This window comes from Saccopteryx leptura, chromosome 3, assembly GCF_036850995.1.
Source record: "Saccopteryx leptura isolate mSacLep1 chromosome 3, mSacLep1_pri_phased_curated, whole genome shotgun sequence".
In the NCBI taxonomy this organism is placed as follows: Eukaryota; Metazoa; Chordata; class Mammalia; order Chiroptera; family Emballonuridae; genus Saccopteryx; species Saccopteryx leptura.
Genome location: NC_089505.1, coordinates 111,347,214 through 111,417,849, shown reverse-complemented (window position 1 = coordinate 111,417,849; position 70,636 = coordinate 111,347,214). Strand labels below are relative to the sequence as shown.

At 48.1% G+C, this 70,636-nt stretch overlaps 2 protein-coding genes and 1 non-coding gene across 5 annotated transcripts; all 3 read left to right on the top strand.

The window, feature by feature from the left end:
• Positions 1–25,106: 25,106 nt before the first annotated feature.
• Positions 25,107–25,213, top strand: LOC136401882 (U6 spliceosomal RNA). Its single transcript, XR_010750807.1, has one exon. It is a non-coding gene; the product is annotated as a U6 spliceosomal RNA (small nuclear RNA).
• Positions 25,214–48,172: 22,959 nt separating this feature from the next.
• CSF3R (colony stimulating factor 3 receptor) lies at positions 48,173–62,039 on the top strand. 3 transcript variants are annotated; one of them, XM_066375882.1, is made up of 17 exons: positions 48,173–48,306; positions 49,473–49,595; positions 51,434–51,517; positions 53,729–54,025; positions 54,702–54,825; positions 54,984–55,171; positions 56,390–56,559; positions 56,682–56,835; positions 56,933–57,012; positions 57,447–57,666; positions 58,585–58,773; positions 59,167–59,268; positions 59,880–60,023; positions 60,140–60,280; positions 60,523–60,616; positions 60,796–60,880; positions 61,279–62,039. In XM_066375882.1, exons 3-17 carry the CDS (start codon positions 51,454–51,456, stop codon positions 61,756–61,758), a joined length of 2,532 nt encoding a protein of 843 aa, XP_066231979.1. In that variant the 5' UTR covers positions 48,173–48,306; positions 49,473–49,595; positions 51,434–51,453; the 3' UTR covers positions 61,759–62,039. The 3 variants fall into 3 exon arrangements, with proteins under 3 accessions (XP_066231979.1, XP_066231980.1, XP_066231978.1); XM_066375883.1 differs by having other exon boundaries at positions 48,175–48,306; positions 49,547–49,595; positions 60,799–60,880; XM_066375881.1 differs by having other exon boundaries at positions 48,175–48,306; positions 49,547–49,595.
• Positions 62,040–63,861: 1,822 nt separating this feature from the next.
• Positions 63,862–70,114, top strand: MRPS15 (mitochondrial ribosomal protein S15). Its single transcript, XM_066372117.1, has 8 exons — positions 63,862–64,059; positions 64,342–64,386; positions 64,880–64,955; positions 66,366–66,414; positions 66,903–66,987; positions 67,930–67,988; positions 69,527–69,718; positions 69,962–70,114. Exons 1-8 carry the CDS (start codon positions 63,948–63,950, stop codon positions 70,097–70,099), a joined length of 756 nt encoding a protein of 251 aa, XP_066228214.1. The 5' UTR covers positions 63,862–63,947; the 3' UTR covers positions 70,100–70,114.
• The last annotated feature ends 522 nt before the right edge of the window (positions 70,115–70,636 follow it).

Here is a 70,636-nt window from a genome sequence, read left to right as displayed (position 1 = left end):
AAGATGATAAGATGTCATAAAGCTGGAAGGGCCAAATGAAGAATGTAAATTGGCCCCTGAAGTACAAAACAGTGCATTCAGGCCAAGAAGACACAGTATCACAAGAAAAGGTACATGGTCTTTTCTTTGAAAGCTGATAGGGAAAGAATTCCCCTGTGTGATGTTTAGCAAACAAAGCAGTAAATAAATAGTGGGTGGAAGAAAAACGTTGTGTGTGTGTGTGTGTGTGTGTGTGTGTGTGTCCTTGTACATCTTAAAATATCCTTTAAAATCTTTCAAAATAGCCTTAAAATGCCTGATGAGATCTTAAAATCTTAAAACATCTCTGGAAATATACATAAGAAATTAATAGCTATTTTCTTAGTCCATGGGGAGGAAAACTAAGGCTAGAAGACAGGGGTGTGGGAGGGAATATTTTCCCTGAATAATACCCCTTTTATCATTTTTCATTTTAAACCCTGTGAATGTATTGCCTATTCAAAAATTAAATTAAAGTATGTTAACACGCTTATCTCTGGTTGCTGGGGTGATGGCAGGTTTTACTTCCTTCTTCACATTCCCCTCTATTGTCTGAGTTTTTTTTAATGACCATGTATTACATTTTTAAATCAAGAAAAATCATAGAGCTATTAACATTTCCTTTAAATGGATAGGCTTGAATAGGCTGAGGACCTCGCTGGGCCACAACTCATGTGACAGAAGAAATACTGGAGGCTTACGGTTCAAGGGAAACTATCTGGAAATAGGAGCAGACTAGCTGTGTGTTCGGAGGGCAGAAAGAGGAGGCCTGGGCAGAAGGACACACAGCTGCTCAGGGAAGCAGCCAGAAAGATCTTTCTGTCAAGGTTGCTGTGGGAGGAAATGAGCTCCCCATCACTGGAGGTATGCAAACAAAATCTGACATGTTTGTCAGAAAAAATTCCTGCTCAGCAAAGGATTTGAATAGTCAGGGAGCTAGGAGTTCATGGTGATCTCCTTAGGGATAGATGTATGTACAGTCCTCTAAGCCGATCAGTACTAAGCAGGAAACCCACCTCAGAGGTTTGGGCCTTGCTCACAGTCCTGGCTGACTGGACTTACCATTCATTACAGGTGCAGCATCACCTATAATGTAGCAAATGTAAAACTCCATAATATATAATAATAAATGATCATGAAGACATCTAATGTTTATTGTACATTTACTATGTGCCAAGCACCACCCTAAGCACTTCCATGGGCTAAATGATTAATTTTCAGAACAACTCTATGAGGTGGTGCAGTTTGACCCCCACATCACAGATGAAGAAAGCAAAGCAGGGCTGGGCCAAGGTGTTGTCTACAGAGAACCCAGTGTTACGGGCTGAATTGTGTCCCTAAACATTTATGTGCTGAAGTGCTAACCCCCAGTACCACAGAACGTGACTGTATTTGGAGATAGGGTCGTTAAAGAGGTTCATAAAGTAAAATGAGATCATATGGGTGGGCCCCAATCCAGTACGACTGGTGTCCTTACAAGAAGAGGAGATTAGGACATAAACATGAACAGAGGGAAGGCCACGTGAGCACACAGGGAGAAGATGGCCATGGACAAGTCAAGGTGAGAGGCCTCAGGAGGAACCAACCCTGCCGACAGCGTGATCTCAGCCTTGCAGCCTCCAGAACCGGGGGACAGTGAGCATCTGTGTTGAAGGCCCAGCCCGTGGCCCGTGTTAGGGCAGCAGCTCAGCACACGGAGACACCGGTTGGTCCTAAGTGGGAAAGGGAGAGTAGCACGTTGGTCGGCCTGTCGGTGTACAGGGTGTGTGCCTGCGCTAGTGAGCAGCTGTGAGTGAAGGTGTGGCTGGAACAGGGCCAGTGCCAGAGCGTGTGTGCAAGTGTGTGCATACATCTTTGTGGGATGTGTCGGTGAATGTGCACAAGTGTAAAACCACTGGTGTGGCCACATAGGTGTGTATGTGTGTACACCAGCTAGGTAGAATTGTGTGAACATGGGTGTGTGTTCATTCAGCCTGTGCTGTGCACACAGTCATGTATGTACGGTCACGTGCCCTCCCCTCCTGAGCGCCAGGACATTTCGGTTGGTAGGACAAGTCTGCACCACCCTTAATGCCAACCCTGTGGGGCAATCAGGACCACATTTATTATCTCGGCATATAGTAAGCACTCATTAAACATCACATTGGTCTTTATTATAATATCAATCACAATTTTACAGATGAGGAAACAGGTACAATGGCCTACTCAGTGTCATCCATAATAAGTATGCAGTGGAAATAGAAACCAAACACACAGAACCCAATTCCAGGCCAAGTGTTTTCTTCTTACATTCTGCTCTTCCATACACAGATCTCAGCACGCACATGTGCCGTCACAACACACACATAGCATCCATCACATACACACAGGCATCTGTCACATAGACACACACACAGAGGTGTCCATCACAACACACACACAGCATCCATCACATACACACAGGTGTCTGTCACATAGATACACACACAAGTGTCCATCACAACACACACATACACAGCGTCCATCACATACACACAGGTGTCTGTCACATAGATACACACACAAGTGTCCATCACAACACACACATACACAGCGTCCATCACATACACACAGGTGTCTGTCACATAGACACACACACACAGGTGTCCATCACAACACACACACAGCATCCATCACATACACATAGGCATCTGTCACATAGACACACACAGGTGTCCATCACAACACATACATACACACACAGGCAATTAATTGAATGTAACAATATAGTAACAGCTAACATTTTGCTCAATAATAGACTTGGCACCTGATATGCATAATCTCCTTCATACTCCCAAAAACCCTGCACAGTAAATGTCATTTTTATCTATAGGCAAGGAAACCAAGGCACAGAGGGCGAAGTAACTTACCTGAGGTCACCCTGCTGCTAAGCAAAAGGGCTAACCCCCAGTTTTGACCCCTCTGCACTGTGCCTCCCTGCACACACCTTCCACCTCTCATTTGCTCTGTGGAGGCATATAATTTATTCATCATACAAGAGCTTAATATTAATATGAAATTAGCAGCAACCTAGGTGTGGGAAGATACTTTCCAACTTGGCTCCCTCCCCCTACTCTTCAGGGAGAGGCACAGTGGTTTTACATGATTATATGTCTACATAATGGCTTCCTTTAGTCCTTTTTCTCCCCAACTGCCCTGGCCAGAATACAAGCCTCCGTAAATCCCAAAGGCCTCCAGACTGGAGTCTAATTATGGCCACCTGAACACAAGATTCTAGGAGAAAGGTGGGAAAGTCCTTTTCCCTCTTGTTTGGTTTGCAGTCTTAAATTCAGGAATATTCAAGTTTGGCTGAGGCCCCGAGGAGATCAATACATGGCCTGTTTAGAAGATTTGAGGTTGGGCTAAGAGCCTTCAAGACGAAGAGCAAGAGTCATAGTCACAGAGCCCTGGCCAGGTAGCTCAGTTGGTTAGAGTATCATCCCAATACACCAAGGTTGTGGGTTCGATACCTGGTTAAAGCACATATAAGAATCAACCAATGGGCCCTGGCTGGTTGGCTCAGCGGTAGAGCATTGGCCCGGCATGTGGAAATCTTGGCTTTGATTCCCGGCCAAGGCATACCAAAGAAGCGCCCATCTGCTTTTCCACCCTCCCCCTCTCCTTCCTCTCTGTCTCTCTCTCCCTGTCCCGCAGCCAAGGCTCCTTTGGAGCAAAGTTGGCCTGGGCGCTGAGGATGACTCCATGGTCTCCGCCTCAGGTGCTAGAATGGCTCTGGCTACAATGGAGCAACGCCCCAGATGGGCAGAGCATCAGCCCCTGATGGGCATGCCAGGTGGATCCTGGTCAGGTGCATGTGGGAGTCTGTCTCTCTGCCTCCCCACTTCTCACTTCAGAAAAATTAAAAAAAAAAAAGAATTAACCAATAAATACATGAATAAGCAGAACAACAAATCTATTTAAATTTTTTGAATACTTAAAAAAAAGAAGAGTCACAGTCACAAATGGAATCTCCTGTGGAGGCCAGGTTGTCAGAATGGATGGAAATGGAATTGCTTGGAGCTATGGACATTATTGTCCTGTTAAGGCTAATAAAGGCTGTGTGAAAACCTTTCTCTCTGAGTCAGGCTGGACCCATGACTTTGATTTATCCTGTGGAATGTGCCACTTGTTGGTAAGACCTCCAAAACATTCTGACAGCTGAGCAATCTCAGTCTTGATTTTTTTTTTTTTAATGCCATCCACAATCCTGGAAGCCACAGCTATGAGAGGAAGGATCCTGGTATCAAAACACACTTGTGAAACAAATATTTATTGAGCAGCTGTTAAGTGCTAGGAGCTGAGGGTGTCACTGTGAAGAAACCATGGCCCAGGCCCTCACGATTCATGGTGTTACAGGCTCTGAACAGGGGGGACCCCACTGCCCAGAGACAGGCTATGCCTGCTTAGGAGCAGGGCACTCTGTCCCAGCCGCAGGCCCTCCTCGCACTGACTGTGGGAGAAGCAGGAGGTGGCAAGAGCTTTTGCCCTTGTGTGCGGCTTCAACGTAAAGTCTGGATCCCCTGTGCACAGAGAGAGTTGCAGGAATGTTCCCAGAAAGAGCAATGGACAACTCAAGTATGTGCCCAGCAGAGGACAAGAGGACCCAGGGAAAAGCCCCTCCCTCTCCCACCCTGTCCCCTCAGCATCTCTTGCCACGCACTCAGTGTAGGACCACTGCAGCTTGTGTTGCTGTTTGGGGTGAGTTTTAACAAGGCGCCCCCTTGGGCTAATGAGTTAGACCAGATGCTGCACCTGGTGCTGTACCTGGTGCTGCAATAAGAGGGCCCATGGCTTAGTGAGCAGAGGGCGTGTTTATGAGACTAAAAGGGCGTCTCACTCAAGCTTTCAGCCGGAGCCTCAGGAGCACCCGGGCCTGTGGAAGCCATTGCTCTTGCCACTCTCCCTGAGGGATGAGGTGGAAGAGGACTTCACTGAGGTCACAGCTAGTAAGTAACCAGATGTGGGATTTGAACCCAGCTCTCCAAAGCCAAGGTTCACGCAAACTTGACTCTTCGGGTTGCAGAAATGCGGCGTGCCCATGCACATACCAGCAGATATCCATTCTCACTGAGCAAGCTGCAGGCTGCCCGGCGCGTGCCTAGGGACACTGACACTCTTTTGAAGGATCTTCCCAATCTCATAGAAAACATCCCTACCCTCAAGGGAGTTGGCCTGGTCTTCAGGGAGCCCAGTCTGAGAGCATGACACGGGGGACTGGACATAGCCCTATCCCGGGGTTCTCCATTCTGCGAAGAGTGACAGGACAAACAGAAAGCGACCAAGCCCGACAGATCCACTCTGCCCTTCACCCCTCACACAGGCAGTGGCAAGGGAGTTCATGCACCTCCCCGTCTGTGGGTCAGGATGAGCGGTATCAGCCCTGGGGTCTGCAGACGGAGAGCCAGGCAGAGAGGCGGGAGCAGGCATCGGGCTGTCACTCAGCCGCCACGGCTCCCTGGGGAACATTTTACAACTTCACCTATTCTGCATAGCCTGCTTGACGGAGCATCCAAAGCAATTCCAGGACTATATTTCATTGTCGCACCTATTTGCAAGGGGTGTCAGTCAGGCCCGGAAGTCTGCTGCCCTGCTGCTGCTCCTCGCTCTTTGTTACACACACACACACACACACACACACACACACACACACACACACACACACAGGGGCGCACCCTCACTGAAACCCAGTCAGGTGCACCTGAGACACGCAGAGGAGCACCCGGAAACACACAACCATGCGCATGTCGGGGACACACAAACTTGGTGTCCGTGAATCAGAGCTACCATGTTGCACAGACCCAGGGAGCACCATTCATATTATTGTTACTCTCGTATATGGTCATTATATGTGCACGGCAAGGCACGCAAAGTGTCCCTGTGCACACAGGCACATGCACACCCTCAGCCACACACAGACACCCAGAGAGCCAGAGTCCTCGGGCTGAGTGAGGACTGCCACAGTCCCAGCCTTCCAGAGCCCATAAGATCAGGAGGTTGGGGGTGGGGGGAGAAAGCAGGGAGCTCTCTGAAGCCCCCGCCCCCCCCCCCGCTTCGTATCCTATGAGCTTCTCAAGCTGAGAAGACCCTACGACACCCCCACACACACGCAAACACACATACACACACACAGCAGGAACCTCTTCAGCCAGCAGAGTTGAAACCCAACTGTTAGTAGTAATTAGCATGCTTGTTGGGAAAAGGTTTAATTAGCTCTCCACTGGGGATCGAGGGCAGCCAGGGCCCAGGGCAGGCTTGCTGAGGCTGGCCTCTCTCTACTCTCTCACATGGCTTTTCAGGTGTGGGGGAAGAGTCTCCAGTGAGGAGTTCGCATGGCTGGACCCCCAGATATATACTGACATCTTTGTTACACATTCAGATGTATGCATGTGACATACCTGGAAGCATCCCACAAACATGTGGCCCCAAACTGTATAGGTTGGTAGTTAGATAGATAGGTAGAGAGAGAGAGAGAGAGAGAGAGAGATTATGAATGGACAGTAAGAAGTTTAAATAATAAATGGGTAATGGACAGATGATGGATGGCTGAATGGATACAAGCTGAATAGATAAATGGATGGGTGGATGGATGTGTAGATAATGAATGGATAAACAGAAAATAGATAGTGGAAAGATAAGAGATAGAGAGATAGATAGACAGAGATGTAGTGGGTAGATGAGTAGTAACAGATGGATGCATGAACAAATAATTATATACAGTCACATACGCAGGAACACACATAGCAATGTGCTACACACAGTCCTACACGTGGGTATATGTGATCATTACTTACATACTCACTGTGTGCGTATTCTCTCTCCATCTCCCACTCACCTCCGCTTTCTCTTTCCAAAAATGGAGGATTTATAGCTTAGCGGTTGTGAAGTGAGCTCTGGAATTCAACTACATGAATTTGAATGGCTCTGCCAGTTAGCCATGTGAACTTGAACAAGTTTCACACTCTCTGTGCCTACATTTCCTCATCTATGGGATGGAGACAGTGGTACCTAACAAGCAAGGTTGGTGTGAGAAATAAAGATGAGTCCTTAGAATACATGAAAATGCTTGGAAGAGAACCTGCTACATAGTAAAGGCTCGATCCCTCCGAACTGTTATTGCTGAGGTGGGTATTTCTCTTACAGGGGATAATCTGGAAGTCTCAGAAATACCCAGAAGAGGCCCGTGACGCCAAGGAAGGAAGTTAAGGGCTTCTGGCTTCACCTCTAATCCTCTTTCCAGCCCCTTCACACACACACCTAGAGACCAGGTCCTAGACAGAGCCCCGAGGGAGTGAGGGAGACCCCCGGGGATCCCGCGGGGCAGAGAAGCCATGTGTGCAGGTGGGTTAAGCCAGGCCCCAGTAATCAGCCAGGGAGAACCAGCTCCCAGGGCACCCTGAGCCCCGAGCCCCAAACAATGATATATATTTTCAATTTTCTCAAAAATTATATTTTTTCCCCTCCAGACGTTCACCTTGTGCTTTTTGACCAGGATAAACTGAAAAATAATAGACTCCAGATGGGAAAGAGATAAGTCATTCGTCCTGCATAGATTGCGGTGCTGGCACTAGGTCCCCAACTCATGGTGGGGGTGTGGGGTGCTGGGGAACAAGTGGCCAGGCCTGAGCAGGGAGGGGCCCTCGCAGCCCCTGCTGGCCTCCTCACGGCCCGGCCCCAGCGGTAGGGAAGAAGAGCTGGAGTTTGGAGGTGGGGAAATAGAGTCTTATCTCACTGTGTGACCTTAACTAACTCTCCCCTCTTGAAGACTTATTTTCCTCCCCTACAAATGGGGATAATACTTCCTCAGCTATCTGCCCAGTTAGAGGATGGGAGATGTAAATGAGCTGCACGTTGGAGGGCTTTGTGAGATGTGATCCACACCCAGCCAGGCAGCAGCTGTACCTGAAAGGCCCTCACTCCCGGGCTCTGGTCCCCAGGATGGGTCTAACCATTGGGAATCCTTATGTCTTCTGCAATTATCCTGTCAAGCCTTTCTCCCTGACTCTGGCATACCCGGTCCCCAGATCCTCCAACTCCATTGGATGGATTTCCATAGCTCCAGCAATCTGTCTAACCTAGAAAGGACTGCCAAGATGGCCCTGTTTTTCTGAAAGATCATCAAATAAGGCAATTCATCTATGTTAATGCCCACACCTTTGGGAAGTCCTTCCCAGCATCTAACTCAAATCCACTAAGCAATGAATGTGCTTACTCCTACTGCAGTCCAAAAATGTTCAAAGGTCTATCATTTTCTGCTAAAAGCAAATATTTCTTTTCCAATGTTTCTTTCGTGGACACAAGGCTGACTAATGAAAAAAAAAAGACGTCAGAATTTGAAGTTCAAGTACCAGTGCTGCTATTTAAGTCTGTGTTACCTTGGACAAGTTACCTAACTTCTCTGAGCCCTAACCCCCACAGGGCTCAGAATCATACCTTGCCTGCCTCCAAGACCTCTGGAAGGCCTGGGTAAACAAGACAATCCCTGCATATTTGAAGGATGCCTAGCTCCCTGGCTCTGGGAACTGGCCCCTCCTCTCGCACACACACCCCCACTTCAGCCTCCCTGCCAAGGGTGAGACTTTATCTTCCCAGAGCAGAGGGGAGGTGATTTGAAGGAGTGAGGAGCTGCTCACTCCCTGCCCGGAGTAATTGGTGGTAATCCCACAGCCAAGCCTATCGCCTCACTCCCAGCTGTGGTGAAGCTGCGGCCTCATCATCCTTCATTAACCGGGCTCATCGCTCGGCTCAATTGTAGAACATGATTTTAATAACCCTGGCAGGAAGGGATCATTTTTCTTTTGTCACTTAACTCCAATCCTGTTGCAGAGAGACAGAAACACGAAAAGAGAGAAAGACAAGCTGACCGAGTGGCAGAGACAGAGTAAATGGAAGAACTGAGGACAGAGAGTCGGGGAGGAGAAGCATCTACACAGCCGAGAATGGGACACACGTGGTTGGGAAGAGGGAGAGGGAGAAGCAGAGCAGAATGGGACAGAGCACTTTCTGCCCTGTGGGTCCCACTGTGGCTCCCATTGTGGCTCCCCCGTCCTGACCCCCAGCCCTTACACTGGTCAGGATAAGACACCCCCTGACCAGGCAGGCCCAGGCTGTTCTCCGGGCTGTTCCTTCTGGCTCAGCTTAGGGCCTCGCATGAATAGTCAGTGCCCCAGGGCTGGGGTAGAGGAGGATGATAAGAGCGTCTCAGATTTGGGGGTCCTTTGCCTAAGAGCAGTAGCTCCTCCAGGACAAGGCTACATACAGTCCAGTGCAAAGGGTAAGAACACAGGATGAGTCAGACAGATGCCAGGCTGCAGGCTCGACTCTGACATAGGCTAGCTGAGTTGCCTTGTGGGCCTTCCTGACCTTGGTGTTCTCATCTGTACAGTGGGTACCCACATCACATAGTTGTGTGATGAATACATGAGCTGAAGTGTGTGCTGCATGCCATGCAGTGTGTGGTAGATAGAAATAGGCAGGAAATGAAACAACCAGGCTACAGAAAACAGCCAGGACAGTAGAGAGGCCTCCTAGGATGCCAAGGAGCCAGGGCAAAGGACATGCCATCAGCTTGTGTTCAGACTTCTCAAGGCCTGGTTCTGCCAGCCCTGGGAGACATCCCGCCCCCACCAAAACCCACCAGCTGTGCAAGTAAAAGAACCATAAAGGGGCTTTGGCAGGGTTCACAGGACCTCCAGGGTAGCAGCGCCCAGCATAGGCCAAATTGCATGGGCCATACCTTTGTTGTGGGCAAAGCTAGATACACAGCGCCACCTGCTGGCCATTAGGGAAATCATACAAGAGATCTGCTTGAGAGGGGAGGCGGGGAGGTGGGTGGGATGCTTATCAACCCCCAGGAGGACCAGCTTTGGGGACCCAGCCCAGGCAAGCACCAGACTGAGTCCCTGACTTCTCTCTGCCTCGGGGCCCAACCAGATCTCCTGGGTAGGCTCAGGAGTAGGTGGTGACCAGGCTAATAGGGCAAGTCACAGCTCTCCAAGTTGATCACAGCAAAGGCAGCTCCATCTCCTAAATGGCATGTTTCCTTCCAAGCCTCAGGGTCTGCCCTCGTCCTGAAGAGAGAATATTCAACTCAATTCTCAACAGAAGACTGCTGTGGACTGGGGGTCTCGGAGAAGAGGGAAACCGTTTCCTGACCTGGAGGAGCCATAGTCTGGTAGGGAGGAAGGGGTGAAAGCAGACACGCAGTGGGGTGGGGGGTTGTGCGGCATGCCAGCCAGAGGTGCACACACAGTCTGCAGATGAGAAACAGCCTGGGCTTTGGGGGAGCACGGGGTACAGCTGGAGGTTCTGGAAGTAACACGAACCCCATCATGGCTGTCATTAACTCAGTGAGACTCAGTCTTTCCAAGGGTCAGGCCCACGGACAGGGGTATCCCCAACTCTGTCCACTGACGGTAAATGTTGTCCCATCTCTGGGCCTCTGTGTTTCCCCTTCTGTGAAATGGGTCGTGGAGGGGGACCAGGCTTGCAGCCCAGCAGTGCCACCTCTGATTTCTGCTTTCTCATGTCCAGGAGGAAGCCCCATGCTCTGAGACCTGCTGGTAATTCCTCTTTCCCAGGAATGGCAGCGAGCTGGGCGGTGAGCTCAGAACCTGAGCAGGAAGAGGGGCACTGAGTCCAGACCGGGGTTCAAGCAGGGGCGGGAGGAACTGCCCGGCAGCCTCAGGCCAGGAAGCAAAAGCTCACGGCCTACCAACCAGTGGGTTCTGTCACTGTGACCAAGGGGCGCAGGTCAGTGTGTCCAGGACCCTGAAGAGTTTTCAGGATCAACCTGAGAGACAGGCCTGTGGTCAGCAGAGGCCTTGGTCCTCAGGCTCTGACTCAAGTGGGAGGCCTTGCCCTTATCAGAGCACCAAGAACATCCCACACCCTTCCACCTGTGAGGGGCTCCTCTGGGCACCCCGCCTGCCCCCTGACTGCAGGCTTCTGCCAGCCCAGACGAGGTCAGGAGTCTGCATGGCCCCCACAGAGCCTGCTCACTTCCTGCCTGTCCTGGAAGCCTTCTCTGGGCCAGGGCATGGCTGTGATGCGGGGACTTGCCCTCAGAAAGCCCCCACAATGTATGGCCGCTCATATCATTATTTCCTCCTCCTTCTGAAGAAAAAACATGTCTTGTGTCTTGTGTGCCTGGTCACATCCAAGTCCTCTTGGCTGTTCCTCTTTGAACTTTCTCAAGCCCATGCTTTTACCCCCACGGCCCGGGCCACCTATAATAACCTCTGCATGTCCCCTGCCTCGCCCATACCTCTACAGCAAGCAGTACCTTTCAACCCATGTGCCCCTCTCCAATCACCAAGGACAGCTCCAGGGGCTCCTCTGCCGCCTGGGGTAGGCCAACCTGGAGGACACAGAAGTAGCGGGTGACCGCCCCATTGCCCGGGAGCAGAGCACCCAGCAAGGAACCTGATGTGGTGCTGGGTCGGTCTAAGGTCCCAGGCATTGGCAGAACACCTCGGAAGCCCATGAGCAATGCTCCGATACCAAACCACTGTCAGGAGTCAGGCAGGGTCCCAGCCCCAGGCCCAGCCCCAACCCCGTTCTCCCCAGCAGCATCTCCCCCTGTGTCAGCCCCATACCCATTTGCCCTCTGAGCCCGTCTTCTCTCCTCGCACCAGGGGCTGGCTCCTGTAGGTGTGTGCCCCAGACACCTGGGGCAGGAAGAGGCATTGGTGGGAGACTGGAGGGTGGGAGGAAGGTTTATTCCTGAACCTGTTTTGATGTGTTTGAAAGCCCAGAAGCTACTGGACTCAGAACTGACCTCGATCCCAGGCCCCCCATCAGGTGAGTGGGGCCATCACTATTCCGAGTTTTGAGACCTCACTCACCTGCCATTCTAGTCCTCACCTGAGTGGAATCCACACTCCCCTCACTGGTCACATCCATGCTTCTTAGCTATTTGGCCTCCCTAGAGGACACTCCTTGTGGTCCTCCTTGGGCACTCATAACCCTAAGGGTATCAGTAGCCACTAGACAGGGTGGTTATGGGGGATATTCTCCTAAATCCCAGACTTGGGCTGTTAGGGCACCTGAATCCAGTGAGAGGTTGGATGCCTCTGTTACCTGGACCCATCCAAACCACCACGAACATGCAGATCTTCCTGCAACCCTTTTTCCTGCCAGTGAGCATGCCCAGCAGAGACCCAGGCCCAGGTCTCCCGCCCCTTCACCCCCTGGACGCCGGGAGACTGGGGCCAAGGGCTGGGCTGGCACTCTTCATGCCGTGTTGGTGGTGGGGAATGGACTGGTTAGGATCAGCGCTGGGAAAGGTAGGAATACTCACCTAGAACCAAGGGGGACTGCAGTTTGTAGCATGGGGCTTTATGTGAGTTAAATCAGGCTATTGGCCCATCCAGAAATCTGTTTAATGGGAAGCTGTGAAAGGTAAGCTACAAGCTCCCCCGGTCAATGCAGTCCTTAAAAAGGAGGATCTCATTTCTGGCTGATAGAGTTTTGCCAGGTTAATTCCGAGTTGGCCCAATGGGTGGACTCCAGCTCCAAGACCAGCCTCCAGACCCCTTCCCCCTACTTTCCCTTCTCACAGTGAAACACTCTGGGGGAAAGTTGAGACCACTGTCTTCCCCTTTAAATCTCTATCTGTTGCTTATCTTTAAACCTTGTTTATGGTGTTATTTGTCTTATAGGAGATTTTTATTTTTATGAGATCAAAGCTGACAGTGTTTTTCTTTATAGCTTCTGAGTTGTGTGCCTTACTTAGAAAGGCTTTCCCTGTTCCGAGGAGGCATTTTTCAAGATTTGTCACTGCGGGTCTAAAGGAGGCACTTGAACACTGTCAGGGGCAGACAGGCTACTCGCACAAGATATATACTGCGGGGAGCTGCCCTGGGACACTCTGGGGCCTTATGGAAGGCATTGCTGATGCTTTCGTGATTGCAGCAAAATGACTTTGTACTTCTTCTTTACAGAAAGCTTCTTCCCATAAAAATTCCAAACAGAAGGGTAGCAGATGGCTCTGAGCTCTTCTTATGTTATCCCTGCTCTCACATTTCTCTGGGCAGGTCCTGGGACTGAAGTCACCATCGTGTGTGTGTGTGTGTGTGTGTGTGTGTGACAGAGACAGAGAGGGGGACAGATAAGGACAGACAGACAGGAAGGGAGAGAGATGAAAAGCATCAATTCTTTGTTGCAGCACCTTAGTTGTTCATTGATTGCTTTCTCATATGTGTGCCTTGACCGGGGGGCTACAGCAGACCCAGTGACCCCTTGGCTCAAGCTAGCAACTCCATGCTCAAGGTGATGAACCTTGCTCAAACCAGATGAGCCCATGTTCAAGCCAGCAACCTCAGGATCTCGAACCTGGGTCCTCCGTGTCCCAGTCCGATGCTCTATCCATCGCACCACCACCTAGTCAGGCTGAAGTCACCCTCTTATTACACCCCCCTTCCCCACAGTTTTCCCATACCCACCATTATACCCTTTCTGCAGTGTAGTGGCTCATACTGGCCTTCCTGCTCAGATCCGCTCTGACACCCAGCTCTTTTTCTTCTCCCCATATGTCTAGCCCTGCAGCACCCAATCTCCACCCCATCAAGGACTTCTCTCATTTCTTTCTTCCCCACACACCACCTGTTGGAAAATTCTGCCTCCTGAGTACCAGGGTTGGGCCCAAAGAGACTCCTGACCCTGTGCTGGATTCCTCAAAGTGCCAGTGCTGCCAATCACAGCGGGGCTGGTGCTGGCTTTCCTGGACCCCATCTAGCCAGCAGACCGTGAAAACCGTTGCAGCCACGGAGGGCCTTTGAAGGTGTGGGGCATGGTAGTAAACACCTGCTGGGACAATAGAGCAGGGCTGGGCTGCCAAAGCAGAGACAGAAAGGTGTGGGCCCAACCCTCTCTCTTAGCAAGTAAGCCAGTTCCCCATCCTTCATCTCCACACTCAGCCAGGTGTGCAGGGAACTACTGTGCTCCACACACACAGGAGGACAGGCCAGGTTGTACTGGGGCCACACCCCAAACTGCCACTTGAAACAAGTCAGCAGTGCCCATGACCCACAGTTTCACCATCACCCCCCCCCCCCAGCCTGTCATGAACCACTTCCCTCAGTGCTACATCCCCGTGTCCTTTCTCCCCTGCAAAGTCACCTCCACCGGAAGGCTTCCTCAGGAAAGGCCGCCCTGCTCAGTTGCTTCCTCTCCCCCAGATGCCCTGGAGACTTGGGGATTATCTATGGCACCCGATGCTTGTCCCTCCTATGACTGCGTGTCTGGGCCAACCAATGAGATCACCCAATGGTTGCCCTAAGGACGACTGTCTTCTACCTTCCTACACACCTGCTTCCCCAAGCCCGTCTCCCCCACCCTCACCTCCATGTATCTCAGCCACACTGCCGAGCAAGCAGTTGATGCAGCCACAGGTGCATCAGGACCAGACCCCAGAGAACAAGATGTAAGACGTGACTCTGGATGTCGCCTCTACCAGTAGGAGCCCCCCCCCCCCCGAGAGAGAGAGGCTGAACTGGGCTGAGTCCCGGGAGGGCTGAAGGGCTCAGGGCAGCTTACTCTGAGTGCCCACACTCCCCTCCATCCTGTCTAACAGGAGCTCTGGACTTTTCTCTTCCCATCCTCTCCCCTCCATTCTTCACCCTCAGCAGCCTGGCCTCGGGTTCCCTCCTCCTGTGTTGCCAGAAACAGCCCTCGCCTAGGTCACCACTCCTCGCCAACGGCTGTTTCTCGGTCCTCATCCTCCTAGCTTCTCTTCAGAAGTCCATGCACTTATTTTTTACAACTGTCACAACTGCGCCCACAGAAAGCTCCAACTAGTCCCACGTCCCCTGATTTACCAGCTGAAGAACTTGGATCCCAAGGGACATTCGCACAGCTTTAGCCAAGTGTTTTATCCATCGGATGGGACAACATGACATCCTCTTGCTCCTCCAAATCCTCTCCTGCTTGCCTTGGGCTGGTCCACATGCCATCAAGTTCCCCCACCTCCCCAGCGTCTCCTTCTCTGTCTTTTTCACATCTCCTCCTCCTCCTTCTCCTCCCTGCTCTGATTAAGGGTCTCGCTAAGGGTCATGGATTCACCCTCCACCCTTTTCTCTCTCAAAGATTTTATCCACTTTCTTCCCTTCAGCCCCCACCTCTGGGCAAAGTGTTCCCAAAGCCTTTCTCTAACCTTTTTCTCTGCTTGTCCTTGGGTCCTCTCCAGAGCCATCTTTTCCTGACCTTGGGATTGTTAGTAGTATCCAACTCCAGCTTGAATTCAGTCCTCCTCTGGGGCTCAGACACATCTGAGTATAGAGGGCGGGCAGGAAGCCGCCGTGAGAGGCTCGCATGGAGCAGAAGTGCACTGCGTTACCAGAGACAGGGGGCTCTCGGGAGGGTGGTGGTGAGACTGCTGTCCCCACCTCAGCTGGGACTCCCATCAGAATTAATAGGGGCCATGGGGTTACTAACAGAGCAACTTTCACCAGGATTTCCATAATACACTGGGACAGAAACCATTTAGCTTCATTGCCCATGCAGCAAAGTATGTCCCAAACTGGAAGTAAGGACCAGGCTCCCCACTTCTCCAGGGAACTCAGTATAAGTTGGATGCCTCAAAGTCTGCAGGAACCCAGACACCACTCTGGCTCTTGGGAGTACCCAGAGGAATCCCCAGTGCTGCGGTGGACACAGGTGCCACACCGAAGGCTCTGGCAGCTGTGATGTGATGAGGCACCCTCAGGCAATCACACAGACAGTGGGCATCAAGGGAGCAGGAGCCAGAGAACATAGTGGATGCCACAAGGTGACTCAAGCTGGTCGGCTCTTTCATGAACACCATGCAAAGTTCCCTGGAGGCTTCCAGAAATAACTGGACGAGACCTGAAGGCTTCTGGAAATCTTGAGGAACAGATGGGGATAGAAGCCAGCCAAGCACAGGTCGTGCCTGTCGATGTGGCCTCATTGGTACCTTTTCCCAGGCTGGCGGCGCCTTGGGGGAAGCTTTAGACAAAGTGCTGGTGCCCAGCCACTGGCAACATCACCATTCCCTTACAGCCTAGTCCTTCTGTCAAGGAGGCTGTGTTGCACTGTCGCGCACCCACACTCAGTGCGCAGTGCGTTGTCAGAACAGTTCACACGTACTGAACACCTACCCTGTGGCAGACCCTATGCTTAATAGTTCACAGGAATTATGTTCATTAGTCTTCATGGTGACCTTTTTAAGTAGATACAATGAAGACCTCTATTAACAGCTCAGGAAACTCACAAAAATTATGTAATTTGCACAAGAGCCCTGAGCAAGTGATAGGCAGAGCTACAACTTGCGTAGAGGCAGTCTGACCCCAAAGCCCCAGCTCTTCACTAGCATCCTAATGGCTCAATTGATTGCCAAGTCTTCCCTTGTTCCCCCTACAGCCTCTTGTTGTTGTTATTGTTGTTGTTGTTGTTGCTGCTGCTGCTGCTACTGATAATTGTAATGCCACGTGCACTTCATCTTTTTCCAAAATGGATGTGAGAAGGCTTTACAAAAGGAAAGATTAATTCATTTAACAGATTCTTACTGCTCAAGAAAAAAAAAATAACAGCCTGACCTGTGGTGGCGCAGTGGATAAAGCGTCAACCTGGAATGCTGAGGTCGCCAGTTCAAAACACTGGGCTTGCCTGGTCAAGGCATATATGGGAGTTGATGCTTCCAGCTCCTCCCCCCCTCCTCTCTCTCCCTCTCTGTCTCTCTCTCTCCCCTCTCTAAAAATGAATAAATAAAATTTAAAAAAAAATTTAAAAAAAAAATACATTAAAGTCTCTAAAAATTTAAAAAAATAAATAAATAAAAATAACAATCTTTTTTTTTTTTTTTTTTTTTTTTTTTTGTATTTTTCTGAAGCTGGAAACGGGGAGGCAGTCAGATAGACTCCCGCATGCGCCTGACCGGGATCCACCCGGCATGCCCACCAGGGGGCGATGCTCTGCCCATCCGGGGTGTCGCTCTGTTGCGACCAGAGCCACTCTAGCACCTGGGGCAGAGGCCATAGAGCCATCCTCAGTGCTGCGGGAGGGGAAGAGAGAGACAGAGAGGAAGGAGAGGGCGAGGGGTGGAGAAGCAGATGGGCACCTCTCCTGTGTGCCCTGGCCGGGAATCGAACCCAGGACTTCCACACACCAGGCCGACGCTCTACTACTGAGCCAACCGGCCAGGGCTAAAAAATAACAATCTTAAGGGTTGCTATGGTGGCGGTGACTGGTCCCGAAGTTTGGCATTGAGCTTCCTGGTAGCCAGCACGCAGTTCTGACACTTACTATCAGAAAGGAGGAAGCAGACCATTTCCTCCACAGGGACAAATATGTCCAGGAACTAATTTTGAAAGAGGCTTCTCATATATGGGGCCTAATGTCACCGACATGGTGTGACAGGATAAAAAGCAATCTCCTATATGATTTTTTTGCAAGAGCAGATAAAGGACTTTCAGTATAAACACAGGGGGCACCATGTAGTCTTGGACACAACAGACTCAGGGGCACCAGCAGGTGGATTGCCTGTGGGTTAGAGCTCAGAAAAGTTAGACTTTTCCCCACACATCTCGCTCTTATGGGGTTTTCTGACAAGTCCCAAGATACTGTACAGTGGAGGTGGGGTGGGGCAGAGCCCCAGGCTAAGGAAACTGGAGATGCTCCAAGGAGTGTATGTAGTTCTGTTCTACACATGTAAGGTCTTGCACACATTCATTCATCAGATATTTATTTCCTTTTTTGTGACAGGTTTTGCACTAAGTGAAGTGGAAGCCAATGAAATAAATGATACACTGTTTCTAAAAGCAAGGAATTCAATCATTAAGAGAAAAAAGAACTTACTTTTTTTGAGCACGTACTATGTGTCAAGCACTATTTGGGGCTTTGCATATAGCATCTCATTTAAAATCTTTTTTTTTTTTTTTTTTCATTTTTCTGAAGCTGGAAACAGGGAGAGACAGTCAGACAGACTCCCGCATGCGCCCGACCGGGATCCACCCGACACGCCCACCAGGGGCGGTGCTCTGCCCACCAGGGGGCGATGCTCTGCCCATCCTGGGCATCGCCATATTGCAACCAGAGCCACTCTAGCGCCTGAGGCAGAGGCCACAGAGCCATGCCCAGCGCCCGGGCCATCTTTGCTCCAATGGAGCCTTGGCTGCGGGAGGGGAAGAGAGAGACAGAGAGGAAAGCGCGGCGGAGGGGTGGAGAAGCAAATGGGCGCTTCTCCTATGTGCCCTGGCCGGGAATCGAACCCGGGTCCTCCGCACGCTAGGCCGACGCTCTACCGCTGAGCCAACCGGCCAGGGCTCATTTAAAATCTTTAATAAGCCTATATAATAAGTTTTTGGGTTTTTTTTTAAATAGCCCGGCCCTGGCCGGTTGACTCGGTGGATAGAGTGTCGGCCTGGCATATGGACATCCTGGGTTCATTCAATTCCTGATCAAGGCACACAGGAGAAGTGACCATCTGCTTCTCTTCCCCTTCCTCACCCCTTTCTCTGCCTCTTCCTCTCCCGCAGCCAGTGGCTCAATTAGTTTGAGCATTGACACCAGGCGCTGAGGATAGCTTGTTGGTCTGAGCATCAGCCTCAGGTGCTAAAAATAGCTGGGTAGATTCAAGCACTGGAAGAATGGTAAGAGAGAGAGAAGAGGTGGCTTGAGGATTCATTCTTCTCATTCTAATGTTAACTCTTGATGTGTGTCAGTCAGAGGTCATTGACAGCATTATCATTCCTTATTCTAGGAGGGGAAGAGGTTGTCCTCTTGGCCTTGAGTGAGAATCAGAACTGCCAGCTTCAGCATGGTGAGAATAGTAGTAGGAGGAGGAGGCCAAGGTGCACATGTCTTGCTGAGATGTTAACCCTTGATGTGCTTCAGCCAGAAGGGAGTAGATCTTTAAACTGTAATGAGAACTTGGCCAGAGGTAAAAGTACAAGATTGATTATATACTATTGATTTTTTACAGAATACGTAACTGTGAGCACTGAATTAATAATATTGAATCATAGTGATAAGAGCATGAATATTTTATAGGAAATCTTTTATAAGCTTACTTTGTCGATATATTCTTACTTAGCTCTATTTTATGGCTAGTCAAACTAATATCAGTAAATAAGTAATATAGCATACAGTGGTCCCTTGTCTATCGTGGGTGTTAGGTTCCAGAACCTCTCACGATAGGCGAAAGTCCACGAAGTAGCGACCTTATATTTATTTTATTATTTATATATTTTTTAAGGCTTTATAAACCCTCCCACACTCTTATAAACTTTCCCCACTCTATTATTAACTTTTCCCACATTCTTATAAACACTTCCTATGCTCTTAAACACTTTCTACACTCTTAAACCTACATAGTTTTAACAACATAAAATTCTATATGGGTACTCACCAGTGAGTATATTACAACTTGAATGATAATGATGATGATTTAATATTCTTTTAATATGTTTAATTAATGTTTTTATATTGTTTTTCATTTTTAGGCTACAAAATGCTTATTTTACTGCAAAAATAATTAAAATAATAAATATGTAAAAATTTCTATATACTGCAAAATCCCACAATATAGCAAAAAATTTACAATACAAAATTTGATATATACAATTTAAAAATCCATGATACAATGAGACCAAGAAAAGTGAACTGCGATATGGCACCAGACAACTGTATTTATTCCCAGTTACACATTTAATTTCAAACATGTTAAGAAACAGATAAATTTTAAATTCTCATACCTTTAGAAATTTTTAATTTTCTTCTGAATAATTTTTAAGTCAAAGAAGAAATCATAATAGAAATTTAAAAACACTTAGAACAAAATGATAATGAAGAGAGTGCCTATCAGAACTGAGATGAAGCCAAAATAGTACTTTCAGTAAAATGGAGAGTCTTGAATGTTACTGTTAGAAAAGATAAAAAGAAAAGCCAATGAACTAAGCATCCAACTTAAGAAGTTATAATAAAAAACCAAAGAATAAATCCAATGAAAATAAAAAGAAAAGAGAAATTCATTCCATTGAAACAGAAACTGTAAAAAAAAAAATCAACAAAGTTAAAAATTGGTTTATCAAAAAGTCTAATTAAAAAAATCTTTTTCTGGAAAAACTGATCAAAAATAAAAGTCACCAAAATTTTATACTTAAAAATGTTTAAGGCCCTGGCCGGTTGGCTCAGCGGTAGAGCGTCGGCCTGGCGTGCGGGGGACCCAGGTTCGATTCCCGGCCAGGGCACATAGGAGAGGTGCCCATTTGCTTCTCCACCCCTCCCCTCCTTCCTCTCTGTCTCTCTCTTCCCCTCCCGTAGCCAAGGCTCCATTGGAGCAAAGACGGCCCGGGCGCTGGGGATGGCTCCTTGGCCGCTGCCCCAGGCGCTAGAGTGGCTCTGGTCACGGCAGAGCGACACCCCGGAAGGGCAGAGCATCGCCCCCTGGTGGGCAGAGCGTCGCCCCTGGTGGGCGTGCCAGGTGGATCCCGGTCGGGCGCATGCGGGAGTCTGTCTGACTGTCTCTCCCCGTTTCCAGCTTCAGAAAAAATACAAAAAAAAAAAAATGTTTAAAAGACCGTATGTACAGATACAGAAAAGATTAGAAAAACAGAAAGTGAACACTATGAACAACTCTATATTGAGGAACAGATCATTCCAACTTATACAAACTCTCACAGAGAATAGAAAAAGACAGCACAATTTGCAGACCATTCTGTGAGGACAGTATATCCTTGATCCTAATATCTAACTAAGAGAATACAAGAAAAGAAAATTATAGGCCAATTTTACTCAAGAGCATAAATGTAAAAACAAAAATCCTAAACAAGATAATAACAACCTGAATGCAGCAATGCATAAAAATGGTAATATATTATGACCAAGTTGGGTTTATTCTAGAGTTGCAAGAATGTTTTAATATTATACATCTATAAATGTTATTCATAACATTAACAAATTAATTTACAGAAACCACATTACCTTTTCAATAGATGCAGAAGAAACATTTTATATGATTTACACTTGATTTTTTTTTCTTTTTGTATTTTTCTGAAGCTGGAAACGGGGAGAGACAGACAGACTCCCGCATGCGCCCGACCGGGATCCACCCGGCACGCCCACAAGGGGGCGATGCTCTGCCCCTCCGGGCGTCGCTCTGTCACGACCAGAGCCACTCTAGCACCTGGGACAGAGGCCAAGGAGCCATCCCCAGCGCACGGGCCATCCTTGCTCCAATGGAGCCTCGCTGTGGGAGGGGAAGAGAGAGACAGAGAGGAAGGAGAGGGGGAGGGGTGGAGAAGCAGATGGGCGCTTCTCCTGTGTGCCCTGGCTGGGAATTGAACCCGGGACTCCCGCATGCCAGGCCGACGTTCTACCACTGAACCAACCGGCCAGGGCCTACACTTGATTTTTTTTTAGCAAACTAAGAATATAAGGGAAATTTCTTAAATGATAAGGGTTATTGTCCCAAAACCTTTAGAAAATTTTATTCTTAATGGGAAACTTTAATATTTTCTTTAAAATTATGAATAAAACAAAGATGCTCACTACCACTGCTTCTCTTCAGAGCCAAACTGGTAGTCCTAGCCAATGCAGTAAGACAAGAAAATGAAATAAAACATATAAAGATTAAAAGAAAATAAATGTACATCACTCAGATTATGTGTTTATTTAAATAGAAAACCCCAAAATCTACAGATAAAGTGGTAGAATAAGAGATTTAACAAAGTTGCTTGATTTTTAAATCAATATATAAAACGGAAAGAGTAAGATGCCTTTTCCTGTAGGGAAATATATATCTTTTTTAATATATATATATATCCTTTAAAATTGCAACAAAAACATAAGGTGATCAAGACTAAAACACCTTCCTGAATAAGGAAACTCAATATTTAAAGATATCACCTGACCAGGCAGTGGCTCAGTGCATAGAGCATCGGACTGGGATGCGGAGGACCCAGGTTCGAGACCCCGAGGTCACCAGCTTGAGTGCGGGTTCATCTGGTTTAAACAAAAGCTCACCAGCTTGAACCCAAGGTTGCTGGCTCGAGCAAGGGGTTACTCAGTCTGCTGTAGCCCCACGGTCAAGGCACATATGAGAAAGCAATCAATGAACAACTAAGGTGTCACAACGAAAAACGAATGATTGATGCTTCTCATCTCTCTCCATTCCTGTCTGTCTGTCCCTATCTATCCCTCTTTCTGACTCTCCTTCTATCTCTGTAAAAAATAAATAAATAAAATATTTAAAGATAACAATCTTTTCTACAAAATCAATACAACTCCAATCAAAATCACAAGATTTTTGTGGATCTAGACAAGCTAATTCTAAAATATATTAGAAGAGAAAACACCCAAGAATAGAAACTGCTGGCAAAAAACAATAATAGTAGTTAGTCCCTGGCCAGGTGAGTCAGTGGATAGAGTGTCGACCTGGCACACCAAGGTGTGGGTTCGATCTCCCATCAGGGTACATACAAGAAGCAACCAGTGAGTACACAACTTAGTGGAACAACAAGTTAATATTTCTTTCTCTCTCTCTCTCTCTCTCTCTCTCTCTCTCTCTCTCTCTCTCTCTCCCCCTTACCCCTTTCCTCTTTCTCTCTCTCAAATCAATGGGAAAAACATAAATACAATAATAATAATAAAGTGAGGGGACTTGTTCTATCAGATACCAAGACTTACAAAGGTAAAATAATTGAGATAGTCTGGCACTTACACAGGGGTGCTCAAGTGGACCAATGGAAAAGAACGGAGCCTGGCCTATGGTGGCGCAGTGGATAAAGCATCCACTTGGACGGCTGAAGACACTGGTTCAAAACCCCAGGCTTACCTGGTCAAGGCACGTGTAAGAAACAACCACTATGAGTTAATGCTTCCTGCTACTCTTCCTCTTCTTCTCTCTTTCTCTCTCTCTCCTCTCTCAGAAGTCAATAAATAAACTCTTTTTAGAAAATAAAAAAAAAGGAAAAAAATGGAGAGCCTCAAAACAAACCACAAGTACATGGAAATTTTACATGTGACATAGATAGAAGCAGCATTGCAGATCCCTGGGGAAAGGAAAAGTTATTCAGTAAGTGATAAATTGCATATCCACAAAAAAAAAAATGAAATAGGCTCATTTCCCCAAATCATAAATGATATCAGTCCCAGATGGATGAAAGCTTTAAATATGAAAGGCAAAACTTTTAAACTCATAGAAGAAAATATAAAAGAATATCGTTATGACCTCAGAACAGGAAAGTCTTTCTTCAACAAGATAAAAAGTATTAACTATAAAAGATAATATTCATAAATTCAATTACATTAAAACTAAACATTTCTCCATAGACTTCACAAGGAAAATGAAAAGACAAGCCACCAACTGGGGGAAGTTATTTGCAACATACACCACTGACAGTCAGCTAAAGACATGAACAGGCATTTCTCAGAAGTGGAACATGAAAGACCAATCAACATATGAAAAGATCAACCTCATTAATAATCAGTAAAATTCAAATTAAGACAACATGAGCTACAATTTTACACCATGCTAGCCAAAATTAAGAAGTATGACACACTGAGGGTTGGTAAGGATCTGAAACGACAGGAATTTTTACACTTAGCTGGTAGGAATGTAAATTAGTGCAAGCATTTTGGAAAACAAGATGGTGCCATTTGTTTGATTCCTAGTCAGGGCATACAGGAGAAGCTACCATCTGTTCTTCCCCACCTCCCTCTCCTGCTCCTGCAGCCAGTGGCTTGACTGGTTTGAGCATCAGTCCCAGGCACTGAAGATAGTTCCATTGGAACACATCAGCCTCAGGTGCTAAGAATAGCTCAGTACATGAGCATCAGTCCCAGATGGGGTTGCTGGGTAGATCCCAGTCAAGACACATGCAGGAGTCTGCCTCACTATCACACCTCCTCTCACCTAAAAAAAAAAAGAAAAGAAAAGAAAAGAAAAAGGTGAATAAACTTCAATCATCCATAACAACATGACAAAAATATAATGTTGAATGAAAAAAAAAAAGTTGCAGAAGACTGCATTCAGTATGATAGCATTTTAATAAAATTACAAAAGCAAACAAATCAAACAATATACCATTTACAGAAACATACATATGTAATAACTATATTTTTAAACTATGAAGTGAACAATAAATTTAAAACTCAAATAGTTGTGACCTCCAAGGGCGTAAGAGACAGGGAGGCAGAGTTAACAAATGGATGAAAAGATACAAGTGGTGTTCTAGATCTGTGCCTTTCAGTATGACCACCATTAGCTACATGTAGCTATTTTGATTTATATTTAAATTAATTAAAATTAAATCAAATTTAAATTTTAGTTCTTTATCACCCTAGCCAAATGTCATGTGCTAAAAGAGCCACATGTGACCAGGGGCTATTCTATTAGCACAGATTTACAGGCCATTTCCATCATCACAAAAGGTTCTACTGGACACCTCTATCCCAGACAAGAGGTAGGTAAACTTTTTCATAAACTGCAAGACAGTTAACTTTTTGGCTTTGTGGAACATAAGGTCTTTGCCACCACTATTCCACTTAGAAGCAGCCACTGACAAAATGTAAACGAATGGATGTGACTCTGTTCCAATATATTCTTATTTACCAAACAAGCAGTGGGCCTGAGTTGGCCTACAAGTCATAGTTTGTTAAGCACTGTTCTAGATCCTAAGTTAGGTGATTGGTTAACAGATAATCACTTCTTCTGTGTGCCTGACCGGGAATCGATTCCAGGACATCCAAACGCCAGGCTGATGCTCAACCACTGAACCAACTAGCCAGGGCCAGGATTGGTTCCTTCTAAGGTCTTACTCCTTGACTTACAGATGGCCACTTTTTCCCTGCATCCTCACATGGTCTTTTCACTGTATATGTTTATACCTGATGTCTCTTCCTCTTTTTATAAGGACATCAGTCATATTGAATTAAGGCCCTATATTAATGGCTTCAAATTATGCTAATCACCTCTTTAAAGATCTTATCTCCAAATATAGTCACATTCTGCAAGGAGCTGGGACTTCAACATATGAATTTGGGGGGGGGGACACAATTCAGCCTATAACAGATAAATAGATGATAGATACATACATATATACATGATAAAAACAGTGCTCGCTTCAGCAGCACATATACTAAAATTGGAACGATACAGAGAAGATTAGCATGGCCCCTGCGCAAGGATGACATGCAAATTCATGAAGCGTTCCATATTTAAAAAATAAAAAATTGGTAAAATGTTAAGAATTTGGGTGAAGTATACACAGAAGTTTTCTGAACTATTCTTGCAACTTTTACAAGCCTAAAATGATTTCAAAATTAAGAGCTTAAAAACACATACAAATATAGCTACATGCACTTATAGTAAGGCTAAAAACTGCAATAAAAATTTTCTGGCCCTGACCAGTTGGTTCAGTGGTAGAGCCTCAGCCTGGCATGTGGAAGTCCTAGGTTTGATTCTCAGGCAGGGCACACAGGAGAGGCACCCATCTGCCTCTCCAACCTTCCCCCTCTCCTTTCTCTCTATCTCTCTCTTCCCGTCCCACAGACAAGGCTCCACTGGAGCAAAGTTGGCCAGGGCTCTGAGGATGGCTTCATGGCCTGTACCTCATGTGTTAGAATGGTTCTGGTCACAACAGAGCAATACCCTAGATGGGCAGAGCATCTTCCCCTAGTGGGCATGCCGGGTGGATCCCACATGTGGGAGTCTGTCTCTCTGCCTCCCTGCTTCTCACTTCAGAAAAATACAAAAAAAATTTTTTTGATATATACTTAAATAAAAAGTTTACTCTTGCCTGACTGGTGGTTGTGTAGTGCATAGAGCATCAACCTGGGACATTAAGGACCCAGGTTCAAAACCCTGAGGTTTCCAGCTTGAGCATGGGATCATCAACATCACCCCAAGGCCTCTGGTTTGAGCAAGGGCTTGCTGGCTCAGCTGGAGCCCCCCAGTCAAGGCATGTATAAGAAGCAATCAATGAACAACTAAAGTGAAGTAACTACAGTTGATGTTTCTCATCTTTCCCTTCCTGTCTCTCTCTCTCTGTTTCTATCTCAATTAAAAAAAAGTTTAGGGGACCTGAAGATGACAGTGGAGTAGGCAGATGCACAGACTCCCAGCTCACACCACCAAACTGGATTACAAACTAATTTATGAACAATCAGTGTGAAAAGCCAAATCTGGACTACAAGAACAGCTCTCAAAAACCAAGGAGCAAAGAAGCCACAACAAACCTGGTAGAGAGCACCTGAATCTCCCCTGCTTACAGGAACAGAGGGGGAGTGAGGCTGAGAGCCCAGAAGGGATCACACTCCAAAGAAAAGAGCAGTAAATACTGTTCACAGCCACTTGCCTGGCGACCAGGGAATAAGGTATGTTGAAAGGGCCGGCTTGTCTTCCAAAAAGAAAGGGGAGAGAGAGAGACAGACGGTGAGGGGCAGAGGAATGCAGGGGATGACCTGAAAAGCTGACTCATTCAGTGCTGGAGGTGGCCATAGTGGGGGAGGGGCTGATCCTTCCACAAAACAAAATACAAAGTACTTCCAGGTCACGGATCTCCAGACATCTCTCCAGCTCCAATCAGTGCAACAAGACACAGCTGAAAACAAGAAGTGGGGAGGAGGGGCAGTAATTCAGGTCTCCATGGAGATCTGAGATACACTTCCCCCTACTGAAGCTGAGAAAGCAACCCGCCCCCAGAGAGATTAACTGACAGAAGAGGACTTCAGAGCCTCAGGTCACACCCACTGCATTCCTGGATACAGTTTCAAATAAGCCCCCTGCTGAGATCAGCAAACAAGATAATCACCTGTTAAGAAAACAAACAAATCAAGACTTCAAAGCAGCCCAAATCCAAAAGTGGATTACAAATAATAGCTGATGCCAACCCAAGAAGACCTAGAAATAACACAATTGAAAACTAGAGGCAGACAACACCAAGCCTAGACTGAAGCAGTTCTACAAACAAAACACCCAAACACACAGATATAATGAGAAGACAGAGAAATGCAATCCAAATGAAACCACAAGAGAAACATCCAGGAAATGAACTGAGTGATATGGAAATAACCAAACTTCCAGATGCAGAGTTCAAAATAATGATTGTAAGGATACTTAGGGATCTTAGAACAACAATGGATGGTCATTACGAACACCTAAATAAAGAAATAGCAAGTATAAAAAAGGATATTGAAATATTAAAAAAGAATCAGTTGGAAATGACAAATACAATATTTTAATATCAGAAATAAAGACCACAATGGAAGGAATTAAAAACAGGATGGATAGGCCTGACCAGGCAGTGGCGCAGTGGTTAGAGCTTCGAACTGGGATGCTGAGGACCCAGGTTCGATACCCCGAGGTCGCCAGCTTGAGTGTGGGCTCATCTGGTTTGAGCAAGAGCCCACCAGCTTGAACCCAAGGTCGCTGGCTCCAGCAAGGGGTTGCTCGGTCTACTGGAGGCCCACCGTCAAGGCACATATGAGAAAGCAATCAATGAACAACTAAGGTGTTGCAATGCCCAATGAAAAACTAATGATTGATGCTTCTCATCTCTCTTTGTTTCTGTCTGTCCGTCCCTGTCTATTCCTCTCTCTGACTCACTATCTGTCTCTGTAAAAAATAAATAAATAAATAAAATAAAATAAAAGCCAGGATGGATAGAGCTGAGGATCAAATCAGCGAGTAGGAGGACAACTGGAATAAAGGCATGAAAGCAGAGAAGAAAAAAGAAAAGAGACTCAAAAAGTCTGAGGAAACTCTTAAGAGAGCTCTGTGACAACATAAAGAGAAATAACATCCATATTATAGGGGTTCCTGAAGAAGAAGAGAAAGAACAAGGGATAGAGACTTTGTTCAATCATATCATAGCTGAAAACTTCCCTAAATTAATGCAGGAGAAACTCTCACAAGTTCAAGTAGCACAGAGAACTCCATTAAAGAGAAACCCAAAGAAACCTACACCAAGACACATCATAATTAAAATACCAAAGCTAAGTGATAAAGAGAAAATATTAAAAGCTGTGAGAGAAAAAAGGCTATCACCTACAAAGGAGTCCCCATAAGGATGACATCCGACTTCTCAACAGAAACACTTGAGGCCAAAAGGGAATGGCAAAAAATATTCTAAGTAATGCAGAACAAGAACCTACACCAAGACTTCTTTATCCAGCAAGATTATTGTTTAAAATTGAAGGAGAAATAAAAAGCTTTCCAGACAAAAAAAACCTCAAGGAATTCATTACAACCAAACCAATGCTGCAGGAAATGTTAAGGGGCATGGTGTAAATAGATCTAAGTGGGAAAAGAATATAGCAAAAGAGGAATCCAGCTTTAAAGAATAAAATGGCAATAAACAACTACATATCAAAAATAATCTTAAATGTAAATGGATTAAATGATCCAATCAAAAGACATAGGGTAGCTGCATGGATAAAAAAACAGGGCCCATACATATGCTGTCTCCAAGAGACACACCTTAAAACAAAAGATGCACATAGACTAAAGGTAAAAGGATGGAAAAAACCATTTCATGCAAATGGAAATGAAAAAAAAAGCTGGGGTAACAATACTTATATCAGACAAAATGGACTTTAAAACAAAGAATATAGTAAGAGATAAAGAAGGCCACTACATAATGATAAGGGGAGCAATCCAACAGGAAGATATAACTATTATAAATATCTATGCACCTAATATAGGAGCACCTAAATATATAAAGCAGACTTTGATGGATATAAAGGGTGAGATCAACAGCAATACTATAATAATAGGGGATTTTAATACCCCACTAACATCACTAGATAGATCCTCAAGAAAGAAAATTAACAAAGAAACAGCAGACTTAAAGGACACACTAAATCAACTCAATTTAATAAATATCTTCAGAACCTTTCACCCTAAAACAGCAGAATATACATTCTTTATAAGTGCTTATGGTACATTCTCTAGGATAGACCAAATGTTAGGGCACAAAAGTGGTCTCAACAAATTTAAGAAGATTGAAATCATATCAAGCATTTTCTCTGATCACAATGGCATGAAACTAGAAATCAACCACAACAGAAAAGCTCAAAAATTCTCAAGCACATGGAAACTAAATAGCAGGTTGTTAAATAATGAATGGATTAAGAATGAGATCAAAGAAGAAATTTAAAAATTCCTAGAAATGAATGATAATGAGCATACAACAACTCAAAATTTATGGGACACAGCAAAAGCAGTACTGAGAGGGAAGTTCATAGCACTACAGGCATACTTTAAGAAGCTAGAAAAAGCTCAAATAAACAACTTAACCCTGCATCTAAAAGAACTAGAAAAAGAACAGCAACTAAAGCCCAAATGTAGTAGAAGGAAGGAAATAATAAAGATCAGAGCAGAAATAAATGACATAGAGACTAAAGAAACAATACAGAGGATCAATGAAACTAGGAGCTAGTTCTTTGAAAAGGTAAACAAGATCGATCAACTTTTAATTAGACTCACCAAGAAAAAAAGAGAGAGGACTCAAATAAATAAAATTAGAAATGAGAGTGGAGAAATAACAACTGACACAACAGAAATACAAAATATTGTAAGAAAATACTATGAAGAACTGTATGCCAAAAAACTAGACAACCTAGATGAAATGGACAAATTCCTTGAAACATACAATCTTCCAAAAATTAATCTGGAAGAATCAGAAAACCTAAACAGACCGATTACACCAAATGAGATCAAAACAGTTATCAAAAAACTCCCAACAAAGAAACGTCCTGGGCTAGACGGCTTCACAAGTGAATTCTACCAAATATTCAAAGAACTAACTCCTATCCTTCTCAAGCTATTTCAAAAAATTCAAGAGGAAGGAAGACTTCCAAGCTCCTTTTATGAGGCAAGCATAATTCTGATTCCAAAACCAGGCAAAGACAACACAAAGAAAGAAAATTATAGGCCAATATCCCCGATGAATATAGATGCTAAAATCCTCAACAAAATATTAGGAAACCGGATCCAACAATATATGGAAAAAATCATACACCATGATCAAGTGGGATTTATTCTTGGGAGGCAAGGCTGCTACAATATTCACAAATCAATCAATGTGATTCATCACATAAACAAAAGGAAAGAGAAAAACCACATGATAATTTTAATAGATGCAGAAAAAGCATTTGATAAAATCCAGCACCCATTCATGATCAAAACTCTCAGCAAAGTGGGAATACAGGGAACGTACCTCAACATGATAAAGGCCATCTATGACAAACCCAGAGCCAACATCATACTCAATGGGCAAAAATTAAAAGCAATCCCCTTAAGATCAGGAACAAGGCAGGGGTGCCCCTTTCACCACTCTTATTCAACATAGTCCTGGAAGTCCTAGCCACAGCAATCAGACAAGAAGAAGAAATAAAAGGCATTCAAGTTGGAAAAGAAGAAATAAAATTATCATTATTTGCAGATAATATGATATTGTATATAGAAAACCCTAAAGTCTCAGTCAAAAAAACCACTGGACCTGATAAATGAATTCAGCAAAGTGGCAGGATATAAAATGAATACTCAGAAATCAGAGGCATTTTTATACACCAACAATGAACAGTCAGAAAGAGAAATTAAGGAAACAATCCCCTTCACTATTACAACCAAAAAAATAAAGTACCTAGGAGTACATTTAACCAAGGAGACTAAAGACTTGTACTCGGAAAATTATAAAACATTGATAAAAGAAATCAAGGAAGATACAAACAAGTGGAAGCATATACCATGCTCATGGTTAGGAAGAATAAACATCATTAAAATGTCTATATTACCCAAAGCAATTTATAAATTCAATGCAATACCAATTAAAATACCAATGACATACTTTAAAGATATAGATCACATACTCCAAAAATTTATATGGAACCAGAACAGAACACAAATAGCCTCAGCAATCTTAAAAAAGAAGAATAAAGGGGGAGGTATCACACTTCCTGATATTAAGTTATACTACAAGGCCATTGTACTCAAAACAGCGTGGTACTGGCATAAGAACAGGCACATAGATCAATGGAACAGAACGGAGAACCCAGAAATAAACCCACAGCTCTATGAACAACTGATATTTGACAAAGGAGGTAAGAGCATACAGTGGAGTAAAGACAGCCTCTTTAATAAATGGTGCTGGGAAAATTGGACAGCTACCTGCAAAAAAATGAAACTAGACCACCAACTTACACCATTCACAAAAATAAACTCAAAATGGATAAAAGACTTAAATGTAAGCCATGAAACCATAAGCATCTTAGAAGAAAACATAGGCAGTAAGCTCTCCAACATCTCTCGCAGCGATATATTTGCTGATTTATCTTCTCCACAGGCAAGTGAAATAAAAGACAGGATAAACAAATGGGACTATATCAAACTAAAAAGCTTTTGCACAGCCAAAGACAATAAGAACAGAATAAAATGACAAACTACACAATGGGAAAACATATTTGACAGTACGTCTGATAAGGGGTTAATAACCAAAATTTATAAAGAACTTGTAAATCTCAACACCAGAAAGACAAACAATCCAATCAAAAAATGGGCAAAAGAAATGAATAGACACGTCTCCAAAGAGGACATACAGATGGCCAATAGGCATATGAAAAAATGCTCAACATCACTAATCATTAGAGAAATGCAAATTAAAACCACAATGAGATATCACCTCACACCGGTCAGAATGGCGCTCATCAACAAAACAACACAGAATAAGTGCTGGCAAGGATGTGGAGAAAAGGGAACCCTCCTGCACTGCTGGTGGGAATGCAGACTGGTGCAGCCTCTGTGGAAAACAGTATGGAGATTCCTCAAAAAATTGAAAATCAAACTGCCTTTTGACCCAGCTACCCCACTTTTAGGAATATACCCCAAGAACACCATAGAACTGTTCCAGAAGGAGAAATGCACCCCCATGTTTATGGCAGCATTGTTCACAATAGCGAAGACAGCCCAAATGTCCGTCAGAGGACGAGTGGATTAAAAAGCTTTGGTACATATATACTATGGAATACTACTCAGCCATAAGAAATGATGACATTGGATCATTTACAATAACATGGATGGACCTTGATAACATTATACGGAGTGAAATAAGTAAATCAGAAAAAACTAAGAACTATATGAACCCATACATAGATGGGACATAAAAATGAGACTCAGAGACATGGACAAAAATGTGATGGTAACAGGGGGTGAGGTAGGGGGTGGGGAGGGGGCGAGGAAGGAGAGAGAGGGGGTGGGGGGAGGGGAGTGGCACAAAGAAAACCAGATAGAAGGTGACGGAAGACAATTTGACTTTGGGTGAGGGGTATGCAGCATAATCAAATGTCAAAATAATCTGGAGATGTTTTCTTGGAACATATGTACCCTGATTTATCAATGTCACTGCATTAAAATTAATAAAAATAAGATTAAAAAAAAGTTTACTCTTTGAAATCCATTAAGTCAAAAGGAATAGAAGGTTGACATTGGCAAAACAAGCAGCCATCTGAGTAAAGAGAGGACTGGGAAGACAGATCATCAGAAGGTTGTGAGTAATCTGAAGGGAAGCATTTCTGTGGAGTGACATTGGGCAAACCAGATTAGATTTGGTGGTAAGGAAGTGGAAATGGCAAATGCTGACAATCTTTACTCTATGAATGGGAGGAAAAAGAGGGTAGCACCAAAAAAGAAGTTCTGTTGAGGGAACCTAATTTATGTAGGATATTATGTGAAAGAAAGTGAGTCATGGCGAAATCTGCTGACAGAGCCACGAAACAGGAAAGCCTAGAAGCAGCATGGCAGGGAACTAGGGGTTGCACGTGCAGACTCTGGCGTTAAGCTGCCAGGGTTCAGGAGCCGGTCCTGGCTCCGTTACTTTTCAGCTCTCTCAGTTTACCCATCTTTTGTAGGGGGTAATGGCGACAACAGACCCTGACCCATAAAGCTGCCATAAACATTAAGTTAATGAATGCAAAGTGCTTAAAGTAGTACATAACACCCAGGAAGCACTCGGTAAAAGAAGTTATGATAGTTATCATTGGTACAAAAGCAGGGGGAGTAATGATGGTAAGGATCGCTAGGGAAATGGGAGGTAATGGCGAGGTCCCTGTTATTACCATGGTATTGGTAATTAAATTGATAGTTAAAGCTTGCCCGGTCAAGGCACATATGAGAAGCTAGTTGACGCTTCCCATTCATACCCCCCCCCATCCTTTCTTTCTCTCTTCCTCCTCTCTCTAAAATCAATAAATAAAATGTTTAAAAAATAATAATTCTTTAAAAATGAGAATGCAGGAGCCATGTCTGCATAGAGCATTAAGAGGAAATCCAATCACGTCTGGCTCTTGCTGTACCTGGAACTTGGGAGAAGGCGCTGCCTACATCATGAGGGCTGCAGGGAAGTGGAGTGGTCTCCTTAGGGACGAGGCAGTAAGAGGTGCCATAAAGCAGTGGTCCCCAACCCCCGGGGCCGTGGACTGGTACCGGTCCGTGGGCCATTTGGTACCGACCTGCAGAGAAAGAATAAATAACTTACATTATTTCCGTTTTATTTATTTTTAAGTCTGAACGATGTTTTATTTTTTTAAATGACCAGATTCCCTCTGTTACATCCGTCTAAGACTCACTCTTGATGCTTGTCTCGGTCACGTGATACATTTATCCGTCCCACCCTAAAGGCCAGTCCGTGAAAATATTTTCTGACATTAAACCGGTCCGTGGCCCAAAAAAGGTTGGGGACCACTGCCATAAAAAGCTTTAGGGTATGACAAGCTTGCTTGTCAAAAACCATAACAATCTGGGCCCTGGCCGGTTGGCTCAGCGGTAGAGCGTCAGCCTGGCGTGCGGGGGACCCAGGTTCGATTCCCGGCCAGGGCACATAGGAGAAGCGCCCATTTGCTTCTCCACCCCCACCCCCCTCCTTCCTCTCTGTCTCTCTCTTCCCCTCCCGCAGCCAAAGCTCCATTGGAGCAAAGATGGCCCAGGCGCTGGGGATGGCTCCTTGGCCTCTGCCCCAGGCGCTAGAGTGGCTCTGGTTGCGGCAGAGCGACGCCCCGGAGGGGCAGAGTGTAGCATCCACCGGGTACGAGAACAAATGTTGGAGACTTTCAGGAGTTAAGATGTTACTTTATTGGCCAGTTTAACCTGCGCAGGGGCGAACTCCCGAGATGTCCGGAGACACCGTGCCCACAAGGAGCTGCAAATGCGAGCCGCGCCTGGAGCTTACAGCCAGGCCCTTATATATCCTAAGTGAGCATAGACAGAAGCAGATGTGGCAGTTTAGCTATTGGCTAGGGAGGTCACAGGCAGCATAGCAACAGGGGCCGGCATAGCAACAGGGGCCGGTTTTAGCTTAGTGGCGAATTTCAAACCTAAACTTCTGATAAGGGTCTCTGACCTTCTTTGTTCCCAGCCTCACAGGAGCCATATCAGCACTTACTGTTCCTGCAATAGTTACACTCTTTGGCAGCTCCAGTACTCCCTGAATCTAACATTCCCCCATCTCTTTTGGGCATAAATCAAACCCTTGATTCTTCATCAGTGGGGAGAATGGTATAAGGCTGGGGCTCATGAGAATTTTCTACTTTAGCTGTAGCTATAAGCTAATTGGGTCTTATACACTGGCTAGTGATTAGCCTACTACGCCTCTCACAATGGTCAGCGATGAGCTCAGGGGGAGAGGGGTATTTATAGGCGAAACCTACAAGGTTACAATGTTTTCAGCACATTTGTACAATATCTTTGCAAAAGTACACAAGCACACACTGTTTTAAGATAATAAACTATTGATACTTTCCTGCAATATGGGCAGGGCTGATACACAAGGAACATGTCCTGCCTTGTATTTTTCTTCTTTGTACTAACTTCTTACAACTTGCCCAAACATTCTGCAACTTACACAAACCTTCTGCAACTTACATAAACCTTCAACTTTTATGCACTTTCTTATCCAGAAATAACTGGCCTTCATAACAACTTGCTTTTCCCTTTTCTTTTCAAAAGTACCTCTACACTTTATACTTTCTATTATCAAAACTATACAATTCCTTTCTAGTCAAAACTCTTGATTTAAAAATCTTTAACCTTTAATAACAATTAAGTTGACTTTCTTTTTATCCTAGTTTCCCTTTTCCTAATGCCTGATTAAAAAAGAGTCCTTAGTTAGTTCCTCTAGGCATTAGCCATGCGTGGACCAGTTAACTTCTGGTTTGTGGCTGAAGCAGGGCATGCTGTCCTTCTCAGGGTCAGCTTACAAGGGTTGGCGGGGTCAGTCTTCGCTGTCCACAAAGGTGTCTCTGCTGGGACTGCAAGCTTCAGCTGGCTGCGGTGGACCCAGGCGGGTATGCCTTCTACCTTGGCAATAGTGGGGGTGCTCAGGATCATGGTGTGTGGACCCGTCTACGTGGGAGTCAGTCCTTGGGTGGTGTACTTCTAGAAGTGCCTCTTGGACAGTCTTTGAACAGTTTGCTGAGTAACCTGTAAAACCTTCTTATGTCCTACTTTCTACAGCACAGACGTATCCCTTGATGGGGCCGGGAAGCCTGGCAGGCTTTCAGTTCAATGACCTTTCTTTCTACTCTGAAGCAGGGCCTGCAAGGACTTGAGGAAATTATGATTAGAAATCTCTAGTTCCCCTCTGGTCAATCGAGGTACAAGGGGCACAGGTTGCCCAAATAAGATTTCATAAGGGGTCTATTTATTGAGATAGGGGGTACATCTGGTTCTAAAAAGGGCGAAAGGGAGGAGCTCAACCTAGTTTTCGCCGGTCTCCCCTCTCAGCTTAATTATAGTTTCCTTCAGAATCCTGTTCATTCTTTCTACCTGTGCTGAACTTTGGGGCCTATAAATGCAATGCAATTTCTAATTAATACCTAACTTCGTGGCTAATTCTTGAGATATCCTGGATATGAATGCAGGTCTATTGTCTGATCCTAGGGCTAAGGGAATGCCATGTCTAGGTATGATTCCCTTAATAAGACTTTGCAGACTGTGGAAGCAGCCTCTCCTCACGTGGGGAATGCTTCCACCTATCCTGAGGTGTCTAATAATACTAGTAGATACTTATAACCTGACTTCCCAGGGGTTATATCTGTGAAATCTATTTCCCACAGTTCTCCCGGAGCTTTCCCCCAATACCTCATAAAGGGGGGTAGCTTCTTATTCTGTGCATTTACTCTGGCACAGATGCTGCACCTCGAGACAATGGAGTGGACAATATCTCTGATGTTGGGCCCTACATAATACTTCCTAATAAGTTGTTCTAGCTTGTTTTGTCCTAGATGGGTACTAGTATGAATACTTCCTACTATTTCTCTTACTATTCCCTGGGGTAAATAGAGCCGGGAGTCTGGAAGCTCTATCTCTCCCTGCTGATTTTTCTTCCCTTTCAACTGCATCCCTTCCTGCTCTTCTTCTGGGGAATAACTAGGATCCGGAGGTAGCGTTGGCTTAGGCAGCAATGGCAGAAGGCTTTCTTGTGGCCTAGTGGCTGCCCCTCTCTGGTGTCCTTTGCAGTGGATGATTGCAACTTTGGTAGGTAGCCAAATGGCGTTTAGGAGGGCAAGAATTTCATTGCGATTTTTAATGTCTTTCCCCCTGCTGTCTGTAAGCCTCTCTCCTTGTATATGGCTCCATGGACATGGGCAGTGGCGAATGCATACTGGCTGTCAGTATAGATGTTGGCAACTTTTCCCTCTGCTATCTGTAAGGCTCAGGTTAGCCCTATTAGCTCTGCCCTTTGTGCAAATGTTCCTGCAGGCAGTGCTTTCTGCCACAGGACCTTATTTTCCATGGCCACTGCTGCCCCTGCATGTCGCTGTCCATCCTTAATAAAACTGCTCCCGTCTGTAAAGAGGGTCAGGTCTGCCTTCCCATATACTTGATCCTTAATTCCGGGCGGGAGCCAGTCACTGTGTCAAGGATTTGTTTGCTACTGTGGACCAAAGTGGAGTCGCTGGGTTCAGGGCAGCAGTTTTGAGGAACTGAACAGATGGAGGGTTCAGCAGCTGAGCCTGATACTGCGTTAGCCACGCATTAGATAGCCACCAGTCAGGAGGTGCTCGCAGCACTTGCTCTACATAGTGTTCCTCAATGACTTTGATGTCCTGCCTAAAGTCAATTTACTAGCCTCCTTGACTAGTATGGAGGTGGCAGCAAGTGCCCTCAGACATGTTGGCTATCCCGAGGCTCCAGGATCAAGTCTCTTGGACAGATAGGCAACAGGCCTCTTCTACAGCCCAAGTTCCTGGCTCAGTACTCCTAAGGCTACCCCTCCCTTTTCTGCTATAAATAGCTGAAAGGGTTTGGCCAGATCTGGCAGGGCCAAAGCCGGGGCAGCCGCCAGGGCCTCTTTCAGCGCTTGGAACGCTTGCTTCTTCTTATCTGTCCATGTGAACTGCTCTTCCTTACCCCTGGTTAGTTCGTGCAGGGGTTCAGCTAGTTCTGCAAAGCCTAATATCCACAGTCGGCAGTATCCTACTGCACCCAGGAATTCTCGTACCTGTCTCTTGTTAGTAGGCTCGGGGATCTGCAAGACCATCTGAATTCCCTGGCTGGATAATGTCCTTTGCCCTCCCTGTAAGTTATAACCCAAATAACTTACAGTTTGTGTCACAATCTCGGCCTTCTTGGCGGAGACTCGATACTCCATTCGCCCGAGATCTTGTAGCAGGTCCAAGGTAGCTTCCTCACACTCTCCTTTATCCTTGGCAGCTATGAGGATGTCATCCACATACTGGAGCAGTACAATTGATGGATGGGAGAAGCGGAAAGCCTGCAGATCTTTGCTGAGGGCTTCATTAAAAATGGTGGGGGAATTCTTAAACCCTTGTGGTAGTCTGGTCCAAGTGAACTGCCCCACCAGTCTATTATCTGGGTCATTCTATTCAAAGGCAAAGATCCCTTGGCTCTGAGGTGCCAGGGGAATACAAAAGAAGGCATCCTTTAAATCCAGGGCAGAATAATAGGTATGAGTTGGAGGCAATGAGCTCAGTAAGGTATACGGGTTGGGCACCGTGGGATGAATAGTCTCTACCTGTGCATTCACCTCCCACAAGTCCTGGACCGGATGATAGTCTTGGCTCCCCGGTTTCTGGACAGGAAGCAGCGGGGTGTTCCAGGCTGATTGGCACCTTCGAAGGATGCCTGCCTCCAGCAGGCGTTGCAAGTGCCAGGTGATTCCCTGTTTAGCTCGGGCTGGGACCGGGTACTGCCTGATCTTAACCGGTCTAGCAGTGCTAAGCAGTTGCACCAGGACAGGCGGTTGGTGAGCAGCCAAACCTGGGGGGTTGGTTTCCGCCCAAACCTCAGGTACCCGGGCACGCAGGGCGTCTGGAACCCTTTCCTCAGCCTCCTTACCTTCTAGGACGGTGGCAAGTAAGTGTTCTTCAGACAGTAGGACAATTACTTCTATGCTGACCTCTGCCTCTTTGTTCCCCATAGGGCTTTCCTCCTGTCGGAAGGTTATGGTGGCCTGAAGTTTCTGCAATAAGTCCCTTCCAAACAGTGGGTGAGGGCAGTCTGGAATGACTAGGAAAGAATGGGTGATGGTGCCTCGACCTAAGTCAGTAATTCTTGTGGTGGCCCATGGGTAGGCTTCTGCTTTGTCCGTTGCCCCTCTTATCTTAGTAGTTGTCTTCTGCATCTGGCCCTGTGGTTTCTTTAGGACTGAGTAGGTGGCTCCCATGTCGACTAGGAAGTCTATTAGTTTTCCTTCGACTGTTAAGGTGACCATGGGCTCCTGGGAGCTGGCGGAAATGGAGCCCTGGCCCCATCAGTCTAAGGTTTAAAGCAAGACCTCTGGGCCCTGTCTTGGCCCTTGGCTGTTGGTCTTTAACCTTGGACACTCTCTTTTCTAGTGCTTTTTCTCTTTACAATAGGCACATTGATCTTTTGCTATTCGTCATCCCTGGCCCTTTTGCTGTCCCCCTTTCCCTTTGGGAGGAGGTTTCTGGGCAGTGGCAGCAATCAGAATTTTGGCAGCTTCCTTCGCCCTACCAACCTCCGGATCATCCCTATTGACATACATCTTCTGGGATATCTCTAATAGCTTGCTTCTATTCTCTCCCTCGAACCCCTCAATCTTCTGAAGCTTTTTCCTAATATCTGAAGCGGCCTGAGTCACAAAGGCTATATTTACTAGTCTCCTGTTCTCTTCTGCCTCAGGATCTAGAGGGGTATATACTCTATAAGCCCCTATGAGTCTCTCTAGAAAGGCTGCTGGGAATTCCTCTCTTCCCTGGATGACTTCACTTACTTTACTAAAGTTGGTTGACTTTCTAGCTGCTGCCTTGAGCCCCCTCAACAGAGCCCAGCGATACTGGAGGAGCACGTCCCTTCCCCAACGGTATTAGGGTCCTAGGTAGGAGGTTGAGACGGGAGAACGTCTTCTATTTCCCTTCGTCCCTCCTAAGTTTCCCTTTCTTCTCCTAATACCGCCTTAGCTGCTTCTCTCATTATTCTGTCCCTTTCTTCAGAAGTGAAGAGGGTTTGTAAAATCTGCTGACAATCATCCCATGTGGGCTGATGGGTCCTAAAAATGGTCTCAAGGAGAGATATTAGTCCCTGAGGTTTCTCGGAAAATGGGGGATTCTGATGTTTCCAATTGTATAAATCACTAGTGGAAAAAGGCACATAGATGAGGCGAGGAGGTGCCCGTGGGCCAGCATCTGGTGCCAGCAGTGCCTCCCAGAGAGGCAAAATAGCTGCGCCCCCTGGAGGAGGAGGCAAAATGGCTGCCCTCCCGGAGGAGGAGACAAAATGGCTGTATCTACCCACACATCCATATACAGGTATTGGTCTGGGTGGGGAGCCCTATAGACCGTGGCTCTGACAGCAAACAAAATTGGAAGGTCAAAAGTGCCCTCTGTGGGCCGTCCTACATTAAATGTAGGCCATTCCAGCTGGCTCAAGGTCGGGAGGAAACCTGGACTTGGCTGCGGACCTCCGTACCCCTGAGCCCTCTTCTAGAAATCAGAAAAATTCTTCAACAGGCACTCGAGCAGGGATCCCAGCACAGACTCCTGTTGTCCCATCCTAGATGACTCAGGAATAATGAGAAAGGGTAGGATACAGGCAACACACACTATTAACACAAGGAACACACTTGTCTCTCTCACACTCAACTCAGTCATTTGAGCTCAGACAAAACGCAGCGCAGCACAGCGCAAAACGGATTCTAATGTGACCGGTCACTCCCAAAGTTAACAAATCCAAATATCCAAATTTCAGAGAGCAGCGTCCCGCTTCTGAAAGCCCTGGGTAGGTTACCAGCGGCGTCCCACCTACTACCTCAGGTTTATATGCTCCAGAGCCCAAAACCAAACCAAATGAGGATCCTCCGTGAATACTTACTCAGCTCGAGCTGTCCTTCCGGTCTCCAACCCAAAACTCTGCCAAGGGAGAATCCTGGACGAGCCCCCAAAATGTAGCATCCACCGGGTACGAGAACAAATGTTGGAGACTTTCAGGAGTTAAGATGTTACTTTATTGGCCAGTTTAACCTGCGCAGGGGCGAACTCCCGAGATGTCCGGAGACACCGTGCCCACAAGGAGCTGCAAATGGGAGCCACGCCTGGAGCTTACAGCCAGGCCCTTATATATCCTAAGTGAGCAAGCATAGACAGAAGCAGATGTGGCAGTTTAGCTATTGGCTAGGGAGGTCACATGCAGCATAGCAACAGGGGCCGGCATAGCAACAGGGGCCGGTTTTAGCTTAGTGGCGAATTTCAAACCTAAACTTCTGATAAGGGTCTCTGACCTTCTTTGTTCCCAGCCTCACAGGAGCCATATCAGCACTTACTGTTCCTGCAATAGTTACACTCATTGGCAGCTCCAGTACTCCCTGAATCTAACACAGAGCATCGCCCCCTGGTGGGCAGAGCGTCGCCCCTGGTGGGCATGCCGGGTGGATCCTGGTCAGGCGCATGCGGGAGTCTGTCTGGCTGTCTCTCCCGGTTTCCAGCTTCAGAAAAATACAAAAGAAAAAAAAACAAAAACATAACAATCTGGCTTTTTATTCATACACAATCCTCATAACCAAGCACAGGTTCTGGATGATAGTAGGTGCTCAAAATTACTTGCTGAGCTGATGAGTCGGTTGGTAGCTGGATGAGTGCATGGGTGGCAGATGAATGAATAAATGGCTGGGTGTGATGAATAGATAGATGGGTGGATGGATGATGGATGAGTGGATGGATAGAAGGGTAAGTGGGTAGATAGATGGATGGGTGAGTAAGATGATGAAGGGAAAGAATAGTGAGAAAGTGCGCTATGGGGTGGGTGAATAAATAAATAAATTTAATAAACTGGACATTTTAGGAGAACAGCATGGGAAGGCAAAGAGTTGATAGAGATAATATATCGATATTACCTCATTAGTCTAAACCACTCATAAAACAGCTACAACCGCAAAAAGATTGCAAAAGCCATCATCCCTCTGCTCCATGGTGCCCCTCAGCCTGAAGGCTTATCTGTAGTCCCTGGGTCTAGATTGGAAGGCAGATGATGACATGGAACCAAGGGAGCACTGGGTGCCCTCCTCCCTCTCAGGATCCAGCTGGGCACCTCAGGAAACAGGGGAGAATGCAAACACCAGTCATCACAGAAGTTATGGACCTGCCTTCACCTCTCTCTTGCCTTAAACAGGTCATTTGACTTCTAGCTACTCTTCCTGGCATGATTATTAGAAAAAATGCCCCCGTCTTCTCCCTCCCACCTTCCCACCTCAGTGCTATGGGGACATAAATGAGTTGCCTGAATGTAGCTCCCTCACCAAAGGGAACCCATGATGAGAGCAGAGGCTGGCCTGGCCTGGGGACTCTTGCTTTATGGGCTGTCCCACAACTCATCTGCCAGCCCCAGGGTTGCAGAAGAGAAAGGCTTCCTCCAAACCAAGATAAGCATCTGAGTTTTATCTCACCTCAGCCTCTGATCGTACCAGCACCACCACCATCAGGACCACACCACCTCCCCAGCCACACCACGGCAGGCCAGGCCCGGAGAGCAGAGATAAGGTCCTCCTAACTAGCCGACCACAGGTGGGGGATGGGAGGCCTTCCTTTTTGCCCACCAAAGTAAGAACTCTGCTTCCTTCCCAAGAGGGAGACCCTGAGAGAACATCTGGGCAGCCAGTCCAGCCTCTTGGCAGCTTGTGGCCTGCTTTTCACCCTCCTGCATCCAACATTGATTATATCCTAATTGATTCATATCTCATTTGGGGACACCAATCAAAGAAAGAAAATCTTTTCAGTCTGTGCACCAGGGAAGCATTGCTGGCTGCCAGTGGTTGGAAGAGACTCCTCCAAACCTCTTGGCAGGTAACCTGGTGGCCACCGGGGACCCATCAGGCCCAAACACCCAAGTCCAGAGCCCAAATTGTTCAGCACACTTTCACAGATACCTCACCATGCCAGACCCCAGCCTGGGTACTGGGGCCACAGATCCAGTTCCTGCCTTCACAAAGCACCTGGGAGCCCAAGTGAGCAGCACCTAACCCCCACACACACAGGAAATCCAGGGAGGCTTCACAGAGGAGGTGACATTCAACTGGGTTTTAAAGGGTAAAAGAGATTTCTTCAGACATAAAAAATAAGGAAAAAGGCACTTCAAGCAGAGGCAAAAATGTGGGAAAGGCCTGGAGCCATGGAAAAAAAAGAGCACATACATAATTGGATAGTGATGGTAAATGGAATGGCTGGAATGAAGGGCAAGAGGAGGTTGGGAAAGGGAGTAAGAAGAGAGGAAGCCCTGGCTTCAAGGCGGATTAGGGGCTGGTTCTGAAGGAGCTCAAGGCCGTGAGGAAGACTGGAACTTTATTCCATGGGCAGCGAGGAACCAATGGAGGCTTTGCAGCTGGACAGTGACATGTTAAGATTTGTCTTTTGGAAGAAGCTCTCCAGGTGAGTATAGCAAAGGTGGTATCCCAGAGACAAAGTCAGGGAGACCAGGAGGAGGGCCCCGGGTCATCCCAAAGAGCACCGATGGCGGCCTGACTCCTGTGCTGGCAGTAAAGGGGAGGAAAGGGGCAGGACCCACAGGGATGGTGGTAGGTTGAACGTGGGGCATAGACAGCGGGAGGAAGTCCAGGTCAAGTCCAGGTTTCCTGATGCCACTCACCAGGGCAGGAAAGCAGATTTTCAGGAGAAAATGTGGAGCAGTTCAGTTGGGGGTCTGTTTAGTTTGGGGTATCTGCGGAGTACCAAGAGGGAGATGAGAATCTAAGAGGCAGGGCTGTGAGGTCCTGTCCAAGCTCGTACAGGATCAATGTCATCTCTGGGTCTAGAATGCAAGCCAGCTCTTACCTGCTCCCATCTCACCATTCCCAAGCCTGTGCTTCCTCCTCCTACCTTTTTTATGGCCTCCATACACACTCTTCCCATCCCAGCCTCCGTACCTTTGCTCCTGCTGTTCCTCTGCTCAGAATACCTTTTCTTCCTCATACAAATCCCACCCATCCCTCAGGTTCCAACTAGAGTCCCGCCTCACCCCAGGGGCCAGAGTAAAGATCTAGGGTCAGAGATGGGTAAGGTATAAAAAGAGAGGTGGTGATTATGACAGCAAGTGCAGGGACCTGATTTAGAGTCCAGCTCTGCCACAGCTGGCTGTGTGACATGGGATAGGTCACTTTTCCTCTCTGGGCCTCAGTTTCTTACCTCTTCAAAGGAGAATAAGAAACGGCCAGCCTGACCAGGCTGTGGTGCAGTGGATAGAGCGTCAGACTAGGATGTAGAGGACCCAGGTTTGAAACCTCAAGGTTACTGGCTTGAGCGTGGGTTCACCAGCTTGAGTGTAGGGTTGCCGGATTGAGCATGGGATCATGAACATGACCCCCATGGTCACTGGCTTGAGCCCAAAGCTCACTGGCCTGATGCCCAAGGTCACTGGCTTGAGCCCAAGGTCTGTCACTATCTGTCCCTCTCTCCATCTCTGTCACACATGAAAAAAAAAAAAAAAGAAAAAGAAAAAAGAAAGGCCATTGTCCCCAGGGAGCTCACAGTCTAAAAAGGGCCATAAGGTTAAAACATGACCAGTGATGTTAGAAGTATATCACTTCCTTGAATATGCACATGAGAAGAAGTGGAGACTTAGTAGAGTTTCCTCTGAGCCTTGAAGAATGGATGAATTTCCAACAAGTAGAGATAGAGACAGACAACAGGACGGTAGGCGGAGAGAACCTGCGCTGAGAGGCAGGAAGTTTGGGGTGTGTTCAAGGAATAATGGGTGTCTAGATTCTTGTTACTTTCTGAGTCAACAGCTCAGGAGATTTGTGTAAGCTGGTAGCCCAAGCCAGGCAGCCTCCAGTAAACACCTGTTTGCACAATCGAGGCCACACACAGGGGTGTGTTTGCACAATGACCTGTTTGCACAATCTCAGCCGACTGCTGTCTTCTAGCCAAACCAACCGCTGGTGGACGAGCACAGCCACCATTTCCGGATACTCACCCTGACCAGCCTGCCGGCCCCTGCCCAGGCTTCTCTAGAACAGGCGGCCCCTTGACCCACCCAACAGCCCCACCCATCACAGAAATAACAGAAACTGAAATGATTCTATCCTCAGCAGGGCTGCTGAAAACGGGGTTCCCCTCCCAGGGCTCCCTGACTGGGGTTTCCAGCCCACAGAGACAGAGACACCCTGTCCAATGGAGGACAGGGCGGGGGGCAGAAGAGCTGGAGGAGGAAGTATCCACAAAACAGACATGGGGTGGGGGGATGGGGTATGGAGGGGATGACTCCACATCTGTCTCATGCTTTTCAGCTCACCAGAGTAAACATTTCTTAAGCATTTACTAAGTGCCTGGCTCTATTCCATGAACCTCACATGCATTATTTCACTTATTTCTCTAAAGAATTCCATGAAGCTGAATCTATTGCCCTCATTTTTTTAAAGCTGATTAAACTGAGGCTCAAAGAGGTTAAAAACTTGCCCAGGGTCACACAGCTAGCATGTGGCAAACCCAAACAGGCTGACTCCTCTTAACCTCTCTGCACTCTGATGACTCTCCCTTCAGGAAAGTTCTTAAATCTAACTTTCCTTTCAGCTGCTGCAGCTGCATTTCCTAGTGCAGGTCCACAGTGCAGACAGAAGCACAGACGAGAGCAGTGAAATCTTGTTCTGAAACATGGAACTGGACAGGGGGTTAAAGAAGAAAGGAATTTTATTTATCACCTATTACATGCTGGGTAATGTGTACGGTTTCCGAAGCTCATTTAATCCTCACAAAACCCTTGGGAGGAATTGTCCCTGTGGCAGATAAATGGAGGCTTGGAGAGGGTAAACAACTTCTCCAAGATTCTGCAGCCCAACTGATATGCACTGAGCATCCTCCTCCATGGGGCCTGCACTGTGCTGAGGCTGGAGGCAGAGGTGACAGTGCCCTCAAGGGGTTCACAGTGTCACAGAGGAGGCAGACAGCCCACAGCCCACTGCAGGATTACAGGATCGCCAGCAGGCATGCTGGGGCACACGCAAGCTGTCTGAGCTGCGACAGAGACTGGACTGGCTAGCCTAGATCAGCAAAACAAACAGGAGTTCCAGAGCCTGAGGCCAGCAGGCAAAGAAGCAAAGTTCGCATGAATTGCATGCCTAGAGCATGAAGTGGTCGCCTGGGGAAATGGAGGCAGAGGAGGCAGGAGAGGGAGGTGGGGTCAGATCGTGGGCTCTCTTCACTGTCCAGTTAAGGAGTTAGAGTGGGACCAGGAACTCTGAAGAAGGGGACCAGCATGATCAGACGTGTGTGTGTAGAAAAGGTCACTGCCGGGTGCTGACGGAGAGCGGAGGAGGCCAGTGAGCAGGCTGGTGCATCCAAGAGAAGGATGCAGAGAGCTGACAAAGGCAAGGATAGGTGGTAGATTCAGCATTGTGGACAAGACAGAGCTCCATAAAGGCAGGAACTAAAGCTGCTTTTACACACCACTGTACCCTTGCACCTGCTGTAGGACCATGTTTTCTAGATGATGAACAAAAGGCCCATTCTCTTTCATGCTGAAATGATTGGATAAGGGAGTGTGGGAAAGGGGATGTGAGAAATGACTTCTGGGTCCCTGGTCAGGTGACTTGGAGGAGTAGGCACTGGGACAGTGGACTAATTTACCAAGATAAGGCACATAGGGGTTGGGAATAGGTTTAGTGAAGTAGAGAAAGATCCATCCAGTCAATTCATTCGTTCAACAAATATATATGTATCAAAGGCTCACTGTGTGACAGGCAGTGTTGTACCCACTACAGATAATGTTTTAAACAAAACAGACTTGCCCTCATGGAGCTTACATTCTATGGAAGAGGAAAGGCAGGGGGCAGCCAATGTCAGACGATGAAAAAGGATATAGGAGAAAAAAAGAGGGATGGAGTGGGAGGGGTTGCAATTATTTTTAAGTATGGTAAGAGAAGGCCTTGATGAGAAGGTGATATTTGAGCACAGAATGGGAGTGAGGGAGCCATATTATTATTTGGAGAGAAAGGGTCCAGCAGGAGAAATAGCAAGTGCAAAGGCCCTGAGGCAGGAGGAAGCAGCAACAACAAGGTAAACAGATTGATGAGAGCAGAGCAGGAAGGGAGAAAATAATAGGAGAAGGATCAGGGAGCAAATGGAGGTACCCCAGGTTGATCACTGATAGGTGCTTGACTTTGACACTGAGTGAGATGAGAGCCATTGAGGGTTTGGACAGCAGATGACATAAACTGGCTTCTGATCAGTATCACACTGGCTGCTGATGGAACAGTTGACAGGTAGGTAAAGGATGAATGGAAGTAGACCAGTGAGAGGGCCATTTTGAAACTATCTAGGCTTAAGTAATATCTATATGTTCCAACTTTCTATCATGAAAATATTCAAACATAGAGCCAAGTTGAACTTTACAGTGAATATCTGTCTACCCAAAATTCTGGTTACATTTTGAAAGCAGAGTCCATGGGATTTGCTGAGCCTGTAAGGCCTATGAGACATCTTGGGAAAGTTGCTGCAGACAGTTGGGTATTTCAATCTGGAGCCAAAACTTCAGCCCAGGTCTACCCCATCACATCGAACTCAGAAAGCCCCCTCTCTTTTTCTTCTAAAAGGATCATATGTTACAGATACTCTGCTAGTTAGTTGGGACCTAACCTTTATTGGGTTATAAACCCAATAAACTATAAACAGTCTGAGCCTTCCTCAGAAAAATGCACAGAAAATTATAAACAATTGCAGGGGATTTGTGGATATAGAGAATAAAAGACATAAAATGTAGTCTGTTTCACTCAATCAAAAAGTGTTGGCCCTGGCCAGTTAGCTTAGTTGGTGAGGAGAGTCGTCCCGAAACAACAAGGTTGAGGGTTCAATCTGCGGGTCGGGGAACACACAGGAAGCAGCCAATGAATGCACAACTGAGAGGAACAACAAATAAATGCTTCCCTTCCCCCTCCCCTCTCTCTCCCTTCCTCTCTCTGTCTCTCTAAAAATCAATCCATAAATAAAACCCTGGCCATAGTTCAGTGGGCTGGAGCGTCGTCCCGACACAGAGGTTGCCAGTTCAATTTCTTGGTCAGGGCACATATGATGTTCCTGTGTGTGTGTCTCTCTCTCTGCCTCTCTCCAAAGAAAACGAAAAGAAAAATTCAATTCAGCAGAATCCTTATGAGTAAACCTCACTAATCTCCAGTGAGCATGTGAAGACCTTGAGCCTCACAGGACTTCCCTCTGTTGTCCCAGAGCCCCCAGTTCCCCGTATACTTGGCCTACAGGCAGTGGTAGAGAATCCGTAGTAACAGGCGGAGCAGTGAGGAAGGTACTGAGTTACAAAATTCCCTGTAACCTGGAGGCTGTCCCTCCCTGAGTCTAGTGAGGATCGATCAGGGCCCCAAGGCTGGTCCCACAAAGACCTTAGAAGCTGAGCAAACCTTCCAGCCAGGGTCTGTCTCTGAGCGATGCTCCCCCAAGGCTAGGGGTGTGAGAATAGCACCTAGTGGGGTTGGAGCCTGGGCCCTACTGGGCCTCAACGCTTTGAGGTCAGGAAATCCGGAGACAGAGGAGGGGGAAGACATTGCCACAACCCCCAGCCCCTTTAAGACCCCTGGAGGCAGGAAGGCTGGCTGCCCAGGCCTCACACCAGCTTCCCTCCCAGGCTCCTTCCTGGGAGGAAGGGGCTGCCTGTGCCACAGAGACAGGGCAAGGGAGGGAAGGAGGCTGGGCATGTGTTGCAATCCGTAGTCCCCGGGTGTATCAGAGGCCAAGCCATTAACGACAGGGCTGGGGAGAAAAGCCAGACTGCAGCTGTTTTCAGGAACTTGCCTGAAGAAGAGCGCAGAGACCAGGGAGGCCAGGAGGCTGCGGGCTGCAGGCTCCAGCGTGAGTAGGGGAGCCCCGGGCAGAGCTGAGCCTTGGCCTTGAGGGGGGCTTGAAGTCCGGCAGCCACTCGTCCCCAGCTCTCCCAAGTGCCTGTATGCAGGGGGCTTAGACCTGGAACCAGAGCTCCTGCCTTTAGCGTCTGTTCCTTGGAACCAGGAGCCCTGGACATTGAGTCTCTTTTCCCAGAGATGTCCTCACTTCTCACTTTGGGAGGGAGGGAGGGAGGGATTGTATCGGAAAGTCACAAACAACCAATAGCTAAGGACACAGAGCTGGGGTCAGGGAAGGGCCTAATTGTTATCCCTCTCGGGGCCTCTGTCTCTCAGAGCCTGTGTGTCTCCACCTCTCCCTGTCTTCGTCTCTATCTATTTTATTCTTCATTTCTCCGTCCTCCCCAGCCCCATCGGGCCTGCCTGGGCTCTGAGTTTCCCTCTGTCTTGGAGTTTCTGTGTGCCTCTCTGTCTCTCGGTTTCCCTCCGTCTTTTGAATCTTAAACTCTCTTGGGTATCAGATCACTTCTCAACCGCCAGGTGCCTCAGTCTCTATGTGTCAACATCCTTGTCTCTGGGGCTCTATTCTCTCCCTGTCTGACTCTCAGCGTCTCCCCTGCCTGTCTTTATCTCCGTGGGTCTCTTTCCATCATCTCGGTCTGTGTAACTGCATCCTTTCTCCTTCTGCCTTCTTTCCCTCTCTTTCTCTGAACCACACCTGGGAAGGCCTCTCCCTCTGTTCATTGCCAGCTCCCACAGAAACAGTCTCCAGGTGAACTAGAGTAGAAAGAACAGGGAGAGAGGGCTGTGAATTGGGGAAGGGAGAGCAAGGGATGAAGGCTGAGTGGTGAGAGAGGTGGAGGAAGCAGAAAGAGGGGTGCAGTGCAGGACTCCGGGGGCAGGGTGTTGTTCTGGGGCCCAGAAACAGTCAAAAGGGCCCAGCAGAGACGGCTGCAGCGAAGGGAGACACTGTGGGACCAAGAAGCTGTAGGTAGGGGACCCAGAAAGGGGGCCTTAAAGCCATACAGCATGGTCTAGACCAAGGCTGTGTGACAGGCACCGCCTTAGGCGGGGAGGGGGGTGACGGGCCTGTAAGCCACGCTAGCTTCCTTGAGGTGGTGCCCTGCTTCGTGGCCCGTGAAAATAACATGGTCATTGAGTGCCTTCTCCGTGCAGGCTCCGTGCTAAGTGTCTTTAACTCTGGATCACAACCCTGAAAGGTGGGTGCTATTATTATGCCTCTTTCACAGATGGGGAAACTGAAGCTCAGAAAGTAACTTGTCCAAGGTCACAAAGCTGGTAAGTGGCAGTGCTGTGGTTCATATCCGCTGGTCCGACTCACAGCTGGGCTTCCAACCTCTCTGCGCACTCGCCCCAAGAAAGGACACCATGCTCCAACTCCAACAGGCCCCGGATCTCACTCAACTGGGCTGGGGGCACCCAGGGCTGTCATGGGGGACCAGAGACTTATGCCAAGGGTGCCAACACCCAGCAACCCAGGGGGAAGGGTGCCTGGCCTCTTGGGGTTTAGGGTTTGGCTGCCCAGTCGGGACAGGAGCCAGTGGTGAAGTGGCCCCTCGCTGGGCACAGGCTGGGTATGACCAAAAGCATACGTCAGTGGAAACCAGTGTCCCAAAATCTGGGCCAGAGAGGCTAGCGCTTCCCCTGCAAGTGTGTGTGGGAGGGGGGATAATCAAACTGGGGTGCTGTAGTAAGGAGGTTGCTCGCCACTGACTGGTAGGCGGGGTGCTCTGACCGTTGTGCAGGTTTCTCACTATACAAAGCTGCCAGGCTGAGGGACTGGTGCAGGCTGAAACCCAGCCTGTTCTCCAGCCACCAGGTCCTAGTGTGGGCTGCCTCTGTCTGGAGGAAGGGGCACATCTTTCCTGATTAGCAAAAAAAAGCAACTGATGGCCTAGCCACCTGGTATCCTGATACCGCAGTATGTGAGGAGAGACTGGGGTTTGGTTAAGGCCCTACAAGCGGAAACAGCCTTGGGAATCGGGGAAGTTCTTCGCACCTCTGTCTGGGAGGAGAGAAAAGGGAGAACAGCTCTCTCCCTTATGAGCACAGGGGGTCTGCTGGCTGGTCAGCAATCCCCACTGGCCTGCCACCAAGAGTATTAATTAGTGCAGGAGGACCAGGTGCCTGGCCTCAAGATCTCCACTGGATCAGAGTGGACGGTTAGGCTAGAAGTCCACTCCCAGCATACTTTCTGAGACTGGGACTAACACTCCCACCAGCCAGGCACTGCCACTGTGACTACAGTGTGCTGGTCCTGGAAGGCCTCCACAGGTCTGTGCCCAGAATCGGGGGTATATTAGACCCCTTGTGTGTCATACCTGATATTCTTTCAGCCCACCCTTCCCCCAGCCATTGCCATGGCAGCCGGCTTCCCACGGCTGTAACCTGACAGCCCCTTGCCTCAGCCACTCCGGGGAGTTGACCCTTTCCGCCAGGCAGCATCTCTGACACTCCTGGCACGGCTCACCCCGGAGAACCTGCCTCATACTCACGCATGGGCAACCTGCAGTGCGGGCAATTAACACCCCAAGGGACATCCCTACACCAACGGGGACAGGAGTTGGTGGATAAATGTTCCTATCTTCCCTCCTGTTCGAGGGATAAATTGTCCCTTGGGTGGACAGCTCTGAGGCATGTACCCATATGGCTCCTTGGAAAGTTCCAGCAGGAGTGAGTCCCAGTTGTCTGGTGAGGTGACCAGCTCAATGGCACGCCCTTTTGTTGGCTTTCCCTTCTTACCTGTTTCCTTGGATCCTCCTAAAATAAACTACCTGCATGTAAGTCTCATCTCAGGGTCCTCTTTGGAGGACTGGGGGGACCTGGCTAAGACAGAAGGGAAGGGGGGAGAATGCTGTTCCTTGCTGCTCCTTTCCCTGCTCTCTCCTGGAGGGCAAGTATAATAATAGCAGTGGCTGTCACTTGTCATTTCCTACGTGCAGGTCTTCTTCCCAAAGCCCTATGTTGTATAGGCCGTTACCTCCATTTTGCAGACAAAGAAACTGAAGCTCACAGAGGCCGTGTAACTTGGCCAAAGCCACAATGTGGCAGAACAAGGATTAAGCTCAGCGGTGATTTCAAAGTCCAAGACCTTAACCACCCCCCTCTGCCTACAGGTGAACACCGAGCTGGCACTATGGTGGGGCTGGGCACCTGGAGCCTGACCAGAGCAGTTCTGATCATCCTACTGCTCTCCAGAAGTGAGTGTGGCTGGGGCGGGGCGTTGGGGCGAGAGGGGGTTACAGGAGAGATACTGGGGGCGGAGGAGAGCTTCATTTCCCTGCCCTGTTACACTGCACCTGGGGTTCTGAGAGAATCAAGACGGGGCCACAGACGTGGGGGAGCTAGGCTCCCGTCCACAGACTTCCACAGCAAGCCACCACCCAGGAGGCATGGTAGGAGGGCCCGAGCTAGTCAGCCTGGAAACAGCCAGGGGGCCCCAGAGCTTGTCTGCACGTCTTCACCAGGCTGTCAGGAGGAGTCTCTGACTTCTGCACAGTCTTCATGGGCAGCAAAGGGATCAGGGTAGAAGCCACACAAGGTAGGTTTCGCCTTGAAATAAGGAAGCCCAGGCAGAGCTCTCCTACTACGGAAACTCTGTCTTGAGAAGTGGAGACCGCCCCCCATCTCTGGGGCTACGCAAGTGGAGGCCAGGATTGACCGGGATGCTGCACAGCAGGAGTGGCCAACTGCGTCTCACAGTAACATTCAGGTTTTGCAGGAGACAGGCAGTCTCTGTTGCATGTTCTTATTTGTTTTTTTGTTTGTTTCTTTCTTTGTTTTTATTTGTCTGTTTGTTTACTGTTGATTGCATTGTGTACCCAACATGGTTTTTGTTTTGTTTGTTTTCAACCCTTTAAAAATGTACAAAGAAAAAAACCCTTCTTAGCTGGCAGGCCACACACAAACAGCTGTAAAGGATGTGTTAGCCCTGCTGTAAAGGATGCAGCATCACGTGGGGTTTTGAAGCACAGTTTTGCAAGGCTCCTTCCAGTCTAAAATTCTGAGTGTGTGAAGCGGTGGGAGCCCCCTAAACTTGCCCTGTGACCCGGGGAAAATCATTTCTCCTCCTAGGGCCTCAGCATCCCTATCAGGAAAATGGGCCGAAGGACACCTGAGAGAGGAGAGAAGGCATGGTGTATAAAGTGCAGTGCTTTATTCTATGCATCTTCACCTAGGGCCACTTTGGGCTAGGCACAGGGATACAGTAGTGAGCAAAACAGCCGAGGCTTCTGGCATCATGCCACCTGTGGTCCAGCTGGGGAGACTGACATGCAAATAATCACATGACTCTATAGTTACGAGGATAATAAGAGCTTTGGGGAAGTTCAGGGAGCTTGGCCTGGTTTGGTTGGTCAGGGCCTGGTCTGTTCCCCCACACACACAACATGCTTAAATGTTAATCAGGTGAAAGAGGGGTAGGAGGAAAGGAACACCTCAAAAAGCAACAGCAGGTGCAAAGACCCGGGGACTGGAAGAACATGGCGTGTTCAAAGAATAGCAAGAAGCCAGGGCGACTGGAGCTGAGAGGGAATGGTCTGCGCTGGATGTGGGAGGGATAGGCAGGAACCGGGCCACAGGGCTGTGAGAAGACTCTGAGTCTTTATCCCAATCAGGGCAGCAAATACTCACCTGTGAGACACTGTTCCGTGGGCCTGACACACACTATCACATCTAACGCTTCCAACAACACTAAGGCAGGAACTATCTTTATCCCCACTTTACAGATGAGGAATCTGAGGCACGGAAAGTCTCAGTAACATACCAGGGTCACATGATTAATAAGCACTAGGATCAGGGTCTAAAGCTAGGCAGTCTAGTTCCAACACCCTTGCTGTCATCCAGCACACCATGCTGCCTTTCAGAGCAATGACGTGCCGTTGAAGGGCTGTGATCGAGCTGGGGAAACAATCAGATCTGAACTCTGAAAAGATTGCTGTGGCTTCGCGGTTCTTATCATGCTCATCACTGCTTTCGCCACCCTTGGGGAGGGCGCTCCAGAAGAGGACTAGTCTCTATCTGGTGGTGTGCTGGGCAGGCTTGCTAGAGCTAATTGTGCACAACTCTTCCCAAGTTCCCATTCAGCGACGTCACACAGGTAGCTTACCATCAGCCATGGTGGGACTGTTTCACCAGGGGAAACCACCCATACCACAGACCAGGACCGGTTTTTCTCTGTATAGCTGGTTGATACACTCTTACCCACACATCACTATCTCTGCCTCCTCCCCAAGAGCCTCTCACAGCCCCAAACACAGCTCCCCATTCCAGCTCCCACATCTTGGCAGGGGTAGGGGGTGGGGGTGAAGCAAGAAGGCGAGGCCCTTGAGTCTAGGAGAACAAAGGCCTAGCTGATGGCTCAGCTCTGCCAGGCAGAAGACTCTCTCACGGCCCATTCTCTTCCATCCCAGGCCTGGAGGGGTGCGGGTACATCAACCTCTCAACCCCCGTCGTCCACCTGGGAGATGCCATCACGGCCTCCTGCATCATCAGCCAGAACTGCGGCTACCTGGACTCGGAGTCACAGATTGTGTGGAGATTGGGAGAGGAGCTTCTACCTGGGGGCAGGCAGCAGCGCTTGCCGGATGGGACCCAGGAATCCACCATCACCTTGCCCCACCTCAATGACTCTTTGGCCCTTCTCTTCTGCTCTCTGCCCTGGAGCAAAGGCCTGCAGATCCTGGACGTGGCTGAGCTGCGAGCAGGCTGTAAGTCCCTACCAGCATCCACCTGCTCTGCCTCCAGTACCCACCTGCCAATACTAATATGAGCTATTTTTCTTCAGTTCTTGCTCAATAAGCATTTTATGCACTTGATATTAGGTCATCTTCCCTACCAGTGCATAGCGCTAGTTAGCCCCATTTTGCAGATGTGGAAACTGAGGTTCAGAGAGGGTAAGTGACAGGCTGAATGAAAGGTCACAAACTAATAAGGATGGAGTGAAGATTTTTATCAGGCAGTGTGGCTGGAGAACCAGGGTAGTCACTGCTACTCTGTGTGGCTGCTGAGTAAGCCCAACTCCCCAACCACAGGAGGGTGTGTCCACTGCCCCCATTGTACAGGTGGGGAAACGGAGCAATTAAGTCACTTCAAGATCGGACAGGTAGTGAATTGCAGAACCAGAATGAAAACCCAGACATCACACTGTCCCTGTTAGAGGGGATGGAGTTGAAGGGGTTTGAGGCTCTGGGATGCCTGTTCCTATATACTCCTGTAACTCGGTTTCCCCCTGAGCTGCAGAGAGACAGGCGAATGGATAAAGTGAGCCCAGGGGGAAATATCCAGAGCGGGGAAATATCCAGAGCAGGGAAACAAAGCCAGGCGGTTCCTGCAGGAGCTTTCTGAATGGTCCAACCCAAAGCCCTCTCCCCACCCTATGCACAGACCCTCCCACCACACCCTCCAACCTGTCCTGCCTCATGAACCTCACAACCGAGAGTCTCATCTGCCAGTGGGAGCCAGGACCTGACACTCGTCTCCCTACCAACTATACCCTAAAGAGCTTCAAGTGAGTAGGGGTCTCTACTCTAACCCCATTCCTTTGGGTCCTGGGGTGGCGCATAGATAGGTAAGACTGTGGGATGGGGGAGACAGAGGTAAAGATGGGAGAGGAAGGGAGCCCTGCTTTCTTCCTCTGCTTGACACCCAAGCCTGTCCGATTGGCAGGGGCCTGAACGATTGCCAGGTCCAAGAGGAAGCCATCCCCGACTGCATCCCTGAGGATGGGCAAAGCCACTGCTCCATCCCACGCCAACACATGCGGCTCTACCAGGCTATGGGCATCTGGGTGCAGGCAGAGAACGTGCTGGGGACCAGAAAGTCCCTGCAACTGTGCCTTGATCCCATGGACGTTGGTGGGTGATGCACTGGGTATGGGGGAGGGAAGTGGTCCCCACAAAGGGCAGAGAGTCACAGAGAGGGAAGAACAGACCCAGCGACAGAGAAATAGACATTGGAAGGCCAAGAGATAGAGGCAGAGAAGAGAGACAGAGACAAGTTGGCATGCAGTTGGAGACAGAGCTATGGAGACACAGAGACATGGAAGAAACATAGTCACAAGGACACACATTGATTCCTTCAGCAAATTTCTTGAAGCGCCCACTATGTGCTAGGCACTCTTCTAGGTGCTAGGAATACAGCAGCGAACTAAAGAGCAAAAGTCGGCCCTGGCCGGTTGGCTCAGCGGTAGAGCGTCGGCCTAGCGTGCGGAGGACCCGGGTTCGATTCCCGGCCAGGGCACATAGGAGAAGCGCCCATTTGCTTCTCCACCCCTCCGCCGCGCTTTCCTCTCTGTCTCTCTCTTCCCCTCCCGCAGCCAAGGCTCCATTGGAGCAAAGATGGCCCGGGCGCTGGGCATGGCTCTGTGGCCTCTGCCTCAGGCGCTAGAGTGGCTCTGGTCGCAATATGGTGACGCCCAGGATGGGCAGAGCATCGCCCCCTGGGGGGCAGAGCACCGCCCCTGGTGGGCGTGCCGGGTGGATCCCGGTCGGGCGCATGCGGGAGTCTGTCTGACTATCTCTCCCTGTTTCCAGCTTCAGAAAAATGAAAAAAAAAAAAAAAAAAAAAAAAAAAAAGAGCAAAAGTCCTGCTCTTGAAATATTACATTCTAGTGGGCAAAATAAATAAAATAGGATGACAGCTGGTGATGAGTGTGATGGGGACATTAAAGCATGCAAGGGGTGAGGACAGCTGAGGGTTGCTATTTCAGTAGATGGTCAGGGAAGGCCTCATTGAGAAGGTGACATTTGAAAAGATCCTTGAAGGAAATGAGGGAGCAAGACACTGGATGTGTGGAAGGAAAGTGTTCCCAGGAACAACCAGTGCAAAGGCCCTGGGGCAAGAGTACAAAAACAGACCTATAAAGAAAGAGACACATACAGAGACAGACCCACAGAAACACGATGACATGGAGTTGAAGAGACACAGAGAGAGAGCAAGAAAGAGAGACACAGTCACCCCACAGAGGGAGACTCAGGGAGAAAAATGGAGCCACAGACAGGGAGAAGAGGGAGTTATAGCAGGGCCCTATAGGATGAGGCAGAGAAAGGGCCTGACAACTCCTCTCCTTGCAGTAAAAGTGGAGCCCTCCACACTGAGGGCCCTAGACCCCAGCCCCGAGGTGACCCCACCCCAGCCCGGCTGTCTACTGTTACACTGGGAGCCATGGAAGCCCAGCCTACACATAGAGCAGAAGTGTGAGCTGCGCTACCGGCCACAGCTCGGAGAAGCCAGCTGGGCCCTGGTGAGATGGAGGGCCCTCTCAAGAGCCTGGGTGGGGGTGGCTGAGGGGAAGGTATGTTAAGCTGGCCCAGATAACACAGGAATCCAGGCTCAGAGCCATGCCTTCCCCCCCCCTCCACCCAGGTGGGCCCCCTGCCCTCCAAGAGTTTCCAGCATGAGCTCTGCGGGCTCCTCCCATTCACAGCCTACACCCTGCAGATGCGCTGCATCCGCTGGCCCCTGTCTGGACTGTGGAGTGACTGGGGCCCCAGCCTGGTGCTGATCAGCTCGAAACAGCGTGAGTGGGTGCGGAGGGGCTGGGCTCAGCCATCGGACCCAGGCCCACCTCCAGGGCCCTCGCTGACCAGCACCTGCTCCTCTCGCTCCATCCACAGCCCCCAATGTCACACTAGAAACGTGGTGGCGGCAGAGGCAGCTGAACTCCAGCACAGTGGATGTGCAGCTGTTCTGGAAGGTGACCCCCTCTGATGGCTACCCCTGAGACCACCTTCAACCCACACAGACCCGAGAGCTTGGGGCTGAGGACTCCGCCAGGTCTAGGAGGCTTGGATGCATTTGTATGCGGTTTGCATGCACTTTGCATGTGCCTACGAATCTGGGCAATGCCCTTCTGGAGAGACTATAGTACAGGACTCACCTGTGGCAAAGGGTTGGCTCAGTGAATAGTTAAATGTCTGCTGCACACACCAACTTCTTTCTTCCTTTCCTGCCTTCTAGGTAGGACCTGGCACAGGGCCCTAGAGGGAAGGAAGAAGGGAGGGAGGGAGGAAAGCTGGCTCCCAGCCTGGGGCGCTATGTTCCTGTGCCTCATCCACCCCATCTAGAGGCTCCCCCCTACTCAAGATGAAATGAGCATCTACTTTCTTTTTCCTCCTATGCTCACCACAGCCAATGCCACCGGAAGAAGACAGCAAGCAGATCCAAGGGTACCTGGTCTCCTGGGAACCCTCAGGCCAGGCTGGAGTAGTCCCACCCACACCCCTCTGCAACACCACAGAGCTAAACTGCACCTTTAACCTGCCTTCAGAAGTCCAGGAGGTGGTCCTTGTGGCCTATAATACAGCCGGGACCTCTCAGCCCACCCCAGTCATCTTCTCGGAACACAGAGGTACAGGGGGCTGGCAGCCAGTAGAGCATGGTGGTTGAGCCATGTACTGCCTAGGTTCAAATCTAGTGCTGTCACTTGCTAATAGTGTGACTTGGGCAACTCACTTAACCTCCCAGGCCTCTGTTGACTCATCTAGCAAATGGGGATGATACAGCACCTACCTCAAAGGGTTGTTGTGAAGATTACATGAGTTAAGACATGTGCCTGGCACAGAGTAACTGCTCAGTATGTGTTAGCTAGTATGATCGTGAGCCAGAACCAGGTTAAGTTGGTGCATGTGTGCACGTACACATAAACACACGTACACACACAAAAACACACTCCATTCTGCCAAGAAGATGAGAGAGAAAGCCCTATACTTTTCCAACTAGAACACGATCCCTGAGTTAACTGCTCATTTTCCAGGGATCACCGCCACTATCCCCCAGGTTCCCCTGAACATAGGTCCTCACAAGGTGAGACTAATGATAACAATAACTAATATTCCCACTGACTACCTGCATGACCTCAGTCATTACTTAACCTCTCTGTGTCTGTTTTCTCATTGATAAAATGGGGACAGTAGTAGTACCCCCCTTCATGGGACTCTTAGCATACACCAAGGACTATCCCTGGCACATACCAACAACTGCATAGTGTCAGCTTTTATTATTATCAAGCAGAGCTCTACACTAAGTACCACACTAGGCTTATTCTATGTTCCATGTACCATCTCATCTAATCTGCACCAAGGCCCTATAAGGGAGGAACTTTTATCATCATTTCCATTTCACAGATGAGGAAACTGAGGCTCAGATGTTGACTTGCTCAAGGTCACCCAGTTTGTAAGTAGCAGGGCCAGGATTTGAACCCAGGCTTCTGGCTCTAAGGCCTGCATTCTTTTCACCTTTATCCCATTTTTTCCTACTCTGTCTCCAGGCCCTCCCGTGGGTAGCCTTCATACTATGGCCCGAGACCCTCACAGCCTCTGGGTGAACTGGGAGCCCCCCAGTCCTCAGCCTCGAGGCTATGTGATTGAGTGGGGCCTGGGTCCCCCCAGCCCCAGTGGCAGCCATAAGACCTGGAAGATGGAGCATAATGGAAGCATCACAGGCACCCTGCTGCAGGGTGAGACAAGCCCAGAGGGTGGTCAGGTGGGCAGGGCCAGGAGATGGGAAGGCCATGGGCCAAGAGATGGGGAGGCCATGGACCAGGGACAACCTGAACCACCCTAGACAAGCAGATTCCTAAGTCTTTCTTGATCCTTCATTGGTCTCACCTCATATATTCAGAATCAGGAAGTTCTTCTTATAGTCTAACTGGACTCTCTCTTGCTGCAGCCCTGACTCTGCCACCTTTCTAGCTCTCTCTTCCACTATTTTCCCCTTACAGTTACCAAATGGTCTAAAGAAGAGATCACAAAGGCTAGACCTGTAGTATGAGGCCCAGGTTATCCCTGCCTAGAGCTCTGAGGTCAGCTCCTGATATCAGCAGAGTGCCTACCCCATTTTCTCTCTACAGAGAACATCAGGCCCTTTCAGCTCTACGAGATCACTGTCACCCCCTTGTACCAAGACACCATGGGATCCTCCCAGCACATCTATGCCTACTCCCAAGAGACAGGTTCGTCAGTCACCAAGCCCCTTCTCAGAATTCTCTCCTCTCTCACAAGCCTGCCTAGGCCCCAATAATCAGGACTGTGAGGGAACACTTCCTTCTTCCCTACTTCGGACCCAAAGAGGGCTCCTCCCAATCCTAAGATTACCCCTGGCTTACACTGGACCCCTGCAGCTAGAAAGAAGTCAGGCCATGGGGTGATAGAAATTAGGCAGTGAGCTGCAGAATTCAGGGAGCAGGTCTGGCAAAAATCAATCAGTCGTCCTGGCAGACATAAGGTGTCACATGTGATGGAAAGAGAGAGAGGGCCTGGCCTAAATTCAGAAAAGAGTGGCAGAAATTAAATAGTGAGTCAGACAGTATTAGGCCTGGTCGATATCAGAGAGTGATTCTTTGGAGTCAGAGAACCAGGTTCAAATCCTGCCTCTTAGCCACTTGTTAGAAGTAGATGGATTCAGTCAAAGTTCCTGAGAAAACGAGGCTTGGACAAGTCCCCTTGGACTCTTGTATCACCCACCCCGCACTGTGTCCCAGTTCTTAGGTCTGGAGAACCACAAGAAGTACGGCTGGGCTCTCCACCCTGCCCCTTGTCAGCCCTGCTCCTCTCTCTTCCACAGGCCCCCTCAACGCCCCAGAGCTGCGTATAAATCAAATTGGCAACAACTGGGCCTGCCTGGAGTGGGTGCCCCAGGCCCCTGAGCTGGGGAAGAGCCCCCTGACCTACACCATCTTCTGGACCAATCCTATAGGCCAGTCCTTCTGTGAGTCTATCCTTAGCACCCCACGGTCCCAGAATGCTCGGGGGGGAGGGGTGCTCAGCAGCCTTGGAGGGAGCCTCAGCATCCAGGCCCAGGCTGACCATTCTCCTTACTCCCAGCTATCACCCTTAATGCTTCCTCCCATGAATATGTCCTCCACAACCTGGAGCCTGCCAGCTTGTACCACATCCACCTCATGGCTGCCAACCAGGCAGGTGCCGCCAACAGTACAGTCCTCACCCTGAAAACCATAGCCTCAGGTAAGGGGAGAAGAGGGCTGGCCAGACGAGGCTGTTGGGAGAGTGCCTCACCCCAAGGATCTCCATTTTTAGAGTAGACAGGGCTTGCCTGGATCCCCTACTCCGAGGAAGGAGACCCAGCCCTGCCCTTGGATCCTAGTCTGAGGGAAGAGAGACACCCTGTCCTTGGATCCTAGCCTGAAGGGAGGAGGCCCAGCTGTACTGCATGTACTCTACCCTCTCTGACTTTCCTCTCACCCCAGAGGAGCCTGAGCTGCATGTCATCCTGATCCTGCTCGGCCTCCTGGTCTTGCTCATCTGCTTCTGTGTAACTGCCTGGCTCTGCTGCAGACCCAGGTGAATCAAGAGATTTGACACCCAGATACCCCTGCCCACAAGGAACTGCAGGCCCTAATGGGCCAGTCCTAAGTCCCTCCCAGCCTCCCCAGGCCTCGGGGCCCATGTCTGGGAGCCAGGCCCTCCACCTTCTCCTTTCTGCACTAAGCAGCCATGCCCTCAGCTGTCCCCTTCTCCAGCAGGAAGAATTCCCTCTGGCCAAGTGTCCCAGACCCAGCCCACAGCAGCCTAGGCTCCTGGGTGCCTACCACCACGGCAGTGGAGGTGAGAACCCGGGAGGGAGAGGGAAACGGGACTGGGGGTGTCAGTCCAGGCTCACAGTGAAGGGATGCCCCCTGAGGATGTGTACTCAGGCCTTCCCTTCACTTTCTAGCAAGATTACCCTCCCTTTGGAGTAAAGCAGACCTGAGTTTGCATCCCAGCTCTCAGGCACCCCACTGTGAAATGGGACCAATCCCACACAGACTCATTGGGAAGACTCACCAAGCTAAGTCTGAACAGCACATAACATGTACCATAAACATATGAGGTGCTTCGCAGGTATAACTCAGAATTCCAGCAGAAAACTACAGAAAGGGCCCCACACTGCCCCAACTCAGGGACAGTAGCTGGGGCAGACATCTGAAATGAGTCATGCCTTCATCACATGTCCTTGTGTCCAGGAGATCTACAGGCTGCCCAGCCTTCGGGACCCCAGCATGCCAACCATCACCAACATCACAGTGCTGGAGGAGGAAGAGAAAAAGCCAGGGCCCTGCGAGGCCAACGACAGCTCAGGAACCTGTGGCCTTCCCACCCTGGTCCAGGCCTATGTGCTCCAGGGGGACCAAAGAGCACTTTCTATCCAGCCCCAGCCCCAGTCTGGCAACAGTGACCAGGTCCTTTACGGAAAGGTGCTGGGCAGCTCTACCGGCCCGGGGCCAGGTTACTATATCCGCTGTGACTCCACTCAGCCCCTGTTGGGGGGCCTCACCCCTAGCCCCAAGTCCTATGAGAACCTTTGGTTTCAGACCAGCCCACTAAGGACCCCAGAGCTTCTAGTCCCAAACCACGAGGATGACTGTGTCTTTGGGCCACTGCTTGATTTCCCCCTCCTGCAAGGGCTCCAGGTCCATGGGGTAGAAGGGCTGGGAGGTTTCTAGGGCTTCCGGGGATGCCCCAGGTGAGCCTGCCTCTTGAAAGGCCTAGACCATCCAGATAAGAGGCAAGGGTCAGAAAGCCCATCACTAAAAAACGCCCTGCCCCAGGAAAGGCAAAGGCTCCAAGTCTCCCCCTATCTGAGGCCCCCAGCATCCCTTCCCTATGCTCCCGATATCCATGGGCTGGGCCTCCCACTTTAAAGGTTGGAGGCTGCTTCATCCAGCCTGTCCACTATCCTTTTGTGCTTATGTCCTGTAATTTCAGCCTCTTAAACTGATTCATGCTTCGGTTTGGTTTGGTTTTATTTTGAGAAACTCTTGTGTGTGCCTGAGTCTCTGTTCTTTTTCTTTCTCAAAGATTTTATTTATTGATTTTAGAGAGAGGAGAGAGAAAGGTGGGGTGGGAAGGGAGCGGGAACCATCAACTTATACTTGCTTCCCACATGTGCCTTGACCGGGCAAGCCTGGGGTTTGAAACCAGGAACCTCAGCGCTCCAGGTCAATGCTCTCTCCACTGAGCCACCACAAGTCAGGCTCCGTTCTTCTTCTTTTCAGAGCCCTGGCAATCAGGGGGGCAGGGGGCTGTACCTCTCAGAATTGTTGGCTGGTTTATTTTTCCTTCATTCATTCATTCATTCAACCAGAACCCTATGCTGGAAGCAGGGTGTAGGCTCACTCCATCCTTAAAGAACTCCCATTCTAGTGGTAGATACTTTAAAACTGACCACTAGGACACAGTGGCCAGGATTCCCTGGAGGGACTCACAGAGTGAGACACAGGGATATAGACTGTGGAAAAGAGTAATCTCTGTTGGGGAAATATAATTATAAACAAAATCTCCCACCAACCTAGAAAACCTCTCTACAGGAACAGAAAAGGAAGAAAACAGTTTTATTATTGAATGAGCATTAAATCAGAATGAGATACACATCATAGGCAATTAGCTAAGGGATTGCAAAAACAGAAAGAAATTGTACTTTTTTATATACCCAAATGGATATGGCTTATTGCATACATTTTCTCAAGATAAACAATAACTACTTCTCAAGCAAGAAGACTTGACAGCAGCATCATATCTCACTCACACAGGAGCCATCCCAAATTCACCTGGTAAATGGGGTAGTCACCTGTGTTCGCTAATTGCATTTAGGTAAAAGAAAAATAAATTTCTCATATCCTTAGGAGAGAGGTTTGTAACTAGGAGGTAGGCACCAAGCACCTACCCTCCCGCAGAAACAGGGAGTTTCCTTAATGATTGCATATCAAAGAGATGGCTCCGAGGTCCTTGAGGAAGACATTCCTGGGTTGTAAAACGGGCAAGCGGCTACTTAGCTTTTAAAAAGATTTACATACGTTTCAAAAGGGCAAAAAGCATTCACAATTACAAGTGTTCTTTTCCTTTTTTGCACCAGGGAGAATTAAATTTTATTTTTTCTACTTTTAATTTGTATTTGTCCTTAAACTCCACATTTCACAAATATTATTACAGCTAATACTTATTGAATGCTCACTATACATCGGATGCTTAAGTTATATATACAACTGCCTCGGCTAATCCTCTAACAACCTGAAAGGTAGATAATTGTATTACCATCCTCATTTGATGGATGGTACACTGTGGCCCAGAAAGGCTGGGGACTTGCCCACAAAATCACATAGTGAGCAAATGGCTGAGCTGTCAGATTCCAAAGTCAGCGACCTTAACCATCAGGCTACAAGGCTTATTCCAGAAAATAAACAGAAACCCAGTAGTTCTTACAAGGCCTCCTCCTGGACTTGGGGGGGGGGGGGGTAGAAATGCTAGTTTCGGGGGAGAAGGCTACGACAGACCCCACGGAAGCCCCCAAATAATCGGGGCTGAGGTCAGCAACGCAGAGTGTGATTAAGGGCGGGATGTATGTCCGAGAAAAAGTGGCACCTTAGAATGTATACAGCACCGCAAACCACGAACGTGGCCAGACAACAGCCAAGTTCCCCCGCCGCCAGCAATCGCTAACCAGACCTCCGCGCCCCACCCAGTCCCGCTTCATCACCGAGCCCTGCCTTTCCAATCCACCCTCTCGGTCCTCCTCTGCTCCGGTCTCGCAGCTGCACTCGATTCGTCGAGCCTGAGCCAGCATGGCGGCGCCCGTGTAATCCGGTCTGCACAGCGCAGACAACGGCGACGCCGCCCGCCAGGGTCAGGAGTCACCATGCTGAGGGCGGCGTGGAGGGTGCTGAGCTCCATTCGGACCCAAGCCCCAACCCGTGGAGGGTGCGCCCGGTTTCCATCCGACCACTGGGGTCTTCCCTCACCTCCTCGCGGTGAGTAGCTAAGAAACGGGACAACAGGAGTAGGGAATGGGTTCGGCAGAGATGGAGGACACGGGAGGACAAGGATAAGGGAGAAGTACCGCAGCAGATTAAGGGAGAAAGGGGGGTGTGAGGGGAAGAAGTGAGACGAGGTGGGAGAGACGTGGGGCAGCGCGGTGCAAAAGAAATGGGACGGTGGTCAGGCGCAGAGGTGCAAAGAGGAGAAATAGAAAGGAATCGAGGCTGGACTATTGAAGAAGATGATGTGGCCTCAGCTCTCTCTTTTCTGCATAGGTCTCATCCTCCGGGCTGCCCGCGGATATGCCATCCAGAAACCAGGTGGGAACTCTTGGGTGGGACTTGGACCGAGCTTGGGACGGAAGAGAGACTGCCTAGAAAGCTTGGGGTGGCCCAGAGGATAGAGGCGGCTGGTTCAGCCACTAGGTGGGGTGGGCCAGAGGTCCTAAGCAGGCGAGTGTTGAGTGTGTGTTCTGTGCTGGGCTGTGGATCAGACCGGGAGGGAGGATTCAAAGGAAGTCAAATTCAATCTATCCACAGAAGAACCCATCCTACCGGGGCTCCAATAACTGTATAGCCAGACAGGAGTGAGAGTTGAAGGCACTGTACAGGGTCTTGGGAAAGGCCATCTACTCCCAAAGTGAAATGTTAAGGCAGGTGCCCAGGAAGTTTGCAGAGGAGAAACAGCCCAGAGATAACCAGCGCGTTGCTTGAGACCCTGAATGTCTCTGATAGAATTGGTGAGAAGAGTCAAGTCTGCAGTGATGGACAGTGAAAGTTGACTCTGGGTGTTTTCCATCCTTCCACTTGACAGTCCAGCCCAGCCGAGAAGATGACCCGCCTCCTTCCACACTGCTCAAAGATTACCAGAACGTCCCTGGAATTGAGAAGTAAGCAGGAAGAAATCTCTGTGATGAGGAGAGGGCCCGGGGAGGATTGGCGAGGAGAGGTAGAAGACTGGCTTCGAGGCCTGGCCTGCCATACCTGAAGCCTGATTATAGAATGGGGCAGACAACTGTAGAAGCCCAGGCATGGTAAGGGTGAGTGGGCAGCAGGGACAAATGGAGCTGGTGGGGCTTAACCACTTACTTTTTTTGTGCTGTGGGTAAAGACCCTATACTCCTGGCCAGCAAACCCGAGCCACATGTGGTTCTTTGGCCCCTTGAGTGTGGCTCTTCCACAAAATACCACGTGCGGGCGCTACCTCAGCAAGGAATGTACCTACCTATATAGTCTAAGTTTAAAAACTTTGGCTCTCAAAAGAAATTTCAATCGTTGTACTGTTGATATTTGGCTCTGTTGACTAATAAGTTTGCCCACCACTGCCCTATACCATTAGATACCAAGGAGGCACAGGTTTTGTTTTGTTTTGTTTTGTTTTGTTTTGTTTTGTTTTACAGACACAGAGAGAGAGAGTCAAATAGGGACAGATAGACAGGCACAGAGAGAGATGAGAAGCATCAATCATTAGTTTTTCGTTGCGACATCTTAGTTGTTCATTGATTGCTTTCTCATATGTGCCCTGACCATGGGCCTTCAGCAGACCGAGTAACCCCTTGCTCGAGCCAGCGACCTTGGGTCCAAGCTGGTGAGCTTTGCTCAAACCAGATGAGCCCACGCTCAAGCTGGCGACCTCGGGGTCTCGAACCTGGGTCTTCCGCATCCCAGTTCGACGCTCTATCCACTACGCCACCACCTGGTCAAGCAGGAGGCACAGGTCTTTGTAAAAATCTCTCATATCTTGATTCTCTCAAAAAGCTCTCTGAGGGAAGAAATAGTACCCCTATTTTATAGATTATCAAGTTGCCCAATGTCATACAGTTCCTAAGGGACAGAGCTGGGGTTTGAATCCCAGGCCAAATGACATCAAGGCCAAGGCCTTTCTGTTCAGAATCTGTCCTGAGCGGTGGTAGCTGGGAAACCCCTCCTTGTGCAGTGTGACTTAAGAAAGAAATAATGATTACAGAATTGAAGTGTCTCAAGGCAGATTGAACCATATCCTAGCTAAAATGGAAATCCTCCCTCTCCCCTCCCTGTGACAAGCCTGGAACACTTGAGCTGACAGCCTCAATTTTCTGCAGTTATCACATCATTTCATGTTCTCAGCCCAGCAAATCAGATTCATGCTTTTACTCCAGGGGAAATGGCTCCCAAGCTTCCCGAAAGACTTATTTTTGTCTCTCTGGAGGTTATAAAAGAAATTTTTAATCATCCTTGCTTTTCAAACTAAAATGAAAATAGAATTGCTTCCCTTTTCCCTCTACCCCATCTGTCTCTCATTTCTGTGATTTTTTCCACAGTGTTGATGATATTGTGAAAAGACTGTTGTCATTGGAAATGGCAAACCAGGTAAGTGGCCTGTGCCAAACCTTGGCACCCTCAGTCCTCTCCTCTGGGACTTTCTCCTACCCTGGTAACACCTCCCATCCCATGCTTTTCAAGCCACAGCATTTATATCAATGTCATTCTGTGTCTACTTGTTATAACCTTGAGACAACATCTCAAGGTCAGGGACAGCTTTGTTCCCCCATTTTGTACCTAGCACCTGACGAACAGTAGGTGCTCAATAAAGATCTGATGTCTGAATGAATTCGCAAGCTTTAGGGACATTCATCCAACAAGCCATTTCTCCTGTCAGTAGCATTGGCTGACCTTGGGCTCAACTAGATGTAAATAGCCATGTGGTTGACCAGAGGCCAGGGCCTGATCCCAAAGTGAAGTCAGGCCCTGAGCCTTATGGCCTAGTTGCTATGACTGCAGCCAGAGCCTTGGAAGTGTAAGGGCTGATTCTTAGGGCGTGGCAGACTTTACAGATTCTCTGTCTCTATCTTCAACAGAAGGAGAAGCTAAAAATCAAGCAGGAGCAATTGATGAACAAGGTTGTGGCAAACCCTGAGGACACCAGATCCCTGGAGGCTCGAAGTTGGTCAGGGGGCCCTTGGGGAGTCGGGGTATAAGGGAGTCTGCTAGCTGGTAGTTGATCTGCAGGGCCCTCATCTGCAAGTACACTAGGGAGTATATGTGGCTTATTCAAGGGAGAGGCAGGAAGGACCAAGAATAATGAAAACTGGACTATGTATCCTGAACTGTGATGCTGGAGTCAGTGCCCAGATCCTTCCTCATACCTCTATGTGAGCTCAGGAACCCAAGTTCATCTTTCTGTCTGTTGCTTCAGCTCAGATGGTGTGAAGCGGCCCTGGGGTGAGACCCACGGTTCCCACTGCCCTGGGTGCTCCCAGAACTCAGTGTGTGTAGAAAAAGGGCCTGCCATAGTTCCAGCCTCTTCTTGGGGCCACCTTTTGCTTTTGCCTTTGCCCCCATTGTTTCATATAGACAGGAATCAAACAAGAGGATACCTGAGGAAGGATGTTCTGGGACTTTAGGAGATGAGTGGTTATTGATAATTCTGAAAACTCCTTAGTGAAAACACGCAGATAAGGGTGGCAGCTGGAAGAGGAAAGACAAGGAGCAGACCGTTGTCAAATTTGGGGATTTGACCTTATTGCATTGGCTCGGACCTCTAGTACAATGTTGAGTCATTAACCATGATAGCATGCCTCCTAGACTAATTCCTGAATTTAATAGGAGTGCTCTAAAGTTTTACCATTAAGTTTGCTATTTGCTATGGTTTGGGGATGATACCTTTTATAAGATTAAGGAGCTTCCCTTCCTTAGGCTTTGCTTTCTAAAGGAAAGATAATCCAAAGTCTTTTGAGATCTTGACATTCAGAGTGCTTCAGGAATTACAGAGAGCTGGGCAGTAGTCTTGGTGGTTGTTATTCCTTGAGGTTTTAATACATAACCCAGGCCTGGGCCCTTCCTTCCTCTGTGCCCGCTCTCATCCTCTGTGGTTTGTGGTTTCAGTTGTTGCCTTGACTATCAAGATCCGCAATTACGAAGAACACATGCAGAAACACCGAAAGGTAAACCTTGAGCATTGCTCACACCTAAATACCAGCAGCCAGGACAGAGGAGTCTCAGAGGTGAAGGGCTCTGGGTCCAAAGAGGCAGCTTGAGATGCCAGGAGGCTAGACCACCAGAGTGCCCACCCCACAGCTGCAGTGGGGAAACATTCACCTCCCGCCTCCAGTAGAGAAATGGAAGCCTTCCAGGGCTGTGCCAAGTGTCACCAGTAGACAAGAACACAAACTTTAGAGCATGGTCGTGTCTGGCACATTGTGGATGCTTAGTAAATATTGTTGAATGCATGAATGGGGACAAGTTGCCTTGAGTTCAAATCCCAGCTCTGCCACTTCTACTTAACTAGTTAAGGATTCTGAAGTTACTTGCATGTCTGAGCCTCAGTTCTGTCTGTAAAATGGGGATCATAATACCTACTGACAGAATTGCAAGGACTACATTAAATAATGAAAGCAGCCAATGTGATACAAATAAAGTATTTAGGCCTCTTTCCAAATAGTTTACATGCACGAGCTTATTTAACCTTTATACCCATCTTCCTATCCCATTTTACAGAGGAATAGTCTGGGCATGAAGTTAAATTATAGGAATTGATGTGCTAGACTTGAAAGGAGGTGGTCTTGCTCCAGGGCCTATATTCCTTTTTTCTTTTTTTCTTTTTTTAATGATTTAGAGAGAGAGAAAAAAACATCATTTTGTTGTTCCACTTATTTATGCATTCATTGGTTGATTCTTGTATGTGCTCTGACCAGGAGTCAAACTCACAGCCTTGACATATATCAGGACAACACTGTAACCAACTGAGCTACCCAGCTAGGGCTCAGGGCCCAAATTCTTAGCCATTATGCCATATTTCAGCATAGTATTGTGTACTGAGTTGCTGTAATTAAGCAGTTGCTGGTCATTTTTTTATTGAATTTATTGGGGTGACATTGGTTAATAAAATTATTGATATATAGGTTTCAGGTGTACGATTCTATACTACATCAGCTATAAATTGCACTGCGTTCACCACCCCAGGTCAAGTTGGTATTTTTAATAAACAAACAGTTGTGAATACAGACCGGTCCAGCTCCAGGTTGGCACCTCAGTGTTCTCTAGAGCTGGTTGAGCCTATTCCTTGGAGGTCAGAGTTTTGTTCTGGATTGTGAAATACAAGGCCCATTGCAGAATTTTCTCATGGAGCAACGCCTGGTAGGGGTCTCCAGGAAAAACAAAAGTATTTCCCTCCTCTCCACTCCATCCAACAGTTTGCTGGGGTGCGGAGAGGCTAAGTGGGTAGTGTGGGGAAAAAGCTTGAGATCTGGAGTGATACCAATAGACCCGTATTCAAGACCGGATAACATTTACCCTTTATTTCCCCATCTGTAAAATGAGAAAAACAATAACAATACCTGCCTCAGAGTTACACTGATATTTGCATGAGATTGTTGGGAGGTTTTAGTGAGATGATAAAATGACTATCCTTTATTACTATGAAGTGGCATACCAGTTACCTATATATATACTATAATACTGAAAGGTACACCCACTCTTACAGGATAAAGCCCACAAGCGCTATCTGCTGATGAGCATTGACCAGAGGAAAAAGATGCTCAAAAACCTCCGTATGACCAACTATAATGTCTTTGAGAAGACGTGCAAGGAGCTGGGGATTGAGTACACCTTTCCCCCTCAGTACTACCGAACAGCCCACCGCCGCTGGGTCACCAAGAAGGCTCTGTGCATTCGGGTATGAGTCCAAATTGCTGCTTTGTTTGGCCCCATTCTGGAACTGTAGTGGAGAGAGCAGAAGGGAGGGATCGTCTGTTTCTGATCCTAACATGAAACTGGCCCCAAGACCTTGTGCTGGCCACCAACCCCATGGAGAAAGGCTGGGGTGACCGGCTGGGGGAGTCAGTTCCCAGCCCATCTCTCCCAGTCAGCGGTTTTACATAGGATTACAAAGTCTTTTTCTGCTGCCTTCCATTTTCAGGTTTTCCAGGAAGCTCAAAAGCTGAAGAAGCAAAAAAGGGCCTTAAAGGCTGCAGCAGCAGCAGCCCGGAAACAAGACACGGTGAACCCAGAAAGCTCTTCCAAAGCCGAACCAGACACAATCAAGGAAAACCAATAAATTTTGTTAAAGTTATATTTTTCTGCCTTGAAGAATAATAGGAGAGAAGGTGAGGCTCTTTGTGGCCTGAGGAGGAGGCAATCATTCATCCTTTCATTCTGCTCTAGGATCCCAGGGTTCTCTGAGGCAGAGGCCCTGCCCTCACACATCAGAGGATATCCTCTCATCATCCCCCCACACACATACAACTCCATCCAGATAGCGTTTCAGTGGAGGTGAGACTGAGCAGAGCAGCACAGAGGAAGCGTAGCTGGCTGGCTGCTGGGTGAGGCTAGGGGAGTATAGGAGATGTCCCCAGAAAGGTAATCAGAGACAGTGGAGTGCCCTGAATGCCATGCCAAGGCGATCTCAAACTGTAGGAAGCCACTGAAGGGATATGTCATGCTGAAAGTGGTATCTTCTGAAATTTAGCCTAGGAACCAGTGCGAGTGGAGGAGAGAAAAGAGCAGTAATATGGAAGAATATAGTGATGCAGAGAGCAAGAAATGAAAACTATACATATGAGAAAGATTTTGGCGGTAAAAGCAGATTTTGGTG

Coding starts and splice junctions, on each gene's coding strand:
- CSF3R (XM_066375882.1), top strand. CDS start 51,454: ATGGTGGGGCTGGGCACCTGGAGCCTGACCAGAGCAGTTCTGATCATC. Junction 56,836..56,932: donor GCTGATCAGCTCGAAACAGC/GTGAGTGGGTGC, acceptor CTCCATCCACAG/CCCCCAATGTCACACTAGAA. Junction 60,617..60,795: donor TGGCTCTGCTGCAGACCCAG/GTGAATCAAGAG, acceptor CCCCTTCTCCAG/CAGGAAGAATTCCCTCTGGC.
- MRPS15 (XM_066372117.1), top strand. CDS start 63,948: ATGCTGAGGGCGGCGTGGAGGGTGCTGAGCTCCATTCGGACCCAAGCC. Junction 64,956..66,365: donor AACGTCCCTGGAATTGAGAA/GTAAGCAGGAAG, acceptor TTTTTTCCACAG/TGTTGATGATATTGTGAAAA. Junction 66,415..66,902: donor CATTGGAAATGGCAAACCAG/GTAAGTGGCCTG, acceptor TATCTTCAACAG/AAGGAGAAGCTAAAAATCAA.